This window comes from Mobula birostris, chromosome 31 (genome assembly GCF_030028105.1).
Source record: "Mobula birostris isolate sMobBir1 chromosome 31, sMobBir1.hap1, whole genome shotgun sequence".
Classification (NCBI taxonomy): domain Eukaryota; kingdom Metazoa; phylum Chordata; class Chondrichthyes; order Myliobatiformes; family Myliobatidae; genus Mobula; species Mobula birostris.
The window spans coordinates 3972500-4044359 of record NC_092400.1 but is presented as its reverse complement, the minus strand read 5'-3'; the positions used below and the strand labels follow the sequence as shown (position 1 = coordinate 4044359).

The 71860-nt window shown below is 47.8% G+C and overlaps 2 protein-coding genes across 6 annotated transcripts in view; both read left to right on the top strand.

Moving 5' to 3' along the window:
- The window catches only part of LOC140190683 (RNA-binding protein Musashi homolog 1-like), a 206015-nt gene extending 176477 nt beyond the window's left edge, over positions 1 to 29538 (top strand). For all 5 annotated transcript variants that reach the window (XM_072247471.1, XM_072247472.1, XM_072247470.1 and 2 more), the window contains 8 exons: positions 15503 to 15585; positions 15737 to 15854; positions 16610 to 16690; positions 16796 to 16915; positions 19988 to 20053; positions 21082 to 21236; positions 26095 to 26165; positions 27264 to 29538. In XM_072247471.1, coding sequence (XP_072103572.1) covers positions 15503 to 15585; positions 15737 to 15854; positions 16610 to 16690; positions 16796 to 16915; positions 19988 to 20053; positions 21082 to 21236; positions 26095 to 26136 — 665 coding nt within the window. In that variant the 3' untranslated portion in view covers positions 26137 to 26165; positions 27264 to 29538. The remainder of the gene's footprint in view (positions 1 to 15502; positions 15586 to 15736; positions 15855 to 16609; positions 16691 to 16795; positions 16916 to 19987; positions 20054 to 21081; positions 21237 to 26094; positions 26166 to 27263) is intronic.
- Positions 29539 to 34236: 4698 nt separating this feature from the next.
- On the top strand, positions 34237 to 51731 carry LOC140190709 (phospholipase A2-like). Its single transcript, XM_072247526.1, has 4 exons — positions 34237 to 34435; positions 44320 to 44509; positions 50302 to 50429; positions 51613 to 51731. Exons 1-4 carry the CDS (start codon positions 34237 to 34239, stop codon positions 51729 to 51731), a joined length of 636 nt encoding a protein of 211 aa, XP_072103627.1.
- Positions 51732 to 71860: the final 20129 nt, after the last annotated feature.

Sequence of the window (71860 nt, the reverse complement as noted above, 5' to 3'; positions counted from 1 at the left end):
GTTTCCCTCGTGGCTGTTTCGGAGTCGATGGTTGGAGGTGGAGGTTGCAGATGGCTGCCTGGCGGACGGGCCCTCGGTGTCTGGGAAGATTTCTGGATAGCTGGCTGCGTCAAAGGGCAGACTGTTACAATGAAGGCGTTGTATACCGAGAGTTGCTCGGAATAAAAGCAGAGCTGAATGCTGTCATGTGAGCTAGTAACCTTGCTCACTGATTGTATTCAGCACATGGTTTCATCAGCCGTGATCCCAGCATTAGTGTAATCCTCTGCTGCTACCGATACTCAGTACCCTGGGTTGTTCTGTATCGCAGATCAGTGCTTCAGAGTTGGCCTGTGTTACAGATCAGCACCTCAAAGAATCTGTGGTCTACTTGGGTTTCTGTGTAGCATAACCACCCTGTTCTCTCAGCACCTTCCTGCCCTAATTTATCCCCTTTCTTTCCCTCGCTGACCTGCTCTCTGTCACACACTGGCTGTCTCCAGTTTTCTATTTCTGTTGTCTGTCCCCTCTCCTGCCTCCTCGTGATCCGCAATCCTCTGTGATCCTCTTTCTCCAGGTCTGTTTCCTACTTAACCACTCTGGCCTGGCGCTTTAAAACGACCTTAGGGCATTTCTGCTGGGGCGTTTGCACATGCCAGGGCTCCCTGTGAAATGGAGGTCGAACATAACTCAGGAAAGCCATCTCTACAGGTAATCGTTTAGATCTGGAAATGGGGCAGTGGGCTGGAGTGAACTGGCGTTTGCTGGCTGTCCTGATCTGAACAGCCAATGTCCGGCTTTCCCTGACTCCCGTGCAAACTAGGACGCTACTAAATCCATCACTATCCCCACCAAATAAGCCCCCCCACCCACCCCGACAGTTCAGACACACATTCAGAAAATCCCTGCATTCTAGGCACAAGAGACTCCGCAGAGGCAGTTAAATCTTCAGCAGACTCAAACACAAAATGCTGGAGGAACTCAACAAGTCACCGAGCGTGGCAAACTATAGAACAGTACAGGCCCTTCAGCCCACAGTGTTGTGCCAACCTTTTAACTTACTCTAAGATCGGTCTAACCCGTCCCTCCGACATGGCCCTCCATTTTTGAAGGGTCTCGGCCCAAAGCATCGACTGTTTACTCCTCTCCATAGATGCTGCCTGACCTGCTGGGTTCCGCCAGCACTCTGTGTGCGTTACCTCTGCATCTTCCCACTCCCGGGTCCCTGCAGATGCCTGCCCTGTCGTGCGGTACCCCAGGGGGTGCAGCAGTGAGGTGACTGCCTGGGGTAGGTGCTCAGAGGCCGTGCCAATCTTGCCCTGCGATTGGGCAAGAATTCCCTTTGAAATGTGCTGACAGGATGTTCTCTGCAGGTGGGGAAAAAATTGGGTGTTATGTGTGTGTGTGTGTGTGTGTGGAACAAGAACGAGGGTTTTTACTGAGTCACGTTAGCCACGGTACACACTGTGCACCTCCCTGTGAGGGAGCGACCAACCGGGCCCGCCCCGCCCAGACAAGCCTGCACTCAGAGAGCGTCCCGCGTGTCGGAGGCCCAGTCAACTCAGCGTGCCATCGATCGTGTGTCCCTGCCACGTTCTTGCAACCCATCTGATCACAGTTCACTGAGCACTTGGAAAATATAGTGCAGGCAGTGTGAGGGGGGCGGGGAGCTAGAGAAAAAGCCCCCCACCCTCCAAAAAAAAGATGTTCTGAAGAGAAGGCTCAGCCCGTTGGAGACACAAGGAATGGCAAATGCTGGAATCTGGAGCCATGTGCCGAACGCTGGTGGATGCCAGTGGGTCGGGTGTTTCTGTGGAGGGAAATGGACACTCAGCCACGCTGACTTGATAAATCGCTTGTCTTTAAGATTCCAGAATTCTAGTTGTTTACTGCATGTACCGAGAAATTGATAACACCCAGCACGCTGCTGGGGACAGCCCGCAGGTGTCACCACACGTTTCGGTGCCGACACAGCATGCCCAAACGAAACAGAACACAAACGCCAACAGTGAAAGAAGCCCCATTCCCCCTCACCCACCCATACACATGCACGGTCCTCCCACCCAGGCCACCAGCACCCAGCAGACTTGCAGACACTGGGCCTTCACAGACTCTGGGCTCCAGCCATCGGGCCTTGAATTTCGGAGACCCAATTGACCTTCGAGCGTTGATCTTCAGTATCTACCCCAGGACCTGCTGATGACAGAACCCCGAACACTAGGCCCTGCACTCTGGCCTCACTGATTTTAACGTACCTAGGGGCTCAACGGCCCTCGTTCCTTCGACCCACGTGGACTCCGATTCCAATCCCTGCCAACAAGCTGCTGATCCTGGAAGGGTGGGCAGACCGGTCCTTGTCCACTGTGGTCTGATTGCCCGACATCTGACCACGGATGTCCGGCAAACGCAGAGCGGAGGCTTGGACTGTGGCCTGACCTCGGATTCCCCAACATTCCTGTCCCTAAACATAACCTGGCCCCTAACTCTCCTCTCTGTCCGCAAAACAATCTCTATAAACCTAAAAAAACCCAACTTGGTGAGCCACAACCTCGTCATAGACTGGACCGCCGCTTACTGCCATCTTGATGAGCAACTGTAAAAGCTTAGAACTTGTATTCCTGTATCGCAGGTTCCTGGACGCGGCCAGCCAAAGTAACTGCATCATTCAATGCCTTGAGAAGACTGGGAAATCAAAGCTCTCTGGGAAGAGTGGCTGGCAGGTTTCTACCTCTTGTTGCTGGAAGAAATATTCCTGGTTTTGCCCCTGAACAGACTTGGTGCTAATTCCTCAACCTTCTCGGACAATGGGGCTTGTTCATCGGTTCATCCTCATGTAGGAAAGGGCCATATAGTGATAGTCCTGCCCACTTCACCTCTGACACAAGCATCCCATGACGATGGCTGCCTGGGGTGTTTGTCAGGAGTTCTGTAGCAAGCTGTTCAGCTTTATTCAGCAGAGCCTCACCTAATTAAAAGGTAAGGCAATCGGCTCCAGCAGCTTAAGCCGTCCTGGCGGTGTGGAGGCTGATGAATTGCTCGTGATGGCCAGCGGCTGGTGTGAGTCCGGACCAGACTTGCAGACACCGATCACCTTGTGGCAGCTCGCAATGTGCACGCTGCGGCGCGGTTCCCCGCTGTCCGTCTAAAGGCGCTCAGTGTCCGCGTCAGCATTCCTTCCCACAGCACCCAACGTGGGCCTCATCTCAGGGCTTTCCATTCCCCAGGAGATTGAAGGGTGAGGTGGCTACCAGCAAGGGACTGCAACCTATTTTCCTGCACGGTGCCTGGGTAGGTTGGAAGGAAGATTCAGGTGAATCGCAGTCATTCTGACGTGGATCATGCTGGCCAAAGAGTCTGTTACTCTGCAGTCTGAGTTCGAGAAAAGACCAACCACTGGGCCTTGTCTCTGGCTGCCGAGCGGAGCGGACCTGGGAGGGGTTAGAGGCAGTTGTAGATTCCTGGGAATCCTGGACAGGGAAGTTCCCAGTTACTGAGAACCCCTGGAGCCACTGAGAGTGGTAGCACTGTCCTGGTGAATGAATCGGGGCTGTTGTCGAATAGCGAGACCGAAGAGTACAGAGCGTGGAAGGTGATAGGGTCATACAGTGTGTACACAGGCCGTTCGGCCCAGCTAATCCATACTGACCAAGATACCCACCTAAGAGTCCCAGTGTTTGGCCCGATCCCCTGGTTAATGGTAGGACTCCATGGCATAAAAAATGTTAGGACCCCCTGCTCTAAACCTTTCATATCTATGTACCTACCAAGTACCTTTAGAATGTTGTTTATCTACGTTCCTCTGGCAGATCGTTCCACCTCCTGATCACTCTCTGAGTGGAGCAAGCTGCCCTTTGCATCTCTCCCTTCACCGTAAACCTTTATTTCTTGATTCCCCAGTCCTGGGAAAAGGACTGTGTACATTCAGCCCATCTTTGCTCCTCATGATTCTATACACCTCCATAAGGTCACTGTTTCGTGTTCTACACTCCAGTGGCAAAAGTCCCATCTTGCTGAGTGTCTCCCCATATGTATGGCTCATTCGCCTGAGTCCCAGCAAGATCCTCTGCACCCTTTCCAGCTTAGCGGCCTCTGTTCTCTCGCAGGGTGACCAATACTGAGCACGACTGCAAATGCAGTCTCATCAGCATCTTGTACGACTACAGTATAACACCCCAACTTCTGCACCCAGTGCCCTGACTGATGATGGCTAGTTGCCAAAAGCCATGTCTACCTGTGATGACACGTTCAGGAAACCTTGTGCTCGTTCTCCTCGGTCCCTCCTTCTGCAACACGCCCCAAGGCTCAAGGTGGTAGGGCGCATTTACAAATTGTGGGGTTTATTTGTTCAAGGCAGTGCAGATGGAGACCACTCAGCCCGTCAACCCCATGCTAGCCTCCAACAGAGCAGTCCCATCTGTTTCCCACCACCCCCGCAGCCCTCCCTCCCCCTTGCTCTCTCACTCCTGTTGTGGTCAAGAGGATGATTGTTGGAATTCACCATTCATTGGCTGCTTGCCCTCTCCCACCCAGACACGGCAGTTTACATTTTTGATTTAAAAGGAAAAGTAAGTTGTTTGTCACTGATCTCGGCAGCCATACTTCCATGAAGGATGCTGGCGCTGGAATGCGTGGTGTAGTGTGACACTCTCCAGTGCATCGTCTGGTTGTTTTGATAATTCAAACTGCACGCTTCGCTGTGTGTGTACATGTGGCAAATATACCTTAAAATGAAGGATGCAGGGACTTCATCCTTTCGCCCGCCTGTTGGTGGGATAATAACTGTAAGGAAGAAGAGACACTGGTGCTGGAGAAGGAGAGACAAGAGGCCGAAGGTTCAGCTTTCCGGAGGAACACTGGATGCTGGGGAGCTCAGCAGGTTGGACAGCGTCTGTGGAGGGAGGTGGTCAGTCAATGCTTTGAGTCAGATGAGGGGTCTCGCCTTCCACTTCCCTCCACAGAGGCTGCCTGTCCTGCTGAGTTTCTCCAGCATCCTGTGAGATGGTGGCGGAGGGCCAGAAGGATCCCCGACCTGGACTGTTGACTGGCTGTGGTGCTACTCTTTCCAGCCGTAAAGAGCTGCTCCTGATTCTCACGTTCCACGTTTACTTTCCTCACGTTCCACGTTTAATTTTCTTCATGGTGTAACAAAAACAGTATATGTTACCCAGGAGGTCAGGCAGCATCTGTGGAAAGAGGAACAGTCAATGTTTCTGTTTCAGACCTCAGTACAGAGGTAGAGAGACCAGGAAATAGAGGAGGTAGGGAGAAATGCCTGTAGTGGATTGTTGTCGGAAGAGATGTGTTAGTCCCGGGAGTACCTCTGCAGCGTGCAGAGTAATTGGGGTAGATTTCGAGGCTGCCCATGTGTGTTGCTGGTTGGAGTGGAGCAGGGGCAACGCATTTCTCAATGTCCCTCGTTAGATCATTAACAGGAGGTTTTCCAGATGCTGGAAAGTCCTGAGCGACAACACAAGACTCGGTAGGTCAGGCAGCATCTGTGGAGGGAAGTAAACAGTCGACATTTTGGCCCCGAGAGTCCTCACTGGGTTGAGCTCTTCCAGCATTTCACTGGTGTTTGTTATTGAGGGGATCGAGGGAAGGTCTGGGGCTTACTGTTCACTCAGATTTCCTGCTGGTAAACGCTGTGAATCAAGGAACAAAGGGCTGGGGGAGCTCAGCGGGTCGGGGCAGCACCTGTGCAGGGAAATGGGCAGTCGAAGTTGCCGGTCAAGACCTTCCCTCTGGACTCGGAAGAAGAGTTGGGAGTTGGCCAGTGGATACTGGATGAGGATGGTGTCAGGTTTCGAGATGCACCCTATTTCCAAGGCTGCAGCCAAGAGGAAGGAAGGTGCTCAGTTTGATTGTTGCCTGTACTTCCCACTGTGATGCGAGGCCAGCTCCTCATTAAACTTCTGCCAGGGCTGTTCTAAGCACGCTGTCTCCGTTCCACACTGTAGGATCGCGTCAACCACACTGTCCTTAGCCAGAGACGGAGCATTTCCAAGGACAAGCCTTGCAAATGAACGGCCATTCTTTTGCAAATTAAATATGCGCTTGCGTTTTTTTAAAAAAAAGCGCAGATGCAAGCAGCTCAGCAAAGAAAGCCGCCGGGTGTGACTTCAAGCTGGTCAATTAACAATGTTTGAAGTCTGGCCCCATGACCCCTGTGACCCAGCCGTGGCCCCAGCCCCTGAATGCACAGATTATAGCTCCATCCTGAGTCGCCACATCTGTTGCTGTTACTTAAAAATGAGGCGTGCAGCCATGGCAACCTGATTGGAGCTGTCCGTCATCGCGATGTATTAACAGCAGGCAGGCCAGGCATCCTTCCTCAACGGTCAGGGTAAGCAGGAAGCGCAAGTGCTCTCCCCCTCACTCACACACGCACAGAAACGCCCAGCTCCACTGACCAGCTTTTTATGGCAAAGTAAGTTTATATTAAGTTCTATAATACCACAGCAAAAAACACTGTAAAGAACCACAGTAATGAACCTCAGTGTTCCTGTCCTTGACTAGCATCTCACTTATCCCCTTGGGTGCCCAGTAGTCTTGGATTACCTACACAGTGCCCGTGAGCACCATGTGCTTTTTCTCCAGGGATACCCGGGAACAAACGTATCCCTGTAAAATTCCCAGGCAGAGCCCTCAGCTACCTGTCTCCAGGAAGCACGGGTAGCTAACCTGGCCAACCCTGCGGGAGTACGTTTACCAGATTATCCTCCTCCGGTCCCAGCCTCTCCCTGCTGGATGAGCAGATACAAAGGGCCCCACTGAATCCTGGGAAATCATGACCCTTGACCCCTCATGGAGACGGGGAATTGGGGATGTTATTGGGAACTTTTCATCGCTACGCATCACTGAAGGGGTGTGCTGCCTCACAGATGACCCACCTGACTCCCCCATCTGTGGACGAGTCAGCAGTCAATGTTTCGTCCTGTACCGGACAAGAAGGCGCTGGGCTGAAGTCGCGGCTCAGACCTGTATTTTTAGATTTGTAAGGATGGTTGTGGGGACGGGCAGGAGTTAGGGGTCAGGTTGGGATAAGGGACCGGAATGTGGGGGCTTTAGAGATCAGATTTGGGTTTATGGCTAATGATGTGGAGGAGTTGGGGATCAGGCTGCAGTGTAGGCCTGTACTCTGTGCTCAGCGGTCAGTGATGTGGACATAGGCGCTCCCCGGTCTGTGGGTCCCAGGATTGGATATCTGTGCAAGAGGTACGACGGCCGGCGGGTCGCCAAGCCCGGAGTTCGGAGTCCTGTCATCAATAGTCTGGGGGTCAATACCTAATATTGGAGCACAAAGGTCAGTCAGAAGTCTGGAGGTTGAAGGCCAATGGCTAAAGACTGGAGACTGGAAAGTGGAGGACTGTCTGCATGTGTCAGTGGGTGGGAGGGGGCTTGTTTCACTGTTGTTGTTTACTGGCTTGTTTCACTGTTGTTGTTTACTGGCTTGTTTTTCGTGTTCTGTCTGGCAGTGTGGGCACGACATGTTGGCGCCGGAATGTGTGGTGACAACTGCGGGCTGCCCCCAGTGCATCTCTAGGTTGTGTTGGTTATTAACGTAAACGATGTGTTTCTATGTGCATGTGATGAATAAATGAATCTGAATAGACTTCATCAGTCACCTCAGAACGTGCAGAATCGCTGGTCATCCTCGGTCACGAGGGACTGCCTTGGGAGACAGCTCTGCTTAAGTGATCCTTGTAAGGGTAACGACCTTCAGAAGGATCATCTTGTGTCTGTCTGTTGAGAGAGTTGTCCAGTTGTCTACTTGTCCTTCGAATCCCCGACACTTTCTCCAGTTCTCTCTGAAAAGTAATTCTGGGATCACCGTTCAGCATGTTATGTGGAACCGCAGTGCTAAACACACCTCCAGAAGGAAAATATTGGTGCTGGAAATGTGGAGTTGCACTCCAGGCAATGCAGGAAACACTCAGCAGGTAAGGCAGTGGCTCTGGACAGAGCAATAGAGGCAGTGTTTCAGTTCTGGGACCTTTCATTGGAACCATCTCATCAAAAGGTCATTAACACAAAACATGAACCCTGCTTCTCTCTCCACTGATGCAGCCTGACCCGCTGAGTGTTGTGTTTAGATTTTATAACTGAACGTAACTGCTCCCACATTCCCATTGAGTTGTAGATCTCGCAGTTTCCTCGTGCTGCTTGATTTTGCACGGTGTTCTCGTCACCTTCTCCAGGGTGGGCCCTGGGAGCGAAGGGGACCGTGGGGCCTGCTGGTAGGTAAACGGGATGACTTGAACTGAGGGTGGCTGGTTGTTTCGGTAACTGTGACCAGAAAGCCTTTGTGAAGCCCAGCTTTGGCGCTTTGGACCAGCAGTTGCCCATTTTGGGTGGTTAAGTAGCCACACAGCAGAGTCATTGTTGGCTGGTCAACAGTTGCCCATTTCAGCTAATCCCACATTCATATTAACTCACCCCACATTCAGCTGCTCACCTACACAATTTGCTGTGGCCACCCCACGCGACTGGGATGTGGAAGGAATCACATTAGGTTTGTCAACACCAACATCATTCTGTTCTACGGCAGCAGGAGGCGTAATATGTAAAATGTATGATAAATTACTGTAACAAATATGTACATGTGTATAAAAAATAAGTACTGCAAGAAGGAACCAAAAATAGTTCATGGGTTCAGTGTCCATTCAGAAATGGTGGCGGGGAAGAAGCTGTTGCTGAAATAGTGAACGTGGGTCTTCATTCTCCTGGACCTCCCCGCTGACAGTAGTAACGACAAGACAGCACGTCATGGGTTCTTGGTGGTGGATGCAGCTTTTTTGAGGCGTCGTCTTTTAAAATGTTCCAGCACTTGCCCCATGTCCCTTAAACCCTTGGTTAACAAAATTCCCTCTTGCCCCCCGCTGCTCCCTGTTAGATGGTAGGATGGAGACTTCTACCTCTTCTTCACCTTGTGCTCATTCCGACCCTGCATGATTTTCTCCCCAGAAGTCTGATGCAAATGAAAACCAGAAAAGCACTAAATGTTTCTGAAGCAGCTTTATCTGGTTCTGGTCCAGAGCCAGGGAAATCCAGGATTTGACCTGGAAGTGTATGGAATGCCCTTTGCTGAGTCAGAGTCCTGCGACTCCCTCCCTAAGGGGGTTTGTTACGCTGCCTGGTATGTTCTGTAAGCATCATGGACGCGCTCTGTAGGCGGTGGAATGTGTGACGATGCCTCCCAGCTGTCCCCAGCACACTCCAGGGTTCTGTTGCTCGTTCGCACAAACATTTCACTGTACGTTCCGATGTATGTGTTGTGGTAAATAAATCTGAAGGTGAAGGACTGCGGCAGTTGAGGGAACCAAGGGAAGATCGGTTAAGTGCTGGTCAGCCTACAAACCTGGAATGAATTGAGAACGAGAGGCCCTTTGAAGCGAGTGGTTACAGCGTTGCTGTGAGCAGCGGCGTGAGCTGGAGTTGACCGTAGCTGCTGCTGCCGTGTTCACTGGGTCGGTAGAGAGACTCCGGGAGTCGCCGTGTTCACTGGGTCGGTGGAGAGACTCCGGGAGTCGCCGTGTTCACTGGGTCGGTGGAGAGACTCCGGGAGTCGCCGTGTTCACTGGGTCGGTGGAGAGACTCCGGGAGTCGCCGTGTTCACTGGGTCGGTGGAGAGCCGCAGAGCCGCGTGGCACCGATACACCAATAGTGTCCTGTTTCGGAGGGCAACGTGTTTATGGTGTTTGGACATAAATCAGCAAGGAATTGCAGAGCGGATTTGAGGTGCCAAATGGCCTCGCCTGGTTTTGGATGTAATAAAGAACTCCTGTCCTCGTGCTGAATTCCTTTCCGTCCAGTCGTTCGAGGAAGAGTTTCCTGAGATCATCCTGAAATTTGAATTTGGATACCCCAGTGAACTGTACACCACACATAGTCTCTGAAGTGTATTGACTACAGTTAAGGGCAGGAAAAGAAATCCCTATTAAAGTAACCCATCTGTAAATTTATTTTTGAAGCAATTGTTTGTAACGTCGTTCCAGAAGCAAAAAAAAAAGAGCTCTCAGTGATGGTTTTTTACAGCTGCTCTGTAAGTATAAACACGAGATTCAGCAGATGCTGGAAATCTTGAGCAAATCACCCAAAGCTCAGCAGGTCATGCAGCATCTGTGGATAGGAGTGACAGTCAGCTGAGGTCCTGACGAAAGGTCTTGGCACAAAAGGTCAGCTGGTTATTTCTCTTCAGTCTGACCTGCTGAATTCCACCTGCCTCTTGGGTGTGTTACTCTAAATCTCCATACGAGCTCATCCTTTAACCACGTCAGTTTAGTCACCTCTCTGAACGCGAGGTTAATTTCTGCAACAAACTAATGCTTAACCCTTCCTGAATCAATGTAGCATCTGCTCCCAACCCCTGCTTTATAATATTTACATGATGGTCAAGTTAAAACATTGTCCTCCTTGGCCAGAGTCCCCGCAGTGCCCCCGGTCTCAGTAGGCTGCACCCCCTCTACAGCGACGCCTGGGTTTGGCAGTAGTCTGGCAGGGGGGGCAGACAGTAGATGAACCTCTGATGGCCCGCTGCCCACGGCCAGGCCGAGGAGCAAGCTGACCGATACTCCTCCTCACCCTACCGTCTCTGCACCGACGATCAGTGACGTGGGGCTGAAGTTTACCCAGAGTCCGAGGAGAAGCCCCTTCAAGTGCTCAAACCTGGGGTGCAATCTCTCGCATTGTACATGAGCTTGGAGTGTGGACTCCTACAGATGACCGTGAACTGCCTATTTCTTTGGCGGGTCGGGGGTGGGGGGGCACGCGGTGTGGTGCGGTCATCACTGGCCACGCGAGACCTTGTACTTGCGCAGGAGAATCCTGCAAGACCCCCCAACCCCACCGACCCCCGCTCCCTCCCCCACTTCCCGGTCACCAGGTGTGCGTGGGGTGAAAAGCGGGTGTGTGGTAGGAAGGGGGACAGCCCCGCTCGTTGTTTAACGCAAGGAGGTGGCTTTGGACAAAGGGGTTGAGTGTACGATACTGCATTATTCATAGGAACAGAATGGTGACTGAATTATTGATGGGGAAGACTCAGCAGGTGTGTGAGAGCAGGGGTACAGTTACAGCCATCGTGGGCCGTGTGAGAATTCGAAAACCCAGCAGGCATGTCACTCACAGCCCCATAGCACACTGGGGGTTGGGAGAGAGATCAGCTACCCCCCTCGTACCCCGCTGAGTCAAACCCTCTCTCCTGTATCCCATCATCTCCACGTTGAGCAACCTTTAACGAAGTAATGTTCTGCATGAAAGTATGTCTAACTTTCCCCTCGTTCCCCTCTTGCTTCCACTCCTTCCACCCCAGTGCTTCCTCATCTGCCGCAGGGTCACTAACAACCTGTGGACCCTTTTTCTCAAGGACTCATTCAAGAACATTTATAATCAAAGCCTGTATACAGTCTACAACCCTAAGAATCATCTTCCCACAGACAGCCATGAAACTAAGAAACAGCATGCCACCCGTTCAGAGAAAACACCAGCCACCCACATGCAAACAAAAAATAAATTGTGCAAACAGCAAAAACACAGAATATGAAACGTCAAACCCCAGAGTCATTGAAACGGTCCAGGAATGTCGAGCTTAGTTCAGTTCAGTTCAGTTCAGTTCAGTTCAGCGCCGTGTCGTTGGTTGACTACAGGCCACAGAGCCAGTCAGTCCCGATGAAAATCACACAAAATAGCAATAGAGCGAGGAGTAAACAGAAACCGGAGACACATAACAAACTGCAGCGTCCTCTAAAAACAAGACCAGTCCACAAACTACACTGATCAAACCTTGCCCAAGACCAGACTCAGAAGATATAGGAGCAGAATTAGGCCATTCAGCCCATCAGCCCATGCAGAAGGAGTCCTGTACTTTCCTCTGGCAGCGGAGAGGGAGACCAGTCAAACACAGGCAGACGGTACTGAACACCTGCTTGCTTTCTGCTCTCATCCTCATTGATTTCGATCTTGTTCGGTGCTTCAATCAGCGAGCTGGTCGAGAATTGTAGCCGATCTTTGGTTTGCGCTCCGCCATCAGGCCGCACGTTTCATTCCAAACTCCCTCTCAACCACACCCAGTTCCCTCGGAGACAGCAAAAATGCCTGATCGATCAGTTGGCCCAAAAACACATGTTCAAGATGTAAATTACAGGCTCCAAATGTGCACAGATTAGCAGTAAAAGTATATTTAAAAGGAGAAATAGTTTTGTGAACTGTTAATTGCGTTGGTTGCTGACATGTTTTTAATATTTATTGCTTATTTATGTATTTTTTTGTATTTACACAGTTTGTTGTCTCTCGCATGTTGGTCATTCGTTTTGTGTGTGGTTTTTCATTGATTCCATTGTTTACCATTGTATCAGGTGTGAATTCCTGCAAGAAAATGGATCTGAGGGGTGTATATGGTGACATTTATGTCCTTTGATAATAAATTTACTCTGAACTTTGAACTGTGAGTCCATTGGTGTTCCTGAGTCTGGCTCCAACTGCACCACCATCCATTGGTCAATTTGGACAGACTGCTGGCAAGCTACTCTCAGCAGAGGCATCACGTCTCTGTCCCAGCATTCCCTCTGCCTGTGGGACCATAGAGGAGCAGGAGGGGGAATTCTGACTGGCTAATCCTGGGGATAAATACAATCCTTCAAAGTCTCAATCACTGCCCAGAGTGGGTAAGAGCATTGTAAATGGGGGAAATGCAGAATAAAATGTGGCTGTTGGGCGAAGGTGTGAATGTGTAATCTCTGTGTGAATTGCTCTTTCTATCCTCTTGTACATTGGGGTTTGAGGTCAGTAATGGTTCCAATCCTCCAGTGGGTGAGGGAGAGGATGTCAGCCCCTTGGTCCTGCCCACTGAATCGCAGGATGCTATTGGACCCTCTCTGACTGATGTCCAGCCCACTGAATCGCAGGATGCTATTGGACCCTCTCTGACTGATGTCCAGCCCACTGAATCGCAGGATGCTATTGGACCCTCTCTGACTGATGTCCAGCCCCACTGAATCGCAGGATGCTATTGGACCCTCTCTGACTGATGTCCAGCCCCACTGAATCGCAGGATGCTATTGGACCCTCTCTGACTGATGTCCAGCCCACTGAATCGCAGGATGCTATTGGACCCTCTCTGACTGATGTCCAGCCCCACTGAATCGCAGGATGCTATTGGACCCTCTCTGACTGATGTCCAGCCCCACTGAATCGCAGGATGCTATTGGACCCTCTCTGACTGATGTCCAGCCCCACTGAATCGCAGGATGCTATTGGACCCTCTGTGACTGATGTCCAGCCCCACTGAATCGCAGGATGCTATTGGACCCTCTGTGACTGATGGCCAGCCCCACTGAATCGCAGGATGCTATTGGACCCTCTGTGACTGATGGCCAGCCCCACTGAATCGCAGGATGCTATTGGACCCTCTGTGACTGATGTCCAGCCCCACTGAATCGCAGGATGCTATTGGACCCTCTGTGACTGATGGCCAGCCAACTGAATCGCAGGATGCTATTGGACCCTCTCTGACTGATGGCCAGCCCACTGAATTGTAGGATGCTATTGGACCCTCTCTGACTGATGGCCAGCCCACTGAATCGCAGGATGCTATTGGACCTTCTGACTGGCCAGCCCACTGAATCGCAGGATGCTATTGGACCCTCTCTGACTGATGGCCAGCCCACTGAATCGCAGGATGCTATTGGACCCTCTGTGACTGATGGCCAGCCAACTGAATCGCAGGATGCTATTGGACCCCCTGTGACTGATGGCCAGCCAACTGAATCGCAGGATGCTATTGGACCCTCTCTGACTGATGGCCAGCCCACTGAATCGCAGGATGCTATTGGACCTTCTGACTGGCCAGCCCACTGAATCGCAGGATGCTATTGGACCCTCTCTGACTGATGGCCAGCCCACTGAATCGCAGGATGCTATTGGACCCTCTGTGACTGATGGCCAGCCAACTGAATCGCAGGATGCTATTGGACCCTCTCTGACTGATGGCCAGCCCACTGAATTGTAGGATGCTATTGGACCCTCTCTGACTGATGGCCAGCCCACTGAATCGCAGGATGCTATTGGACCTTCTGACTGGCCAGCCCACTGAATCGCAGGATGCTATTGGACCCTCTCTGACTGATGGCCAGCCCACTGAATCGCAGGATGCTATTGGACCCTCTGTGACTGATGGCCAGCCAACTGAATCGCAGGATGCTATTGGACCCTCTGTGACTGATGGCCAGCCAACTGAATCGCAGGATGCTATTGGACCCTCTCTGACTGATGGCCAGCCCACTGAATCGCAGGATGCTATTGGACCTTCTGACTGGCCAGCCCACTGAATCGCAGGATGCTATTGGACCCTCTGTGACTGATGGCCAGCCCACTGAATCGCAGGATGCTATTGGACCCTCTCTGACTGATGGCCAGCCCACTGAATCGCAGGATGCTATTGGACCTTCTGACTGGCCAGCCCACTGAATCGCAGGATGCTATTGGACCCTCTGACTGATGGCCAGTGTTTGAGATCTCTGAAAGTGTCACTCCCATCTCCAGCCACGTTTTGTCCCGTGAGTCTCACACTGAGCTCTTGGTCTCTTGTATGAAACCCAGGCATCGTAGGGGAGAAGTTCCCATTTGTGTGAAGAGAATTCAGGAAGCGCTGGCCCTCACTGATGAACTCTGACCTTTATGGACTCACTGGCAGATGAAAGGATTCCTCTGTGTGTGTCCCATGGGCTCCCTCCCCAGCCGTGGCAATGGATCCTGTCCGGCCCGGGCCGGGTGCGGGGCTGCCTGCAGCATCCTCACAAAAGGAGCTGAAGACCAGCTGATAGCTTGTGTCAGCTGCTGACAAATTGTCCGAGGACCACAGGCCTAAACAGCCAACAGGACAAGATCTCTGCAGCGTGCCAGCCAATCTCAATAGATCATTGAATCATAATGATAACAATCATGACTCTTATTTCTATTAATACATTATTAACAAAGTATTTTATTAATATATTGCTAATAAAATATACCTCATTCTATAATTTTATATTGGTAATATGTTTGTTATAAATTGCAGTAATCATGTAGATGATGTAGAACCAAAGGTTATCTTTATTCACCATGTATGTTTACACGTGTTAGGAATTTGCTGTGGTGTGTTGGCGTGACAAACAACATTCAACACAATAAATAATTGTGTAAAAGTATAAAATTCCAGGTTAGAGTAAACGGATACATAGAGATTAGCGTAACCCTGTTATAGCACCAGGTTCATTTCCTGCCACTGTCTGTAAGGAGTTTGTACGTTCTGCCCGTGACCGTGTGGGTTTCCTCCGGATCAGGGAACTGAGATGAAAAGAACCTGAGACCTGGGTTAGCCATGATCCAATCTGATAATGGGGTAGTCTGGAGGGGCTGAGTGGCCTGCTCATCCTATTTTCCTGTGTTCTTTCTCATTCCCTTTCCCTTCCCCGGGACTGTTCCCTGTGGAGCGGGCACTGAGCGGTGGGGTAGAACGAGCTCTTTACAGTGTCTGCCGTCTGTCTTCCAGGCTTTGGTTTTGTGACCTTTGAGAGCGAGGATATCGTGGAGAAGGTGTGCGAGATCCACTTCCATGAAATCAACAACAAGATGGTGAGTGCGGATGGTTGGCCGTGGCGAGGGAGGGAGGGGGTAGCTGTCTGTGCGTGTACCCCGGTGGTGGTGGGCTGGACTGGTTGGGGCTCCAGGGGCAGTGGTGAGCTTGGCTCCTGGATCAGTAACCAGCCCTGTTTGCCTTGGACAGGTGGAATGTAAGAAAGCACAACCCAAGGAGGTGATGTCACCAACCGGGACTGCCAGGGGACGTTCCCGAGTGATGCCCTATGGGATGGATGCCTTCATGCTGGGAATAGGCATGTTGGGTAGGGGCTCGACGTCAATTACCCAGAGATTAAATCACAATCTCACAGTCCTGCTCTCTGTTCCGGGCTGTCTGATCTGCCTGTCTCTCCGACCTGCCTCCTGACCCTTCCCACCTCTCCTCTCTCCCCTCCCCTCCTGCCTCTCCCTCCCCTTCTGTCCCCTCCAGCCCTGTCTCTCTCCCCTCTCCGTTACCTCTCTCCACCTTGCCTCTCTCCCTCTCTCCCCTACCTCTCCTTTACCTCTCTCTCCTCCAATCATGTCATCTCCCTCTCCTATCCTATCTGCCTCCATCTCCAATCCTGTTCGTCTCTCCCTCTGATACTGTCCGTCTCCCCCTCCGATGCTGTCCGTCTCCGCCTCCGATCCTGTCTGTCTCCCTCCAATCCTGTCTGTCTCCCTCCAATCCTGTCTTTCTCCCTCCGATGCTGTCTGTCTCTCTTCAATCCTGTCTTCTCCCTTCGATCCTGTCCGTCTCCCCTCCAATCCTGTCTGTCTCCCTCCGATGCTGTCTGTCTCCCTCTCCAATGCTGGTCGTCTCGCCCTCTCCAATCTTGCCTCTCTCTTCCGATACTGTCTCTCTTCCCCTCCCGTCTTTCATTTCTCCTCCAATACTGTTTCTAAATGCCCCTCCCGCCTCACTTCTACACCTCCTATCTCCCTCATGCCACCCCCCCCACTAATTTTTGGCTGGAGTGCGTATTGTAGTCGATGCACAGTTGTGATTTGCACTGTCCTCTCTCTCTGTCACACACAGGGTATCCAGGTTTCCAGGCTGCTTCATACGCGAGCCGTGGTTACACAGGCCTCGCGCCCGGTTACACCTACCAGTTTCCCGGTACGTTGTAGTTAGCAGTTTAATCCTCCTTTCCTGACTGTCGCGGCGACGGACGGGAGGCACGTTGTGTTTTAACTCTCGGCCTGGTTTGTTCACCTCCCCCAGGTCCATTACTGCTGCCTCCTGCCACCACGCTTCCCTCTTCAGCCGGCAGAGCGGGACAGTCTGGGGTACAGACCTCCCAGTGGGCACCATCGATGTTGCTCCAGGACTGGCCCACAGGAGGTGAGCTATGGGGAGGGGGGAGATGGGGGGTGAGGGGCTCTTACGGTAGTGAATTAACTCCAGGACTGGCCCACAGGAGGTGAGCTATGCACCACTGGTTCTAAGTAGTGAATTAACTGCGCCCCATCCACTCTGCTGCCCCTGACTCCCTCGACTTCTACCATTTCCCATCCTCAGCAATGGGAAATAACGCCTGTCTTTACGAACTGGTTACTGACTGTGAATTGGATTCCCAGTTTGTGCCACTTTCCATTTGGAGGCCGTGTCTCCGGTGTGCTGGGAAGGATTTACTCCGAGAATAGGTGGCACTGAGAGTTAATGCGAGCTCTCACCCTTTTCACCCTTTTTACTGGACTTTACGTTGCAAACGAGCTTTTTATCCGAGGGTAGTGTGAGTATTTTTCCACCAGGTGGCACTGCAGGCACACTTGTAGCGTGGCTGCCTGTCTGTCTGCCTGTGCTGAGATTGGTCTCCAGAATACAGCTGGCACGAGCACCCCTCCTGTCTGGTTGGCCCTCCACACCGATAGGCAACGCAGAAATCATGTGAAGAGGGCTTTGGCCCAAGATTCACAGGCAATGCTGTTGTAGGCTGTGGAGTGAAAGGGGTTCGACATCACATCACTGTGATGAGGGAGGCTGCTCAGCCACATTGCTGGGTCGTTCCGCAGTCACTGTGGAGTGAATGACCCTCCACATCATTGTGTACAACACATTGTAGACAAGAGATTCTGCAGATGCTGGAAATCTTGAGCAACACACACAGAATTTTGGAGGAACTCAGCATCTATGGATAGGAATAAAAACAGTCAGTGAACAAGCCTCCGTCACATTGTTGGGAAGTTGTGCAGTCGCACTGCAGAGTGAATGAACCTTCACACCACCGGGTGGCAGCACAGTCACACTACAGAGTGAATGAACCTCCACACCACCGGGTGGCAGCACAGTCACACTACAGAGTGAATGAACCTTCACACCACCGGGTGGCAGCACAGTCACACTACAGAGTGAATGAGCCTCCACACCACCGGGTGGCAGCACAGTCACACTACAGAGTGAATGAGCCTCCACACCACCGGGTGGCAGCACAGTCACACTACAGAGTGAATGAGCCTCCACACCACCGGGTGGCAGCACAGTCACACTACAGAGTGAATGAACCTCCACACCACCGGGTGGCAGCACAGTCACACTACAGAGTGAATGAGCCTCCACACCACCGGGTGGCAGCACAGTCACACTACAGAGTGAATGAGCCTCCACACCACCGGGTGGCAGCACATTCACGCTGCAGAGTGAGGCTGTTAACATTTTCCTAATAGTCTACAACATCTAAATTTTTTTTGTCTTTGAATCCCAAACAGAGCTAGGCACAGAGCACTTCGATATTTGAGCTGGATGCACGTACCTTGCAGTTGCTTCCTCTATGTGTACCACCCAGTGTGGTCACTCGATTATTAAAAGGAGGAGGCAGTTTAATGGCATTTGTTCAGATAGTTTCTGTCTGCAAATGTCTTAAGAACTAATTGCCAAGCACTTCCTTAAAGTGTCCTACTCCATAGGTATGGTCACCTGGTGTACAGGTGCCACCTAGTGTGTGTTCATGCCCATTGTAGCCTCTGGCTGCTCACCTGTCTTGTCAGGGGTGTCACAACCCAGCAACTTGCCATCCAAGTTATTGGCTCTGATAAGGTGAGGGGATGCTGAAGGGAAGAGGAAATATTTCCATTGCTGCCCTCAATCGTAGACTGACACCTGAACTCCAGGCTCGTATCTTGCCTGCCCCCAAACATTCTCAAGACCAACTAGCCCAGATTGCAGCAATCCTTTTAGAAGACGAGCTTTATCTGTCACACGTGTGTTAAAATATACAGCGAAATGCACAAAACAAGTCAGTAAGGTTTGTGCTGGGCAGCCCATCATCTTGCAGTGGCTGGTTCACAAAGCTATAACCCTGTTTTCACCAGCTGTTTGCCGGATCGCGGCGTGCACACACCCAGACTTCCAGCACAACACCACCTCGCCCTGCACAGACTGGGTAGCAAGCAAGCTGGGTTGCATGTTCGTGTCTCTGATCCAGAAGGAAACACAGAAAAGAGGAGCAGCAGCAAGCCACTTGGGCCTCGGCTCCTCCTCCTGTGCCAATTCTCCAGAGCCCCCCGTCTCCTTAAATATTTATCTGCGTCCACTGTAAGTCCGCATCACGATCATCCACCACAAGTCGCCATTGTGGAGAGTCCCAGGGTTTCTCCAGCCTCCCTGAGAGGCTTCTCAGTGCCTCAGTTTTAAATGACCACTGCCTTATTTGATAAAATTCCTCTCATTTGAGACACTCCCATTTTGTGAGAACAACTGGATGTCAAAGTCCTTCGGGTTCTTTTGTGTGTGACTGAGGATGCCACACTCTCCTGAATGCTGAAGAACACAGATTCAGCTGCCTTAGCCTTCCCGAACAGGACAACTGTCTCATCCCGGGAATTTGCCTGGGCAATCTCTGTTGGATTGTCTCTGGTGCCACAGCGTCCCTTCTCGGATAAGGGAACCAAATCTCCAGCAACGTACACAAGGTCCTGGAGGAACTCAGCAAATCAGACAACATCTACAGAGTGGAAGAAATGTCTCGGCCTGAAATATCGACTGTTTATTCTCCTCCATAGACGCTGCCTTACTGGCTGAGTTCTTCCAGAAGTTTGTGTGTGTTGTTGAAATTTCCAGTATCTACAGGGTCCCCGCTGGACCTCTAGACTTCTTGCTAGACCTCCAGGGTCCCTGCTGGACCTCCAGACTTCTTGGTAGACCTCCAGGGTCCCTGCAGAAGGTTGTACTGCCTGACTGTTGACAGTGACCGGCAGCTTCAGGGAGGCAGCCCTGGAGTGGAGACTCCAGCATCCAGATTAGGGATGGGGTGGGAGATATACCAGTATGGCACTAATATCTCTCTCTCCTTCTCTCTCCCCCCCACTCTCCACAACTCCCCCCCCCCCCTTCCACCTCTCTCCATCCATCCTCCCTGTCCCCACTTCTCCCTCTGCCCCCTGCACCTCTTTCACTCTCTTCTCCCACCCCCCCCAGCGATCCCGCTCACCGCGTACGGACCAATGGCAGCAGCCGCTGCAGCGGCTGTGGTTCGCGGGACAGGTAAGTGAGCGGGGCTGCTGGATCTGCCCCCTGGCACCCTCCCCCCTCCTTTGCGTTGTGGAAGGGAGATCGGTCAGAAAGCAGCAGGGTCAGTGGTGATCACTGGGCTTGGCGGCTATGTACTAGGTAATCGGGTAGTGTTTGGGTGAAGGGGGAGTATCAGTAATTAATGGGGTCTGGGCTGAACAGAGTCAGTCGCTAACGAATATAGTTGGAGGTCCGAAAGGATCCAGTGAGGCTGGGCGGGTCAGTAGATGTTTTATATTGGGGCGACTGGTAGAAAATGGTTTTGAGGATTGCCAGGTTAGTAAGTGACCAGGGAGGTTGGGGGTTACTAGGTTAGTTGGAGCAGTTGAAGGTCAGAAAGTGGTCAGTGGGATGTGAGACCATCAGTGTCTGGAGGGGTTAGTGAGTTTTGGTCATGGGCCACAGTGAGCAGTTGGTGGGGTCAGAGTTTCAGTTCAAGTCGACTTTATTGTCATATGCATGAGTGCCTGTATGCACAGGTGCAAGTAAAAACTTAGTTGCAGCAGCGTCGCAGGAACAGAACCGCATTTGCAAGAAAACAATAAATTAGTTTTACAAGAACACAATTAGAGCAAAAAAAGTCCATTTTAGTAGAGAGTGATCAGAGTTGTCACAGTGCTGATGACCCGTAGGGGTCAGCAGCAGTGATGGGAAGAGATGTGCCCGCCATCGGATGTAAGCGGTTGGTGGCGTTGGGGACACTTCTCCCGGGGTCGTTGGATGTTGGGCACTGTGGTTGGGGGTCAGTGTGGTTGGAGGTCATTGGGGTTAGGGGTCAGTGTGGTTGGAGGTCATTGGGATTGGGAGGTTATCGGGGTTGGGAGGTCATTGGGGTTGGTCAGTGCGGTTGGAGGTTGGGGTTAGGGGTCAGTGTGGTTGGAGGTTAGTGAGGTTGGGGATCAGCGGACAGTGGTCTGTGTGGTTGGAGGTCATTGGGGTCGGGGGTCAGTGGGCGGGTGTTCTGGGGGGGGGTTCCTGTAACAGCTGTGGTACCTTGGTAGGTTCCACCCCGACCCGCACCGGTGGTTTCCTGGGCACCACCAGCCCCGGCCCCATGGCTGACCTGTACGGGGCCGCCAACCAGGACTCTGGCGTCAGCAGTTACATCAGTGCGGCCAGCCCTGCACCAAGCACTGGATTTGGCCACAGTCTCGGGGTAAGTATCGGATGGGAACGGCAGCTGGCCATTTGGCCCCTCTTTCAGTGTAACCCCTGCCCCACCTTCCCTCCTGCCCACTTCATTGTTCTCCCGTGTCCGCCGATGATCTGTTGATCTCAGTGGTAAAGACTCTGCTCAGCTACCTGTTGAGGAATCAACTTCCCAGACTCTAACCTCCGAGAGAAAATGAACTGCTTTGGCTCTGCAGTAGGTGGGCATCCCCTTGTTAAACAGAGATTCCTAGTCCCATGGATCTCCCACTGTAGGAAGCAACGTCTCCACACCCATCCTCAGGTCCTCGCTTGCTCCAGTTGTCCCCAAACGCCATGGATACAGAAGAAACTAGTTGAACCTATCGCACTGGACGAGCCACCAGTAAACAGGAACGTTGTCCAGAGCGCTAGCATGCTTTGTTAAATGAAGGCGCCAGCTGTGCACACAGTGGTCTTGTCAGTGCTCTGTGTTCTTGCAGCCCAGGGTGCCCCTTCCATTCACTTTCTTCATGACCTGCTGTCCCTGCACGCTAGCCTGATGTACACCTCAAAGCTCTGCAGGCTCATAATTCTGTTGTCCAAGAAAGGCTTTATGAATTATAGGCTGCTGAGTGGTGGGAAAGTTATTGGAAGGTATTCTAACGGACGGGATATATGAGTATTTGGATGGACAGGGCCCGATTAGGGATGGTCATCATGGCTTTGTGCATGGTAGGTCATGTTTAAGCTCTCTTACAGAGTTTTTTAAGAAGGTTACCACAGCAGCTGAAGCAAGGCAGTGGATGATGTCTACATGGACTTTAGCAACCCTGTGTGGGAAGGTTAACATTCCGGATAAGGTAGTAAATTGCATTAGACATTGGCTTAGAGGGAGAAGCCAGAGAGTGATAGCAGATTGCTGACTCTCTGACTGCGACGAGGCGTGTGCTGCAGGGATTGGTGCTAGGTTCAATGTTGCTTATCGATGATTTAGATGATAACATGTAACCTAGATCAGCAAGTCTGCAGATGACGCCAATACCAGGGCCACTGGACAGCGAGGGTAACTATCAAAACCGGAAGCATGGTCTCGACCAGGTGCGACAATGGGCTGAGGTGGAATTTAATGCTGACCACTGTGAGATAATTGCATTTGGGAACACAAGCCGGGGTAGGACATACACTACGAACAAACGGTAGGGCCCTGAGATGTGGATTGAGCAGAAGGATCTGGGAAAACAGATCCATAATTCCTTGAAGTGGTGCCACAGGTAGATAGGGATGTAAAGAAAGCTTTCGGGATACTGGCCTTCATAGGTCAAAGTATTGAGAGGAATCAGGATGTTATGTTGAAGCGGAAGATGTTGGTCAGGTCTGGTTTGGAGTATTGTGTGCTGTTTCGATCGCCTAATCTACAGGACAGGTATTGTCAAGATTGAAAGAGCACAGGGAAAATTTGTAAGGATGTTGCCAGGACTTAAGGACCTGAGTTATAAGGAAAGGTTGACCAGGTTAGGACTTCATTTCCTGGAGTGTAGGAGAACGAGGGGGGATTTGATCAAGGTATACAGAATAATGAGGGGTTCAGAGAGGGCGAATGCTGCAGGCTTTTTCCACTGAGGTTGGGTGAGATCAGAAACAGACATTATAGGTTTGGGGTGAAAGGTGAAACATTCGAGGAGGAGATAACTTCTCTCAGAGGGTGGTGTGAGTGTGGAATGAGCTGTCAGCGGAAGTGGGAGATGTTTGAATAGGTACGTGGATGAACAAGGTGTGGAAGGCTAAGGTACAAGTGTAGAGATACTCTATGACCTTATTGCTAATGCATTTTTATTTTCACTTCCAACTGGACGATGTGCTTCATTTGCTTGAACTTTGCCGTCTCATAGAACAGCAGTTCAGCTCAGAAACAGGCCCTTCAGCCCATCAAGTCTGTACAGAACATGATGCCAAATTAAACTACCACACCACCCACCCCCGGCACACACCACCCACCCCTGGCACATACCACCCACCCCCGGCACACACCACCCACCCCCGGCACACACCACCCACCCCTGGCACACACGACTACCCCGGCACATACCACCCACCCCCGGCACACACCACCCACCCCGGGCACACACCACCCACCCCCGGCACACACCACCCACCCCCGGCACACACCACCCACCCCGGGCACACACCACCCACCCCCGGCACACACCACCCACCCCTGGCACATACCACCCACCCCCGGCACATACCACCCACCCCCGGCACACACCACCCACCCCGGGCACACACCACCCACCCCCGGCACACACCACCCACCCCGGGCACACACCACACACCCCTGGCACACACCACCCACCCCTGGCACACACCACCTACCTCATCTCTCTAAGCCCCAGTTTGCTGTCTGCCTGTGCCATTGGCAAATCAAAGTTAAAGTCAAGGTCAGAAATTAATTTATTATCAAAGTACGTGTGTATCACCACCTACTACCTGAGATTGAAAAACTATTGATAAATACAGACTGTCAAGTATACAAAAGAAGATAAATTATGCAAATAATAATTTAAAAAAGTAAATAAATAATACTGTGAGCTTGAGTTTGTAGAGTCCTTGAGAGTGAGTCTAGGTTGTGAAATTGGTTCAGAGTTGAGGTGAGTGAAGTCCATGCTGAACCAGCATGGATAACTGATCCTGATCCTGGTGGTGTGGGACTTGAGGCTCCTGTACCTCCTGCCAATGTGAGAAGAGAGCGTGCCCGGGATCCTGAACAATGGATGCTGCTTCGCTCCTCATGGAAGTGCTCAGACAGTACACAGATTGTGCTCATGCTCTGACCCCGGGGCTGGTTAGATCACATTACACTGCTCGGCTGAGATACGGCAGCACCGGAGGTGAATCTTCACCAGCTCCCAGAACTCGTGACCAGCACCACTGTGCAAATAATAAACCGGCTCGTGTGGCACTGGGGGGTGGGGGCAGCAGTTGCTGGTGCTGCCTCGCGTCCCCTGTGACCCAGGATCAGTCCTGACCCGGGCTGCTGCCTGTAACGGCTCTTTCCTCATCCCGTCCGGGAGACCGTGCGGGGAACATCCCGTCCCGTCCTGTCCCGGAGATCATGCGGAGAACGTCCCGGAGACCGTGTGGGGAGGGGAACTAGCTGTTGCTGATAATGCCTCTGGTGTTGATGAGCTGCAAGAACAGCCGATGGCAATTGTGTGAATGAGTAAGGAATTTGTAATTGTGTGAGAGAGGAGGGAATTTGCAGAGCCACTGGGAAAGGAGGTGAGGGGATTTGCAACTGATAGGATCATTTTGTTTGGAGTCTGTACGGGCTGAATGGTTAAAAGTTTTACCAGATGCAATGGCACCTCTTGGACTGATCCCCAGTTTTCAGGCTGTTTTCAGATCACGTGCTTTATGGAAGGGAGTCTAGTTTTTAGTCACATATAACCCAGTCTGTCCCAGCAGCTGGTTTGTTAACTAGCACAAAGCTACGAGCTGTGTTGGACTGAAGGCAGAAGCCCTTCACTCCTGAGTGGAACATGCATCCACTGCGCCCTCATCAGTGCCACCGCTGCCTGGCCAGGAACCCGGGGGTCTCTTATCCACACAGAACGTTCTGCCTGGCCAGGAACCCGGGGGTCTCTTATCCACACGGAACGTTCTGCCTGGCCAGGAACCCGGGGGTCTCTTATCCACACGGAACGTTCTGCCTGGCCAGGAACCCGGGGGTCTCTTATCCACACGGAACGTTCTGCCTGGCCAGGAACCCGGGGGTCTCTTATCCACACGGAACGTTCTGCCTGGCCAGGAACCCGGGGGTCTCTTATCCACACAGAACGTTCTGCCTGGCCAGGAACCCGGGGGTCTCTTATCCACACGGAACGTTCTGCCTGGCCAGGAACCCGGGGGTCTCTTATCCACACGGAACGTTCTGCCTGGCCAGGAACCCGGGGGTCTCTTATCCACACAGAACGTTCTGCCTGGCCAGGAACCCGGGGGTCTCTTATCCACACAGAACGTTCTGCCTGGCCAGGAACCCGGGGGTCTCTTATCCACACGGAACGTTCTGCCTGGCCAGGAACCCGGGGGTCTCTTATCCACACGGAACGTTCTGCCTGGCCAGGAACCCGGGGGTGTCTTATCCACACAGAACGTTCTGCCTGGCCAGGAACCCGGGGGTGTCTTATCCACACGGAACGTTCTGCCTGGCCAGGAACCCGGGGGTGTCTTATCCACACAGAACGTTCTGCCTGGCCAGGAACCCGGGGGTGTCTTATCCACACAGAACGTTCTGCCTGGCCAGGAACCCGGGGGTCTCTTATCCACACGGAACGTTCTGCCTGGCCAGGAACCCGGGGGTGTCTTATCCACACAGAACGTTCTGCCTGGCCAGGAACCCGGGGGTCTCTTATCCACACGGAACGTTCTGCCTGGCCAGGAACCCGGGGGTCTCTTATCCACACGGAACGTTCTGCCTGGCCAGGAACCCGGGGGTCTCTTATCCACACGGAACGTTCTGCCTGGCCAGGAACCCGGGGGTCTCTTATCCACACGGAACGTTCTGCCTGGCCAGGAACCCGGGGGTCTCTTATCCACACACAATGTTCCTTGGAGGCCCCTCAGGCGGCCGAGCTGGGATGTTTCCACTCACCTGCTGATCCTGTACTCCTGGGGTGAGGTCGGGCTTACCCTGTGAAGCGGGGCCTCGGCAGAGCGGGTGCAGGTGGAGGTGATGGCCATCACTCCCTCCCCGTTTGTACCATGCGTGTAGAGTAGGAGTAGGAGGAGGGGGAGGAGGAGGGAGTAATGGAGGCAGCGTCTGCAATGTAACCAGTGATTTAGGGTTCTGCTGGAGTCTGTCGCTCACCTTTTCTCTGTTCCAGGGTCCCTTGATCGCCACGGCTTTCACAAACGGTTACCACTAAAGCAGGGGCCTGTGAATCTGAAAAAGGAGGTAAGGTTCAGTCCTGCACGCGGGGAGCGAATCGCGGCTTCCCGAGGCGGTGGCGTTGGCTCGAACAGCCACCCACCGCCACCCTTGTATGAGGCCCTCGCGGTCCTTCTGACCTCTGACCTCTGCCGGGTCAGTTGACCCCAGTCAGCAGAGTGATGGGAGGGAGGGAGGGAGGGAGGGAATTGAACAGAGTGGAGGTCACTCTGGAGCGTGTGGTTCCTCTGCTAGGCGTCTACTGTCATGGTCGGTGAGTGGGGTTGGTGCAGTCAGGGAGCAGAGCCCCACGTTCAGAAGCTGGATTTGGTTGGGGGTGGACTGCTTTGTCGGAGATGGAAGGCCGTCAAGTGTCAAGCTCTGGTGGCTTCACATTGCTCAAATGGAGCTGGAGAGACGCCCTGCCCCGCCTCCCCTCCTCTCGCACCTGCTGAAGTTGGAGGGAGAGGAAGATGGTGCCTCGGTTCCCATCTTGCCCGCAGTCACAGCTCTGTTCCTGCAGGTACTTTGTTCTTGCCCGTGTTAATTTTCCACCAGGCCCTTCAACCAGGGGGTGGAAACAGATGTTCCCCCGTTCTCAGGGAAGCAGTTGTCAAACTTTCTGTTTGCAGTTCCCTCCCCGGAGCAGCCTTCTCTGACCTTGGGACCTCTGATCCTGTGCCAGCCCATTCCTGTAGCTGTCAAAGCGTGTGGGACAGTGATATTCTGACACTGAGGGGCAAGAAAAGGCCAAGGAACACTGCAGTCGGAGGGCAGGATGTCTCCCCTCCACTCCAGCAGCATGGGGCACTGGGTTCACCAGAGCCCTGGGGCTCAGATCTCAGTGAGGAAAGCCACACCGGAGACTCGGGTTCGATCTGGCCCCCGGGTCCGGTCAGGGTGCGCAGTTTGCACGTTCTCCCTGCTTCCTCCCATTGAGCGGATTGGTTAACTGGCAGCTGCACATCCGGTGGGCAGAAGGAGAATTGTTCGGGGTGGTGCTGGCACACGAGAGCAACCGAGAGGGAAATGTGACTGGCGGATGGGATCGCTGTCCTATGGGAAAGGTGAGAAATCCAGCTGTTGTGTCTGTTGTGACTCCCTGTGTTTCTGTTCCCCCCTCAGGGCCTGGCCGGTGAGCACGCGGAGAGGATGTGGGTTGTGAAGCTCAGGCAGCTGTGATCATGTTACTGCACACATAGACTTACTGTCATTAACCCATCTCCGACCACCCCACCCCACCCCACCCCAACCCACCAACTGAAGAAAACATCTCACTCCTTCACTAACACTTAAAGTTTACGCTTCCTTGTTTCTCCTGATTTTTTTTTTGTAATTTATTTTATTTTATTTTTTTTTAGCTTAACGATTGATCAGTTTTAAGCCGTGTCTTTTTGTTGTTGTTGCTTATTTGAAAGTGTTTAGATGCATTCTTTTGAAAATGAGAGTTGTGTGATTTATTAGAACATTTTGCTGAGGACATTTTACTCCATATTTTTGACCATTTTTTTTTGCCAGATCTTGTTTTTAAACGAGTAAGAGCTAAAGAGGGTAATGTAAAACACTCCAAAAGAAAATGAAATCTTGTCTAAATACAATTTATTTTGATATTCTTTGTAAATGTCATCTATTAACACTGAATTCCAGTTATCATGGAACAAAAAAACATCTGCAGGACAAAAATGTATATTTTGGTAAAAAAAAACACTATGAATCATAAAAGTATTTTTTTCTGAAATTGGATAAAACGTTTCTGTAAAATATGTAAATAGAACAAGCTGGATTTGTATTTGCCTTCTGCACAAAAGGTTTTTTTTTTGAGTACGGTAGTATTTTTGGGAAAAGGTTAGCTTCCAGGTCCTTACACAGCCCTGTAACTTAGCAATATTGTAGTTAACACCCAGCAGATTTTGTAGTCGTTGTCGTTAAGGGGCTAATTTACTGTAGAGATGCTTTTTTATTCTCTAACTTCTCATATAAATGAAGGACATTTGGTTAAAGATAATGAAAATGACTGGTACCTCACTGGGTCATGAAGCTGCTAAAGATTTAAAAAATCCACATGTAAACTACATATCTATAAAGGTTGTGTAGGCCAGCCTGGACTCTACTTTCGACCCCGGTTTTGAGAAGGAATGGTTGTTGCTATAGCTACTGCTGTTTTACCTCAACTGGTCGATTCCACAAAGCTTTCAACTCTCCCGGTTTATTTTTTGAAACGGTATCCTGTAGTGTTTGGACATGGCTAGTTCTCGTTTTTTCATTTCTTTGGAAACCGCCTGCACTTCCAGCTCAGTCGCAATGGGCCTCGGTAACTGATCGTGCACCGGACGTGGAGGGAAAGCCGACGTGGTCTTGTCTCCGGCTGAGAGAGGAAAGGAGATTGTTCTGCAAGGACTGGGAGCCAAGCCAAGCTGTGCTCCGCTCGCTGTGAGGCGAAGGGGCAAGCACACTCGTGGGATTGAAGCACTGCCCTCTTTTGTCATCCCGGGCCCTCCCCTGTGCCGCATTTCCCAGCACCAAGCCCCTGGGGGTGATGGAAGGCGTGGCAAGAAGGTAAAGCCCGAGTGATTACCACAGCCCCGCTGGCAGCCAGTTTGAAAGGACATGGGCTGAAAGTTTCCAGGAGCCTGGATCCTTTAGGTGTTGCTGGAAGAGGGATGGTCCTGTGAGCAGGAGCATGTGGAGAGCAATGGCTAGAACCTTTTGTTTTAGAGGAGGAGAAATGACGTTGATCCAACAGGAGGCTTCTCCTTATCTGCAAGGGTTAACATGTTTAATATATGACATATTCACAGATGGAACTTGTTACCTTGAACTATTGTAAAATACTTTTTTAATTAACGTGTTTTAGAGAGAGAATGAAAGGTCCAGGGGCAGATTTTTTTTAAAAAGGTTACGGCCAGTTTAGTGCTTACAGTGAAAAGAAAATAAAACAGAAATCTGTTTTTTTTTAAAAAAGGAAAATGAGAGCGCATTAAATGCTGCAATTCTCTGTTGGTTTATTCCAGGATCATTTCTTGTCCTGAGTCAGTGGAGAGGCTGACCGATCTGTGGAGACTTGCTAGCTTTGCTCTTGATTTTTAATCAATAAACACTACTGGAAATGCAAACACCTTGTTTGTAACAGCAATAAATGCTATTTGTGAAAATGCATCCGGGGAGAACATTTTTTTCTGATTTCTATTTTTCTCTTCTAGATGAAGTGGTGTTTGGTAAATAATGTCTTGCTCCCCGATGCATTCTACTGCCAGGCAGAAGTTTTCGCTTTTTAATCCTTTTTACGTTTGTCTATTTTTTTTTGCCAGTAAGTTATTGCAATTTGAGAAATGTCATCTCTGGCTCTGTAACCCTTTTTCAGATTTCATTTAAAATTCCTAATAAATTATTTGAAACTTTCCGTGTGCCTCCCAGTCTCTCTGCTGTAGCCCTCCCTCCCCTAACTTTGGGTCTGATCAGTCGACAGGTCAGAATTTCAGAGGAGAGAGTTTTGAACTTGAAACATTAAACGTTCCTGTTTCCACAGGCGCTGCTTGGCCTGCTGAGTGTTTAGACCATCCGTTTATATTTCAGATTTCCAGTATCTGTGGTTTTTATTTTGGATTATGAGAACTCCCTCGTGCATGGTTCCTTCCCTTGTTGACACTGACCTTCAATGGTGCAATGATGAGGCTTATGGCTTTGAGAAGCACCAGTGTTTTCACTCCCACAGCTGTCAGACTGCTAACAGCCTGTTCCCATGCTGATCAGACCAGAGCCCTGATAAAAGCTTAATTCTGACCAGGCACAAGGCTTGGTGGCTTCTGGGCCACAACTGCCTCATTCCGTCCATGTAACCTTCCCAATGGAACTGGGGTCTGGCCATGCCAAGTGACCACAAGTGGTCCAAACGGGGGAAAGTGGTGGGAGGCGGTGGAGGAGTTAATGAGGAGCAAGGTACCCCGGGATCAGATACAGCCCAGGGTGCTGGCTGTCATGCTCCCTCCAATACCTGTAATGGGTTTAGTTGTCAGGCAACCCAACAGCTGGCACTATGCTGCCCCTAATATTCTCTGGTCTGACCTACAGCTGACCAACCCAGCAGCTTCCAGGCCGACTGACTTGGATCTTTGCATATTCATTCTGAGGGGCACTGCTGGAGCAAACTTGAAGACCAAAGCCTCTCATCTGAGATGGAAGTAAAACAGCCACAGAGGCTTCAGAATGGACAGGACAGAGTTACAGACCACATCATCTCCCATCACTCCCCATCGCCTTTTGGTCATTGCTCATCTGACACTTGCTCCACATTCGAGAGCTCTGAAATCCCAGTGTATGTGTGCAATTGTGTACACACACTCTCACAAGTGTACATACACGTAACACATGCGTGTGAATGCACACATACATCACTCACAGATTCTCACTCACAGACACACATTCTCACACAGACACACATTCTCACACAGACACATTCTTACACAGACACATTCTCACACTGAGACACATTCTCACACAGACACACACACACACATTCTCACACTGAGACACACATGCACATTCTCAGATACACATTCTCACACGAATATGCAGGGGAAGACATTGAAGGGTGCACAGTCAGCAGAGTGACAAGGCAATGCTTGTGCGTGTCTGTGTGTGAATACGCGTGTGTAAGGAGTGCGTCCTATCACATTACCAATCCTCCTCTTCCGTGGCGACGATGCTCGGCAGCCGAGACAGGTAGTCCGCAGTACCGTTTCCTTTCCCTGCTTTGTGGTGGACGCAGATTTTGAAGGGTTGGAGCTCCAGATACCACCGTGTCACTCTTGACATTACAGTCCCTCACTGAATCCGTATCAGCGCCCTGTGGTCTGTGTGAAGGGGACAGTCCCTGCCAAGGAGGTGGTACCGGAGGGGTGAAGGAGCCACTTAATGGCCAGACAATCCTTTGCAATGGTGCAACACCTGGTTTCCTTTGGGAGAGATTTTTGGCGGGGGTGAAGGACAGGTCGCGCTTCTCCGGGTTCTTGGACCAGCTCTGCTCCAATGCCCACTTCTGACACATGCGCCTGCACAATGATCCGTTTGTCAAAGTCTTTGCTCGGAAGCACTGAGGAAGAATGCAGGAGAGCTTCAATGGCCTGAGAAGTGTTTTCACACTCACTTGTCCGCGTCACTCGGTTCCTTGCAAGCTTTCCACTAAGATGAATCGGAAGTGCGGCCGGAGTGGGAAATTGGGGAATAAACCCGCGATAGCACCCTACCTGACCCAGGGAGGACCACGCTTCCTTCTCAGTGCCAGGTCGAGGATTGTTGGCCAATTGCTTCCACTTTGTCCACCTGTTCTTGAACCTCTCCTCGTCCCGGCTGGTAGCCAAGGTCTCCGATTTCCCATTTCGCCCACTCACATTTTTGTAGATCGGGGTATGAATATTCCCCGGGACCCTGTGCAGGTGACCCAGGTGCTCTGACCACGTCTGGCGGTAGATAAAGTGGGTCACACTGCAGTCCTCACAACCTTGGCGCATCCAATCCATCAGCCGCTGAAAGTTTGCTGGACCCAGGGGCACGCAGAACCCAGGGAGAGGTTGTGATTGGCCATCCAGGGCAATTTGGCAGTGGTCTGTCGTAGGGGTGATTGATAAGTTCGTGGCCTAAGGTAGGAGATGAGTTACTAACTTCAAACTTTATGCATTTTCACACAAAGAGTTGAACTGCACGTGCATGTAACGAGAGCTGTATAACTCATCTCCTTCTACCTTAGACCACAAACATATCAATCACCCCTGCTGTGGACCACTTTCTGGAGGTCCAAGATCCATATGCCCCACGACCGCTGGACTGTGTGTGTAAATGTAGGAGGGGACTATGTTGAAAAATAAATGTGCTAGGTTTTCTAAAATTGACTCCTTCTACCTTAGGCCACGAACTTATCAATCACCCGTGGTATAAACCGCAAAACGCAATGAATGGTTCCATACAATTTTTGTCCAGTGTGAAGTTCAGGCAGTTCGATATCTCTCTCCTACTGAGCGAGAGCCCCATTTATAAGGCACCAGAGCATGCCATCTTTAAATACCCATAAAGTTCATTTCAGATTGCTCATGAATTAGAATATGGTCCAGCCCACAATGTAGTTATAATCATATTACAAAAATAAACAGGTTTCTACCTTATACATCCCCATGACTAAAGTTCTGCTGTGTATGATGGAAAGGACAGCATAAAGCCAACCCCAGCGCACCAGCACGGTTTAAGGCCCATTATGACAATATACCGGGGCGACATTGAAGCGCACTCTCGGCGCAAGCAGAAAGACAGGGTTTGTGGGTGTGTGTAAATGCGAGCGGAAGGAGTGCGGTCTCTCTCACAGGCGGTAACTGTTCCTGAACCCGGTGGACGGTGCGAGTCCCGAGGCTCTTGGACCTTCTTCCTGACGGCAGCAGCGAGAGGAGGGCGAGTGCAGGACGGCGGGCGTCCCCGACGATGGATGCTGCTTTCCTGCCGCAGCATTTCATGGAGATGCGCTCACTGGTGGAGAGCGATTTACCCGGAATCGACTTGGCCATATCCGCTACTTTTTGTAGGATTTTTCGGGCAGGTGGGGGTCGTCAGCCTTGGACGGCAGCCCGCCTAGGATAAGGAAAACTCTGATTTCAAACCCCTGCTGCCTTGTGGCCATCGCCACCCATGGGAAAGGTTTCGGGAGTAATCCCCGAGGAAGAAATCCGGAGCCGGGGTCCCTAAGGCAGTTTGATGTTGTTTACAACTTCACTCTGGCAGCCTCTGCGATGACACTGGTGCCAAACTGTATCGGCGCTTGCCCTTCCCTTGGACTACATCAGAGACGTGGAGAGGGAGAGCCCGCTGCACGGGCAACAGCCGGTTCCTCAAATCTTCCTGCCCAGGCTTGAGCCCTGGAGAGGACACAGTCCACCAGAGGCACAAACCCACGATCCCCTGGGATCGACGGCTGCCTAGTGGTTGTAGGATTTTCAGTCAAGGGCATTTGTGTTTCCATACCAGGCTGTGACCCGGCCAGTCAACATACTCTCCACTGCACATCTATAGAAGTTTGTCAAGGTTTTAGATATCATGCCTAATCTTCACAAACTCCTAAGGAAGTAGAAGTGCTGTGTGTTTTCTTTGTAATTGCCCGGGACAGGTCATCCAGAATGAAAACACTAACGAATTTAAAGCTACAGTACTGACCCTCGCCACCTCTGATCTCCTGAAGAGGACTGGCTCATAGACCGCTAGTTTCCTTCTTCTGAAGTCAATAATCAGCTCCTTGGTTTTGCTGACATCGAGTAAGAGGTTGTTGTGGCCAGATTTTCAATCTCCTTGATATATACTGTGTCATCACCACCTTTACTTACCCTATGACCGTGGTGTCATCAGCAAACTTGAATATGGCATTGGAGCTATACTTAGCCTCACAGTCGTTAGTGTAAAGTGAGTAGAGCAGGGGCTAAGCACACAGTCTTGTGGTGCACCAGTGCTGATGGAGATAGTAGAGGAGCTGTTGCCAATCTGAACTGACTGAGTTCTGCAAGAGGGAAAATCACGGATCTAATTGCACAAGGACGTATTGTGGCCAAGGTCTTGAAGCTTATTGATTAGTTTTGAGGGGATGATGGTATTAAAGACCTGGCTGTAGTCGAAAAAGAGCATCCTGGTGTATGCACCTTTGCTGTCTCGATGCTCCAGGGTTGAGTGAAGAGCCAATAAGATGCTGTGGACCTGCTGCTCCAGTAGGCAAATTGGAATGGATCCAAGTCACTTCTCAGGCAGGAGTTGATATATTCCATCAGCAACCTCTCAAAACACTTCATCACTGTGGATGTAAGTGGTTAATGGTCACTGAAGCAGATCACCACGCTCTTCTTGGGCACTGGTATAATCGAACCCTGCTTGATGCAGGTGGATACCTCGCACTGCCCAAGTCAGTGGTTAAAGACCTCGGTGAACGCAGCACAGGTCTTCAGTACTTGGCCAGGTACCCCATCTGGGTCAAATGCTTTTTGTGGGTTCACCCTTCTGAGGGCTGCTCGCACATAGGCTTCAGGGACAGAGATCACAGGATCATCAGTGGCTGTGATGGTTCCTCCATGTTTTGATGGTTAAAGTGAGCATCGAAGGCATCGAGCTCATCTGGAAGCGAAGCCTTGCTGTGTCCTATGATGCTTGTTGCAGCTTTGTTGGAGGTGCTGTGGCATTCAAGCGCTGCCGCAGCTGCCGAGCATCCGTCACTGACTGGAGCTTGGTTCGGAACTGCCACTTCGCCCGTGAGATGGCTCTCCGGAAGTCGTCCCCGGGTTTGATGGTGGGATCCCCTTGGAGTTGCAGAGAATGATGCGTTGGATGCGGAGGCTCGTGGGCTGGTAAGTAGGGATGATGTACGTAATGGATACCTCCATGCCTTGCTGAGAGAGCGCTGCACGGTCAGGGGTGGAAACAATTACGAATCGGCGTGACCTGGGGGGTAGCAGCAACACTGTGTCCGTTACTGGGAGCTACGGTGCTGGGTGGGGAATTTAATTCCTGGCTTTATACCAAAGTGTCAGAACAGTTAGTGCAGACATTGTTGGGAACCAACAAGTTGAGTGTGGTGTGATTAACATCCTGAGCTGCGGATATTTCAATGCAAGAAGTATCCTAAGAAAGGCAGATAAGCTCAGGGCATGGATTTATAACGTTGTAGCTATTAGTGAGACTTGGTTACAGAAGGGGCAGGGCTGGTGGGTTAGTATACCAGGGTTCCGTTGTTTTAGATGTGATAGAGCAGGAAGGATAAAAAAAGGGAGAGTAGTGGTGTTACTAGTCAGGAAAAATATCGCTGCAGTTGTTAGAAATCAGAAAAAAATGTTCTCCCCGGATGCATTTTCACAAATAGCACTTATTGCTGTTACAAACAAGTGTTTGAATTTCCAGTATTTTTATTGATTAAAAATCAAGAGCAAAGCTAGCAAGTCTCCATGGATACATGATGAACTAGGCTGAAGTTAGCATGGTTCTTTAAGGGAAAAATTTCCTTGACAAATCTGTTGGAATTCTTTGAAGAAATAACAAGCAGGAGAATCGGTTGATGTTGTGTACTTGGATTTTCAGAAGGCATTTGACAAGATGCCACAGACGGGGATCCTTAACAGTTAAGAGCCCATGGTATGACAGGAAAGATATTAGCATGGATAGAGCATTGGCTGATGGCAGGAGGCAAAGAGCAGGAATAGAGGAAGCCTTTTTTGGTTGGCTGCCGGTGACTAGAGGTGTTCCACTGGAGTCTGTGTTGAGACTGCTTTTTATGCTACATGTCAATGAATTGGATGATGGAATTGATAGCTAAGCTTGTGGATGATACAAAGCTAGGTGCAGGGGCAGGTAGTTTTGAGGAAGTAGAGAGGCTACAGAAGGACTTAGACAGATTAGGTGAATGGGCAAAAAGGTGGCAGATGGAATACAGTGTCGGGAAGTGCATGATCATGCAATTGGGTAGAAGAAATAAAAGCATAAACTATTTTCAAAATGGAGAGAAAATTCAAAAATCTGAGACGCAAAGAGACTTGGGAGTCTTAGCAGGAGTCATTTGCAGGTTGAGTCATTGGTGAGACAGGTAAATGCAATGTTTGCATTCCTCCTTAGAACACCTGGAGAATAAAGACACATACGTAAAGCTCCTTTTCATTTTTCAGCTCTGCCTTTTATACCATCATTCCAAATAAACTGTTTCCTAAGCTCTGGAACCTGGATCTGCAGCTGGATCTTCAACTTCCTCACAGACAGGACCCAGGCTGTAAAAATAGGGGACAAGCTCTCCTCTACAATCACTCTGAACACCGGTGCCCCACAAGGCTGTGTACTCAGCCCCCTGCTGTACTCACTGTACACCCATGATTGTGTAACCAAGTTTTCATCAAACTCAATATATAAGTTTGCTGATGACACAACAATTGTAGGCCGTATCTCGGGTAATGATGAGTTTGAGTACAGAGAGGAAAATAAGAACCTGGTGGCATGGTGTGAAGACAATAACCTACCCCTCAACGTCAGCAAGACGAAGGAATTGGTTGTTGACTTCAGAAGGAATAGCGGACCGCATGACCCAACTTACATCGGTGGTGCGCAAGTGGAACAGGTCAAAAGCTTTAAGTTCTTCGGGGTCAATATCACAAATGACCTGACTTGGTCCAGCCAAGCAGAGTTCACTGCCAAGAAGGTCCACCAGCACCTTTACTTCCTGAGGAAACTGAAGAAATTTGGCCTGCCCCCTAAAACCCTCACTAATTTTTATAAATGCACCGTAGAAAGCATTCTTCTAGGGTGCATCACAACCTGGTATGGAAGTTGTCCTGTCCAAGACAGGAAGAAGCTGCAGAAGATCGTGAACATGGCGCAGCACATCACACAAACCAATCTTCCGTCCTTGAACTCACTTTACACCGCACGCTGTCGGAGCAGTGCTGCCAGGATAATCAAGGACACGACCTACCCAGCCAACACACTTTTCGTCCCTCTTCCCTCTGGGAGAAGGCCCAGGAGCTTGAAGACTCATACGGCCAGATTTGGGAACAGCTTCTTTCCAACTGTGATAAGACTGCTGAACGGATCCTGACCCAGATCTGGGCTGTACTCTCCAAATATCCGGACCTGCATCTCGGTTTTTTTGCACTACCTTACTTTCCATTTTCTATTTTCTATTTATGATTTATAATTTAAATTTTTAATATTTACTATCGATTTGTACTTCAGGGAGCGGGAAGCTCAGAATCAAATATCGCTGTGATGATTGTATGTTCTAGTATCAATTGTTTGGCGACAATAAAGTATAAAGTATAAAGTATTTCAAGAGGACTAGAATATAAATGCAAGGATGTGACGTTGAAGCTTTATAAAGCACTAGTGAGGTCTCACTTGGAATATTCTGAGCAGTTTGGGACCCCTTATCTAAGAAAATATGCACTGACATTGGAGAGGGTTCAAAGGGGTTTCACAAAAATGATTCTGGGATTGAATGACTTATCCTATGAAAATGGTTGATGGTTCTGGACTGTACTCACTAGAACTCAGAAGAATGATGGAGGATCTCAATGAAACGTATCGAATGTTGAAAGGCTGCGATGTGGATGTGGAGAGGATGTTTCTGATGGTGGGGGAGTCTAAGGCCAGAGTACACAGCCTCAGAATAGAGGGACGTCCATTTCGAATGGAGATGAGGAGGAATTTCTTTAGCCAGAGAGAAGTGAATCTGAGGAATTCATTGGCAAAAACGGCTGTGGAGGCCAAGTCACTGCGTATATTGAACACAGAGTTCGATAGTTTCTGGACTAGTCAGGGGTTGAGGGTTTACTGGGAGAAGGCAGGTGAATGGTGTTGAGAGGAACATGGATCAGTCATGATGAGATGGTGAAGTAGACTTGATGAGATGAATTGCCTAATCCTACTTCTATGTCTTATGGTCTTATGGTCTAAGAAAGTGTATGACAGAACAAATAAATTCTGCCATGATTTCTAGACAAGTATTAAAATAACCTCAAATAACAATAGAGCATTAAAAGCACCCAGCAGGTTTGGCAGCATCTGTGGAGAGAGAAACAAAGTGGGTGTCAGAAAGGAAATTAAAACCATCACAACTTGCTATATGGGTCTTGGGAACGTACCAATGGGGAATACCTATGCACTTAGCGAAGCAGCTTTGACGTGCTTGTTGACGTGCTTGTGCAGGCATTTCTGATCAATGTAGTGGACTGTTGCAACCATTTCAGTGGCAGATTGGATCCATCTTCTGCCCTTCTTACTTTATCCACATTGGCCATGAAGTGCCCAGTGAAAGCTCATGTCACAGTGAAAATGCACGGCCTTCCAAATTTACTTCCACAACCTTTTTTCTCTTCTGCTGATTTCAGGGAAACAAACTTCCCAAAGTGCTCCCTACCCCCTCTTGCATGTATTGTGATCCTGTGACCACACTATCTCAAGTAAATATTTATCTCGGTCCGATTGAGGCTGTTCTTAGTCCTCTGGAGCAACTTGTACTTATTTACCTATTATTCCATCCTGGCTCACAAATTTTCCATCAGATTGTGTTGGCTAACACCTTGAGCTCTCACATGCTGAGCTGGCTGGTTTTCATCTGCCTTAGCTTGGCATGATGGGTTCTTTGCATTTGGCTAAGTATCCCATGATACTTCATAGCTACGCATGATCCCAGAGAGGCGAGCACTGATATTTCTATTTAAGATCATGATTTAAGTACAGCTTTCAGTGATTCTTGTCCTGGACTGGAGACTGGTATTTTGTAGTTGATGATTCTGAATGTGTCCCTTACCAAATCATGTCTGCTATCTACATCTCTCCCTCTGTCCCAACACCTCCACTCAAGGACATTGTTGAACTGGAAGGGTGTCTATAATTATCCAATGTGCTTATCAATGCTCTTATTAAAGAAAATTCATATCTTAAACAAATGTTAAATTCCATAGCTGCCATGGTGGTATTTGAACTCTGGTTTCTAGATCGTTCAATTAGGCTTCCGAAAGAATTGAAAATACACGTGGACTAACATGTTAACTGTGCTGTGCTATCACCAGTGGGATCATCAGTTGATCTGCCACCTGTCTTCAGGAGTTTCGGCCCGCTTATGATCAAGAATCCCTCGAGGTGGTGGGCCAGCAGTGCTAAAGCACCATCTCCCACTGGTGAGCTTAAAAACTTGGCATTGGCCTCTATCAGAGATGTTGGTCGCTTCCATCCAACAGATAGTCTGCTCTTCAGGTGTCTATGCACCTACTGAAGGGTTTGCAAAAGATGTATACACTGTCCCTCTGGACATACTTGCTCCACACCCATGCTGATCCTTTCTTTGCTGCCTCAGCTACAGCCCTGCTGGTTGACTTGATCTCTCTTCTAGTGAAGCCAAGGTCACGCAGCCACTTCTGGAAAGTGAATGCAATTAACCCCTTTGCAGCCTACTTCGAATGGAAAGCATGAGACCTTCCACCCTCTGATCTTAATTCTGCATACTTGGTTAACTTGTGCTCATGGGCTTCATCGATGTTGTCTTCCCAGGGGACTGACTGTGAGTTCACCAATAACCACTTCTGCTGGTGTCAGACTATATGATTATATCTGGATGCAATGTGGTGAAAGCTATTTGCTCTGGGAAACTGCCTTTCCCATCCAGGTCAGCCTTGACACACCAATCATTGGCTGAAGAAAGTATGCTTGATCGTGAGCCTGCGCTGTACACCCTTGACTTGGAGCCTTCTTTCACAAATGATATGCGATGTTCTGTGCAGCATGGGGCATGAGATAAGTTGTGCAGTAGTACTCTCTACTCAACCGCTTCTGTTACAACTTTGAGAACGTTGTTATGTCTCCAAGTGTACATGCCGCTGGAAAGATTGACTCTGCATGCACTCAAAATATGTTGAAGTGTTCCCTTCTTGCCACAAGCAGCACACCTGTCTCTCTTATCTTCATCCCAGGTGCTGAGGTTGACAGGTGTTGGGAGCAGATCATACGCTGCTCTGCATAGAAAAGAAATGCGGAGCAGTTCCATCTGCCACAGAACATTCCAAGATAGATGTCGTTGTTCAACTTTCCCACCGGGTCCAAGCCCCTTGTTTGGCCAGGCCAGCTGTTTTAGCTAACCTCTTCTCTTCTTCTACCTCTCATATTTCTTGTATTACAAGCTCACGGTTCTCCTTACCTGTAGAAGATGACCACCACTTGTGGGTTGTCCATCCAAGTCCCTGGCGGCCTAGCTGGATAGCCCCAACCGTCTCCTTGAGCTTCAATCTAGACTCTGCCTCATCAACTGCTACACGGGCTGACCACTTCCTGCCTGATCTCACATCCGGCTGGGTGTTCTTGGTGACAGGGTCTTTTGAGTCTCGAAGCATCAAGAATGATCTTACCTTGGCTACCTTGACCTCTTCAACAACTGGGATGGTAAGCTTTGTCTGGCTACTGTGGATTGCAACATTGGTGAGGCTGCTCGGTACTCCAAGCCACTTCTTCACATATTTGCTGATCTTCTGTTCCATTGCCTCAACATGGGACATTGCCACTTCATAGACAGTTAGTGGCCACATTATCCGTGGCATCAGTCTGTACTGCAAGCACCACAACTTCAACTTGCCAGGCAAGCCACACTTGTCAACAGACATCAGACCTCTGCTGATCTGTTCTCCTGTCTCTTGAACCCTCTTGGTGTCTCTCAGCTCCTCTGTGTACCATCGTCCGAGGCTCTTAACTGGTTGGTCCTGAATGGATGGAATCTCCTCTCCACAAAGGGTGAAATGAAAGTCAACCAGCTTTCCTCTCCTAAGAACAAGGCTCCTTGACTTCTTGGTCTTGAACTTCATTCTTCCTTAATCCATTAGCTCCTCGAGTCTAGATAGTACATTTTCCACTGCCTCCGTGCTAGGACCCAAAAGGGTGAGATTGTCCATGAACGCTCGTATTGGTGGTAACTCCCCTCCGCCATCAAGTGCGACACCTGGTCCCACTGATTTGGCAGCCCTCACAATGACCTCCATGGCTAACACAAAAAGGATGGGTGAAATTGCACATCCCACTGGGATTCCAACATCCAAGCTCTGCCACCTAGTTGTAAACTGCTGAGTGGAAAACCTCATCCGGAAATCGTTGTAGTACTGCATAACAAAGTTCCTCACCTTAGCAGGAATCCATAGGAATTCCATCGCAAACTCAATCAGGACACGAGGAACAGAACCATACGCATTTGCCAGATCAAGCCAAACTACAGCCAGATTTCTTCTCAACCTTTTCGACTCCTGTTTGGTATGCCATATCATACTAGAATGTTCAAGGCATCCCGGGAAGCCTGGTACTCCTGCCTTCTACACAGATGTATTTATCAATTCATTCGCTATCACAAATGAAGATATTCTTTCTGCTAGAATGCCAAACATAATCTTCCCCTCTACATTCAGGAGTGAAATTGGTCGGAACTGATTCAATGTAGTAGAATTATTTTCCTTCGGGATGTATACTCCTTCAGCCTCACACCATGACAAAGGAACAGCACCTTGTCTCCACACCACCTTTAACAATCTCCACAAGTATTTCCTCAGTTCTTCACACTTCTTGAACACCTTATATGGCACTCCATTAGGTCCTGGCACTGAGCCTGACCTTGCCTTTCCGATGAACCGTTCAACTTCTGCCGATTTGGGTTCTGACAGATCGAACTTCACTCCTGACTTGGTAGGCTTCACAAGCCCTGAAATGTCAAGCAAAGGAGCCTCCCGCTGTTTGTTAGAGTAAGTGCTTGACAGGTGATCCTCAAGTTCTTGTTGAGAGATGTAAGCTGCCCGCTCTTACTTTGTTCAAACATTTTCTTTGTGATCTCATGTGGGTTCTCAAAGAACGATTTCTTGCCTTCACTCTCTTCTTTCTCTTTTCACATTGTGACTCTGCACGACAGAGTGACGTTAACTTTATTTGAACATGCTCTCGGAGATCAGCAAGCCCTGACTTGTCACCCTCACTTGCTACCTTCCACCTCTGTCTCAACGATCTAAGCTTTCACCTCAACCTACTAACCTCCTTCTGGCGCCTCCTTGGTTGCTGTGTAGGCTTTGCTTTCTTCAACTCAACCAAACCAAACCTGTACTTTCCAACATTGTAAATCATATCACCCATCACTTCCAACTTTCTCTTTGATGTTCCCCTGAGAGTGTTCTCCAACATCATACTGACATCCTCATCAAACATGCATCAAGCCTTCTCATCTGCCATTGCTGGCCACTTGACCTTCCTCATCTTCTCTACCTCCTCACCACCACCATCATGCAAATGATCTACCTGGGTACTGTGGTCTGAAACCTGACCTGGGTTATCTCTTGTCTGACCTGGAGTATGATGACTCTCTCCAGAGCGAACAGCTGTGGCTCGTGAATCAGTGGTTGAAAAGACCACATCATCTGTGCTTGGTGAAGTAATTTCACCTTCATCCACTGAGATGGAATAGCACTTCAACTTTGCTTGGTGGACTCGTAAACCTTTAATGCTGGAAAACGCTCTCCCACACCAACACACTGGACACTCAGAGCCTCTTATCCTCTGTAATTAACTGTATCCATCCGATTGGGTCCATCATTCTCCCTCCCTTTCGGAGGACCCCGAGGGTATGTTTCTCCGTGTAAAGTAGGAGCTTCAAGAGGTGGGTGCTCTTCTGAGCTGGTGCCCAGACTGCCAATCCCGACACCCCCAGTACCAGTCTTTCCTGGCTGTCCGCTGTCTCTCCACACTGTCACCGGACTATTCCCGGTTGCCAACCAGACTATTCCTGGTAGTCATTGGTGTCCAGAACAAAAGAATTGAAAATACTCGTGGACTAAGATGTTGACTGTCCTGTGCTATCACCAGTGGGATCATCAGTTGATCTGAATAATAATTTAATTTAATCACCACACCAGCGCATGGGCAGTCCTTTGTTATTAAGAGTATTCTGCGGGGTCATTGAGAACTGAAATGGAAAGGAATTATTTAATCCCTCCTCATTGTTGTGTGAACATAAACCCATGTTTTTATGCTTGTTGAGTCCAAAAAAAGCCCAGATTGAATTAATATGTAACACAGCAGGACACCTTTCTGTGGACTGTAAGACACTGAAAGGCAAAGTAAGGTTGAGTTAGGTAAGGGAAGGAGGGAAAAAGCAAAACAGTTTCACTTTAAAGAGGGTGCAGGGGAGATTTGCCTGGGTTAGAGTGCATATCTTATGAGGAAAGGTTGTGCGAGCTAAAACTTTCCTCCTTGCACAAAGGAGGATGAGAGGAGTCTTTATAGAAGTGTGTAAGATGATAAGAGGCATTGATAGAATGGCAACGAGTGCCTTTTTCCATGTGAGGCAGTGGCTAACATGAGTGGGTGATTTGAGGAAAGTATAGGGGGAATGTTAGGTTAAGTTTTATTTTGCACAGTGGTGGGTGAGTGGAACGCACTGCCAGGGGTTGTGGTAGAGACAGATACCTTAGGGACACTTAAGAAATTATTAGATAGGCACATGGATGAAAGAAAACTTGTGTGGAAAGGAAGCGTTAGATTGATCTTGGAGCAGGCTAAAAGATTAGCACAACATTGTGGGCCGAAGGGCCTGTACTGTGTTGTGCTGTTCTATGTTCAATGTTTTTTTTAAACAATGAAATATATGTTGGACCAACAAGTGGTTCAAAAAGCGGTCTTGCAAAATCAAATATTTGACTTCAAAACAAGTGAAAAATTTTTATATTTTCTCGTGGGAGTATGGTGTTGCTTTCTGAGATGTGTAGTACAGAATTTCAAGCACTGAAAGATAAAAGTAGTATTGTAGTTCCTTGATGAAAGCTCCTTGTTAAAGCTTACTTTGCCATTCAGAATGTAAATGCTAAGTAAGACTTTAATCCCTCACTGCATGTGAACAATTATAGTTCCCGTGTGAACGTAAACATATATTTTCATGGATGCTGAGCCCAAATAAGCCTAAATTGAATTCCTGTGTAACAAATTGTATTGGTGTTACACCTATCGTACTGCTGCCGAAGGTGTAGCACAGGGGTTCCCATGGACCCCTGCCATGGACATGGCATGGCATGGGCCCCAGGTTGCGAACCCCTGATCTAGCAGATAACTTCAGACACTCGTGTCTAAAATTAGTGTTGCTCCTTGGTAAAAGATGCTTGTTGAGATTTACTTTGCCATATCTAACCGTAAGCTCTCATGCAGTGTTCTCCTCTGTCCGAGGGCTGTGCTACATCTACTCCCTCCAATCCACCCCGAGTTGTAGCTGTTTGAGAGTGGCTGGTGTCAAGGCCAAGGTGATGTTGTCCTCTCCTGTGCTGTTCCTGGAAGAGCTGGAAGCAGTCAGGATTGGCTCCATTTCTCCAGCCCAGTCAAATAGAGACCAGTTGTATCAACTGGACTGTTTGTCTTATCTTATCGACGCTATCAGTTCCCCTGAAACATTCCAGGAACTGAACCTCACCCTTTACCATGACTGATTATAAAAAGGGATGGAGTGAGCTTTGTGACAAGTGTGATTTCCAGGACAGGGAAGAGCAAACGACAATGTTGAGGTTGTTTGTCCTGCTTCTGCTCTCAGGTAAGGAGACTCTCCTCGAGCGAGCCTTGTTTTGATGTTGGTCGCTTCATGTTCTAACCTGTTTGTGTCTGTCTGTTCCTCTCTCTCCTGATGTAGCTATTGCTGATGTAGCTATTGCTGATGTAGCCATTGCTGAGAGCTCACACCCAATAAACTTGAATATTGTGCAGTTACGTTGGATGATCAAGTGCGTTCTTCCAAAAAGCAGCCCATTACATCAATTCATTGACTATGGATGCTACTGTGGGTTAGGTGGGTCTGGGACACCAGTGGATGATCTAGACAGGTAGGTTACAGAAAAGACTCTACAGAGCCATACATCCTGTACCTAATAAAGTGACCACCGAGTCTATGTTTGTCGTCTTCTACAACTGCAGCACTCCCACTGCGAGGTTTGACATGTTGTGCGTTCATAGATGCTGCTCTGCTCACCACTGTTGTCATATGTCCCTATTTGAGTTACTGTCGCCTCCTGTCAGCTTGAACCAGTCTGACCATTCTCTGACCTCTCTCATTAACAGAACTGCCTCTCACTCCATTTTCTTTTGTGGTTTTTCACATCATTGACCGTTGTGTGTGTAAGTCCCAGGAGATCAGCAGTGTCTGAGATACTTAAACCACCCCGTCTGGCACCAACAAACGGTATATGGTCAAAATCACTTAGATCATATTTCTGATACGTGGTCTGAACAACAAGTGAACCTCTTGACCAGGTCTGCGTGCTTTTATGCCACTGAGTTGCTACCAGTTGACTGGCTGATTAGATATTGTGTTAATGTGCAGGTATACAGGCACACCTCATAAAGTGGCCACTAAGTGTGTACCTCATTGAAGGCCATGGCCAGAACACTATTCCCGTTCACCTACAGAAGGTATGGCTGATGTAGTGCTGCAGCTATTAAAACTGCTGCCACTCGGCTTCAGTGACCCAGTTCAGTCCTGGCCTCCAGCATTAATTGTATGGTGGTTGCACATTTTCTCTGTGACCTCCAGGTGGCCGCTATTGGTAGGTTCATTGTCCACCATAAACTTCCCACTGAGTGGTAGAAACCGAGAGAAGCTGATGCCGTTGTGGAGAGAATAGAATGGGATTAGTGTGAATGGGTTCTCAATGGCTGGCACAGATTTGATGGACTGAAGAGCCTTTTACCCTCCCCTCCCAACCCCACCCCTCACGTGAGAAGCTGTAGGACTGGACCTTCACTGAGCATTTTTCACATTTAATATCCCAATATGTATCCCAAGCACTGAGAATATTTTGGGAGTCTTTTTAAGCTACCGACCTACCCATATCTTGGCATTCTTGAGTTTGGGAGTCAGGTTGCACTGCTTGCTGTGCTCACATGAATACCTGCCGTCCCTGCTGGTAAAAGTTAGTTGGGACATTCGTTCGAGAAGTTTTCACTGAGTTTGCTTTTTGTTGTGGTTACCGTACCTCAACTTGGACTTGAGAGTAAAGTTTCCATTAATGTAGAATGTGGTCACATCTTCCTTTTCAGGTTGCTATCTGGTTCAGCATTATCCTCAGTAACTGTACTGCTCTGTAACCTCTTTAAATATTTTTTATACTGCTGTTTATGTTGTAAATACATGCTTGTATTTATGTATTTATGCATATTTTATTCCATATCGGTCCTTTAACCTCTAACTTTATTTTTATACAATTCTTTATTCTTTATGAATGTTGAATGCTGTTGTTTTTTGCTGCAAACCCACCACAGCAAATTCCTAGTAAGTGTAAGTGTATATTGTATGCCCAATATAGTTGATCCTTGATATCACCTAGAGGTCCATTCATAGTCATAGTCATACTTTATTGATCCAGGGGAAATTGGTTTTCGTTACAGTTGCACCATAAATAATAAATAGTAATAGAACCATAAATAGTTAAATAGTAATATGTAAATTATGCCAGTAAATTATGAAATAAGTCCAGGACCAGCCTATTGGCTCAGGGTGTCTGACCCTCCAAGGGAGGAGTTGTAAAGTTTGATGGCCACAGGCAGGAATGACTTCCTATGATGCTCTGTGTTGCATCTCGGTGGAATGAGTCTCTGGCTGAATGTACTCCTGTGCCCAACCAGTACATTATGTAGTGGATTGGAGACATTGACCAAGATGGCATGCAACTTAGACAGCATCCTCTTTTCAGACACCACCGTCAGAGAGTCCAGTTCCATCCCCACAACATCACTGGCCTTACTAATGAGTTTGTTGATTCTGTTGGTGTCTGCTACCCTCAGCCTGCTGCCCCAGCACACAACAGCAATCATGATAGCACTGGCCACCACAGACTCGTAGAACATCCTCAGCATCGTCCGGCAGATGTTAAAGGACCTCAGTCTCCTCAGGAAATAGAGACGGCTCTGTCCCTTCTTGTAGACAGCCTCAGTGTTCTTTGACCACTCCCTGGGTACTGGTTCCATAGAGTTGGTGATGAAAGTGGGGCTTAGTGTAAGTCAGGCAGATCATGGGTAGGTAAGTACCTTTTGTGTATTTTCTGATGAATAAAGTGGAGGCATCTTTCAGAAGAATGCTAGAAGTTGGGGAAGAACTTTTCCTTTTAGGCATGGCATAAGAAAGAAGTCATGCAACTAATGGTGTAACAGAGTAATCTTGGGTCACTTCAGTCCACACTGACTCGACAAGTTAAATTTGCCAGAATAAGATGGAAGGCAAATTTGTGGCATGTGTACTAGATAGTTTTCTAAATCAGTTGAGTAAAAGGCTATTTTCGATACGTTTGCTGTGCAATAAGAAAGGAGTTTCTTGCCAGAGAAACCAGAACGTGATTAATTGAGTCTGAAGGTGAGAGAGTTAAATGTCACCAAAGATACCCATAAAGTCATGAGGGGCGAGTTGATGGTGGGTGGGTGGGACACTACGTTCGAAGGTGGACAGGCAATGGATAGTATTTCATAAATCATTTGCAGTCCCTTAAAGCACAGGGGGTAACAAATCCATCGATTGCTGGCAAGGAGAAATGAGATATACTCATATTAAATCAAAGAAAGGAACTTAGAGAGTTCCCCAAAGCTGTAGTAAGCCTGTATATTGGAAGTATTTTGGAACTAGTATAGGACCAAAAGCATAATAAGGAAAAACAAGATAGCACAGGGGACGGCACAGTAGCCTACTAGTTAACATAACACTAGTACAGTGCCAGTGACCCAGGTTCAATTCCCGTCTCTGCCTGTGAGGAATTTGTACGTTCTCCCCATGACTGCCTGGGTGCCCTGGTTTCCTCCCATAATCCAAAGACGTACAGGTGGGTTTGTAGGTGAATTGGTCACATGGGTGTAATTGGGCAGAGTGGGCTTGTTGGGTTACTAAGCTGCATCTCTAAATAAATAAAAATAAACATGCAAGCAGGTTGGTGAGAAATGTATAATGGACAGTAAAAACTAATCGGTGGGTGATAAAGGAGAGGGTTTGCAAGGCCAACATGGTTCCCTTAAAGGAGGGGAGTTTTTGTGGGAACGAAGGAACAAACAAACTGAACAAATACTTGGTGTATGTCTTCAGAGGAGACTCGAAAAGCAAGCCAGAAATACCAGAGAGCCAGTGTTTAAGGGGAATATGGAAAAGGAGGATATTAATAAAAATATAATACAGTAGAAACCTGACAATTCATGTCCCAGAGCAGCAACAGAGATAAACAGAGGCTTTGGTTGCTGCGTTTTAAAATTCTATAAAATCTCGAATACTTCTTGCACTTTGTAGGACAGGAGGGAGCGAGAAGCTAGGGAAGCCATGACCAGTTAGCTCCTGGGTAACAAAAAGCTTCTTGTTTTGCAGACATCCTTTAGTTGACTTTGAATGCTGTCCCTTGCTTCTCTTTATTACTTTCTTGGTTCCATGATAAATTGGAAAATACACAAAATCACTCGATGTGGTAAACATGCTTCCAGAGTATTGTAACACATAAGACTAATAAGAAAAACTCACCTCCTTCCCTTCATTACTCCCACCTTATACTCCTCATCATCACCCCACCTTCTTATTCTGACTTCTGCCCCTTCCTTTCCAGTCTTGATGAAGGAGCTCGGCCCAAAACATCAACTGTCCATTTCCCTCCACAGATGCTGCCTGGTCAATTGAGTTGCTCCGCTATTTAGTGTGTGTTGCTCTAGATCTCCAGCATCTGCAGAACCTCTTGTGTCAGCATTTACTAAAAGTTGGGTGAGGGGGAAAAACTAGTTCTACTATTTGTGGGAAGAAATATGTGTAAGTTCGTTGGAATTCTGAATTTAATAATACGAATGTGGCTCTCTGACCAGATGGAGCAAGCACAGCAGCTACTGACAAAAGTGGTAATTGAATGCAATAAAGTTGGACTTCACCTAAACGCTAAAAAGACAGAGTACATGGCGTTTAACTGCGACGAAGGTACTCTCAAGACCGTAGAGAATGATACCATTGAGAAAGTCTTTGATTACAAGTACCTCGGGTCAAGAATGATGAGTTCGGAGAAGGACATAGAGATACAGAAGGCGCTGATGTGGAGGGCTATGAACGACATGAAGGAAATCTGGAAGTCGAACCTGACCAGAGGGCTTAAGAAGAGGATTTTCATAGCAGTCATAGAGTCCATTCTCACATACGGATTCGAGACATGGACACTCACCAAGACTATGTGAAAGTCTCTAGATGGTTGCTATACACAAATGCTCCGGATGGCTCTTGACGTGAGTTGGCAACAACACATGGCGAACATTGAGCTCTATAACAACCTACCGATGCTGTCCACTAAAATCGAGGCGAGAAGACTGCAACTAGCGGGGCACTGTCTACGCCACCCTGAGCTACCTGCCAGCCTAGTCATCATATGGGAGCCCAAGCACAGGAGGATGAACCCTGGGCACCCTCCCAAGACTATGGTCAACACGCTCCTAGAAGATAGCAGCACGGCTAATGTAGATGAACTGAACACACTCATGAGGGAGAGGGAGAAGTGGAGAGTCCGTCATCGTGCCCAACGCCGGCCCCCTAGGCCTGAGTCGACGTAGTGGTAGTAGTAATGTGGGAACTTGCTTATACTGTATATAGGGGTGCCAGTAAGTCAAATGATTGTTCAGCATTACAATCTGCCTTGGTGTCTCGAATGTGCTTTGCAGTCTTGGAACTATGAATACGCCAGTTAGGTCCGACACCATAAATCAAAAGACAGGAGAGGATTTCAGCCCATCAAGTCTGCTCTGTCATTCAGTCATGTCGGATTTGTTTTACCTCTCAACACCATTCTCCTGCCTTCTCCCATATCCTTTGACACCCTTACCAATTAAGTATCTGTCAATCTCTGATTTAAATATACCCGATGACTTCCTGCACAGCCAACTGTGGCACACCATCTTCAGGCTAAAGAAATCCCTCATCTCTGTCCTTTTATCCTTTTGCCCTCTAGTCCGAGACTCCTGCTCTATTGGAAATATCTCCTCCATGCCCACTCTGTCTAGGTCTGAAGTGAGGGAATGTTTCTTTGTTCAGGAGGATGAGGAATCTTCGAAATCCCCTACCCCTGAGGCTGTGGAGCCTCAGTCATGGAGTTCTTTGGAAGCAGTGATTGATAGATTTCGGGATAACACAGAAATCAGGGATGCAGGCAAAAGTAGCTGATGTAGAAGATCAGGTACGTTCTTGATGAGTGGTGGCACAGACTCAAAGGAGAGGAAGGTCAACTTTGACCCCTGTCTTAAGTTGTTATTTTCTGCTCTGGAGGAGACCACGATGAAGCAGCTGGTTGTCTGAGCTGTTGCATATTGGTCTATGGTGATCCAACACACTGCACAATCCACAGAAACAGATAAATAAAAAGCTGACTACATTAAAATGGGTCAACCTAAAGTGTTGGACTCGTAGGAATTCCTCTCCTCATTCCTGCCCGAGTCCCAGCAGTTCCTGGATCCAAGTGGCTACATCCGACAGTGAGTCTTCTAACCATCTCCCCTGGTCCAACACACACTGGCTGACCTCAGATCCCCCCTTGACCTTACACTGCAGGGGATGTTTGTGGAGTTGTATAGTATAACTTGACATGTTCTGCCACACATTTTCCTGACATGACCTATCATTTTGCAGGTGCTGTCAGACCCATGACAATTGCTATGGTGCAGCTGAAAAGATTAAGGACTGCACGCCTATCTTAGACAATCCTTATACTGAGATCTACAAATACACCTGTTACAAGAACACTATCACATGCAGCAGTGAGTATGGTCTAGAGGGGTCTCTTTCTGTTATTTTTATTCAGAATCAGAATCAGAATCAGATTTACTACCATTGACTTAGTGTATATGATGTGAAATTTGTTTTGGAGAAACAGTGCAGTGTGATGGTATAAAATGATTATAAATAAATAGTGTGATAAAAGGAGTATCTGGGTACTGTTCATGGGTTCATGGACCATTCAGAAATCAAATGGCAGAGCAGAAGAAGCTTCTTCCCTCTCAAGGTAAATGGAGAAGGATCTAGTGCTTTCCCGATGCATACGATGAATAAATTTTTCTCAGGCATCCAGCCAGGTGCAGGTATCAATTTTAACCAAAACTTTGATAACAAACTCTGCCATCTTCATCAGGGATGATGTCTAGTCCGGTAGTATTTATACTCCCAATATCCATCCCTCCTGATTGGTTAGTCCCCATCTAACCAGGTTTCTGCTCTCCTACTTTGTTTATAATTGAATTCCAGTTCTTACTTAGAGCGAGACCTTCGCCTTTGTTAAAATTCTTTTCCTGTAGCTTTATTTCAATGGCTTCCTTCACCAGGCATTCCCAAAAGCCATTGGCACGGCACAGTAGTTTTGTGCCATCGGAGTCAATGCTATGGCCATTGCGAATGCAGTGTTCTGCGGCCGCCAGCTGTTATTTGAGAAGAAGCTGTTCCTAAGTCATTGAAGAGAGGGTCTTCAGGCTCCCCTAGCTCCTCCTTGATGGTAGTAATGGGAGGGAGCATTCCCAGATGGTGAAGGTTCTTAGTGATGGATGCTGCCTTCCTGAGACGCTGCCTCTTGAAGAGGGCTTTGATGGTGTGTTGGGTGTGTATTGTCCATCCCTTGGGTCCCTGAGAAGATGGTGGAGAACCATCTTCTGGAACAGAGGCAGTTGCTTCTGGCGATGGTTCTGCCAAGATTGGGTTGGAGTCCAGGATTTAGACCTGGAGATGTTTGAGCGAGGGGTCATATATTCAAGCTGGGAAGGTCTATGATTTGGAGGGAACCTGCCAGTGCTTATGTTCCCATGTTCCAGTAGCCTTTATCTTTCTGGCCAGTGCTAGAGCTCTTAAAAGCAAGAGGTGCCTGGGAGTCACACATTTAAAAATTGTCTTTAAAAGAGCTTAGTAAACTTTGGTTTAGTGCATCTTTGACATTTTCCATATCTTCTTTTTCAGGTACAAATAACGCCTGCAAAATGTTTGTCTGTGAATGTGATCGCAATTTGGCCAACTGCATGTCCAAAGTAAAATTCAATCCTGATAATGTGAAAATAGACCAGTCCCGCTGTAAATAATGGCTCAGTGTAGACATGTCTATACAATATACAACTGGAATTTTCCATCCAGATTGTATTGTGCTTTTTACTTCTCTGGATTCTCAACTTCATTGATCTGCGATATTAACTATCTTAATGTAATCAATAATCTCATTTACATCCATCAATCCTTATCCTGTTTTCACACCCTAATGTTACTTGTACCAATCAGGAAGCTAAGGGCCATCAATCTTCCTCCCAAATGAAAACAAGTTCTGGTTTGTGTGCCTCTCCACATAACTTTAGCATCTCGAGGAATTTCCTCAGGAGCTTCTCCAGAGCATCAAATCCTCTCTAGACTGAAGTAACCAAAACTGCATTCATGTAGCAGCCAATGTTTTATAGAACAGTTTCCTGCTCTTATACGTTATGCCCTGGTTACTAGCTTTATGGTTGCCTTGTTTACCACTTGTAACACCTGGGCTGCCATCTTAAGGGATCCTTGGAGTTGTACACCAAGGTCCTTCCATTCCTCAGAATGCCACAAGGTCCTACCATTAAGTAGGTCCTGCTCTCATTCGACATCCTGAAGTGCATCATCTTGCGGTTGATGTGTGGAACTTAAGTAAAAATCCATTGATTTCCAAGTGATTCCAGTCTGACCTAGCCCATGTCATATGTTTAAATTTCTTTTCCCAGAACTTCATTGTGCAATGTTTTATGATAAATCTTCTCAGTAGCGATTCACAGCGACGCAAGGGTACAAAGTACTGGATGTGTATCTTCTACATCTATTAAAAACAGTCCTGGAGCATTTAAACATGCCTGGTGTCGTACTTCTTTTGCCTCACTACAAACATACACTGGAGCCCTCGAGGAGCTTTCCAATCCACAGACAAAATTTGGGCAGGATGGCCGACGGAACCTGCTTTTCCCCACCCACAGCTTCATCCCTCATGGATTGTTCCATGCATTTCAAACTATCGCCTCACTCAGGACATACCTTGGGGGAAATTCTCTTATAAGTAGTTCAACATATATTTGCAATTTTTCTTTAAAGCTAAGCCTGTTTCAGTTTTTGCATGAGGAGGAACTTGGAGCAAGCCCGCAGGAAATCGAGCCTGTTTTGGCTGCTGACAGCTGTGAGACAGGAGGTACGAAAGAAGAGGGAATTGGGGTAGTGGTGAGAGTGAGAGATGGAGGTTGAGGATAGAGAGAGTGAGGGAGTATGGGAGAGAGAGAGAGGGAGAGAGGGAGGGAGAAAGTGAGAGGGAGAGAAGAAGGGAGAGGGAGGGTAGGAGGGGAGGGGAAGGAAAGGAGGGGGAGGAGGGGAGGGGAAGGAGAGAAGAGACAAAGGGGGGGGGAGAGAGAGGATTCATACATCTGAATCAAGTTTATAGCCATCTGACTGTACATATATACAACCAAAGGAAACAATTTTCTTCCAGACTATGTGCACCCACAAAACATACATCACACACGGCACATAAAACAAAATATTACTATAAAAAAGTCAATAAAATGTAATTCAAAATGCACGTAGTCCACAGAACAGGTAAACAGTAGCAGTTTACTGGCTTCAGTGGTGGCAGGCTATTCATTAGTCACACAGCTTGAGGGAAGAGTCTTGTTAAGTTTTTGTAACTTCAAAAACAAAAGAAAAACTAATTGCATAAAAAAGATGTGAGCCTAGGAGAGCGGGTCCTAGTTTTGTTTTTACTTTCAGCGGGGCACGCACATCTGATGTGGTGACATGATGACGTACTGTATGCTATTTACGCACTTTTACATATAACCCAAAATGAATACTTAAACAAACAAAACATGTTTAATCAAACAATTTATTTACAATATTACTCAGGTAATACTGAAATATTAAGTATGCAATACTGTTCCCTACTTAGCTGTAAAGTCTATTAGAGAATGTATCTCAACTATATACACAGTATACCATATAATACAACTATTATATAAAGACATCCACAACATTATCAATTTTAAATTGTCCCATTCAGATCTAAAGATTTATTGCTGTGGAGGATTTCTCACTCTGTTGATGTTCGTCAATGGAATGAGGCTAGGAAATTCACTATGCAATTTGTAATTAATCGAAGCTCACACTTTACTGTCTTTGCACAAGCAGCGACGTAACTATGTTGATGTAGACCCCAGCCAACAACCTAGAACATGAATTCTACTGTTCACTCTGTACCAGTGCTTACTCGGACAACTTGTCCAATTTAAAAAACTGGAATAGGGGATCTCCAATGGCCAGACGATCGACCCTCTCTTCTCCCAGTCCCTGATGTGGGGGCTCTTCTTGGTGATGGTGGATCTCTTGAGAGAGTTATTGCTGACAGCACACTCGAAGTGTCCACTTTTATACTCACTCATTACCAATTCAAACATTGCATTCCAGTATCATTGGCTGTAGGTCATCTGACTGACCTTTACCACCTTTTTATTGGCTCTGCTCCAAGCCAGTATCCATTTATTGCCCTCTTCCCAGCAAGCGACAGTCAGTAATTTATGGCCAGTTAAAATGATCTCCAGCCCAGCACAATACCTGAAGCAACTTTATGTCTACTTTAAAACATGGAAAGCAAAGCAACTTCATCTCACAAAATGAAGGATGTAAAACGGCTCCACAAAATGGCAGCCTCCCTCTCCAAACACCTGGCAGGAACAAAGACAATTGGTATGACTGCTTCCACTGTCCTTGACCCACTCAAGTATGACATTTTCTTCCATATTTTAAATCCCCAGTGGCCATCAACTCTTGTGGGGTAACGTCTTTCCTCACAAAGGGGTTGTGGTCTCTCCGCTTGGCAGGTGAGACTTGTGGCTGTGAAACAACTCAGGTTCTGGGGCCTCCTCCATGATGGTTGTAGGAGGTGACCCTGGACTGCAAGAAGTGATTCTCACAGCACTGGATACCTTCTTTCTGGACCTGTTGGCATTCCAAACAGTTCACGGCAAGCTTCACTGGACGATATGGATCATGATGTCACCATTTCTTTTACCTTTTGGAAAGACACCTCACACTGCTTTGTCCTTGCCATTTCTTCCCGATCTGTAGTAACAAGTTCAAGAGGAGAAGCATGGTAGCCAGGTTTAGCAGGAATATATTATAATAATTGACAAAACCTTAAAAGGACCACAATTGTGACATGTTCTTTGGCCTTGAGTCATCCACCAGTGCTTGAATTTTCTCAGCTTACTTGTGTAAATCTTGTGCGTCAATGGTGTGACCACAGTACGTGATGCTTGGTTTAAAGAATTCACATGTGTTGCATCGAGCTCTGAGCTCATAGTCTTCTAATCTTTTTAACTGTATTGAGATTTTGGAGATGTTCCTCGTCGTCCTGACTGGTGACAATGATCCATCCAGGTAACACTGAGGGCCTGGCCAGCTTTGTAGCACCTGGTCCATAGCTTCCTGTCAGAGTGTGGTACAGGTGCAGATGCTACTCCAAAAATAAGCCTACTATAGTGATAAAGCCCTTTGTGATGAGACACTTTGGATCCTTCTATCAACTCTCTCTTTAGGTAGGCCTCAGCAAAGTCCACTTTGCTGAATTGTTTTCATTCAGAAAGGGTTACAAAGATATCCTCTATTCTGGGCAGAGGGTATTGATCTACTTTCAGCACTGGGTTGATAGTGACCTTAAAATCACCACAGATCCTGACAGATCCATTCTTCCTGGCTACTAGGATCACTGGCATTGTCCATGGGCTGTACTCAGCCTTGGAAAGAAATCCTTCAGCTTCCATTCAATCTAGCTCATACTTTATCACAGATAGTATAAGGAGTTTCCTCGTGTTTGTATAAGGAGCTCGACAGGCTTGGTAAAACTTGGGTGTAGTATTTTCATTTAGCACTATTTTAACCTTGATATGTTTGAGTTTTCCAATGCCATTCTTAAACACTGCCATGTCATCATCATCATTGTGTGCCCTGTGGTATGACTTAGGCGATCATGGTCCACGACCATGATTGTTCTTGGCAATATTCTCTACTGAAGTGGTTTGCCATTGTCTTCTTCTGGGCAGTGACTTTTCAAGTCAGTTCATTATCAGATTTTTCATCAACAGCAAGCAGATTAGTGCTCTTTTTGAAACTGCAACTTGACTTTTTATCTTTTTCTCTTCCCTGTGCAGTCCATTTATTTTCATCTGCCCAGCATGCTCTTTTACTGTGTTGCATTCTCTGCAAGTTTCACCTTTATACCTGCATTAGTCTAGTGAATGTGAGCCCCTGCCACAATGGTAACAATTTGTTTGACCTGGTTTCTGGTTAGATAATACAATTTGGTTCACACTCACTTTCATTCCTGACTACAGCTTAATTGTGTCTCTGTCTGCTCTTTCCTTTGATACAGCTATTCCAACTGTTCTTTTAAATGTAAGCTCTTCTTTAATTAGGAGTTGTTTCTGAATGCTTTCTTGTAAGATTCCACAAACTAAATGACCTCTCAGTGTATCATTAAGCCCATTACCGAACTGATAATGCTCAAACAATCTCTTCAATAGAGCTACGTACATTGAAATGGACTCTCCTTCCTTTTGATTCCATTTATGAAACCTAAAGCGTTTTGCAATCAACAGTTACTTAGGTTCTAGATGTTCCTGCATTACTTTCATGCTATCAACAAAGCTCATTTTGGTTGGTTTGGTTGGAGCAGTCAAACCTCTAGGCAAAATCTTTGCCTTTCCACCCAATGCACTCGGCAAGAGTGCATTGCACTTGGCAAGAGTGCATTGCACTTGGCACTCACTTCTCATCGGCTATTCCAGTTGCTTTAAGATACTGTTTAAACTACTCAGTATACATTATCTATTTATCTCTGGTGCAATTGAATGTGTCAATATTCCTGATGTAACCAGCTGGTTCTGCTCTTTTTATTTAGTTACGATTATTATCTCCCAGTACTCAATGTTTCTTCTTCTTCGGTTGTCCATTGAAATCCGATGATGACGTCCACTCCTTTAACGGTGTGAGACCTTTGATGACTATACAGTCCTATCCTGGACCCACAAGCTCTATTGCAGGTGGGACATGTATATGTGGTAGTGGGGCAACCATGGCTGCATTTCTCCTGGCTCTCTTCTGCTGTCTTCTGGTTGTTCTTTCCATCTCCAGAATACAAACCCCGTCCCTACACAGCTGTTGCCAAGTGGTACGGACAGCAGCAACATCCTCCAGGACCTCAGGTCTGATCTTGCACTTCCTTAAAGCATTCTTCATCTGATCCTTATAGCGCTTCTTCGGTCCTCCAGCTGAGCGTCGACCGTGATGTAGCTGGCTGTATAACCCTCTGCGGGGTAGCCGACATGGGGGCATCATTATCACGTGCCCCAGCCACTGCAGCTGACGCTGGGTGATCCTGGCCTCAATTCTTCTGCAGATGGTCTTTACAAGTATTTCAGTGTGAGGCACCCGCTCACGTCAGGTAATTCCCAGGATGTGCTGGAGTCGATGTTTATGAATCTGTGAATTCACCAGTTTTCTGCCTTTTTTTAAAATCAGCCGTGTGTTCCCTTCCAAAGGACATGTGCTGCCCTTCTTTTTTCAAAAACTTGAATGCATTGCTGCACTTTTCTTAAAACTTGAGCCTCTCGCTGTGCTTCAGCAGGTAGGAGGTTATCTCCTCATAAAACTTCCTCACTGCCACTGTTGTGCTTTGTAACTCAAAAACATAAAAATTTGCTGCAAGAGAAAGATGGGAACCTTACAGTAAAACTGAAATGGTCTGCCAAGCTCCTCCAGCAATCTTTATGTTTTACCTAGGCATTAGTTTTGTTTTTACTTTAAGCAAGGCGCACATGTAAAATGTGGTTGTAGGATGACATACCATTTCAATTCCAATTAAAGTTTAATTGTCATTCAACCATACATTAATATCCATGATACAGACAAATGAGACAGGTGCAAAGGTGCAAAACACAGTACCAACAGTCACACACAGCACAAAGCAAACATAGCACATGCAAGATAGCCAGCACATGTAAGATGTCAGTAAAATACAGCGAAGCAAAAAAAAAGTCTGAGTTCATGAGTGCCACAGAAATCTGCAGTAGACCACAATACAGCTTGACTTCCACCAAGTGGGAGGCAATACCGCTTCCAGCCTGGACAATGTGCCACACTGTCCCCAGTGGAGCGTACTGCCTCCGATGCTTCCCTCCTGGTGGCTGTAAGCAGGCGACACCGCGGCTTGAGGCCCTGAGTCCATCGATGCTGCAGAAATCTGCAGCCGACCACAATACAGCCTGTGTTCTGCTGAGTGAGCACTAGGGGGCAGCACCAATTCCAGCCTGGACGCCGCGTCTCACTGGCCCTGGTGGCGCACACTGGCTTCGGCGTCCTTCTGTTGGCGGTTGTAAACAGGAGGCTGCGTGGCATGAAGCCTTGTTCTCACGATGGCCCAGGCCTCGTATCTCCCCTGCCGTCTGCCCCCAGTGTCCACCAATAATTCAGCGAATAGGACTTGTAGCACCCCATATTAACAATGTCCAAAAGGGTCCTGCAATCACAAGAAAAGTGACTAAGACGGTCACTGGCTATTAGACTGCACGTCTCCTTCACACACCGACTCCCCTGAAGCCTCTCTGATGCAGCACGAGCTGCACAAAGTCCAGCTCCTTCAGTTTCTCTGCCAACAAGAAACTTGCTGATGAGGTAGACCTGCTGTACTTTAAGTTCTTGATGCCTAGTAGGATCTTGCATCCTAAAAATATGCTTGGAAAGGACAGTGGCACTCTTCCTTGACCCTGTAGAAGCCATTGTGATCAACCACACCACCATCGTCCTAGAAATTAATTTGACGTAGTTTTACATATAACCCGGCATGAATTATTTTAATAAACAAAGAATGCTTAATCAAACAATATATTTACAATATTACTCAAATATTGCTGACATATTAAACATACAACAAAACTGTTGCCCAGTCTGGCAGTCCTGGTCCTGATGCTCCTGTACCTCCTTCCTGATGGCCGTGGGTGAAAGAAAATGCTTCAGTCCTTTATCTACAAAACGTCACAGAAGATGGAGGGAATTCCTGGTGATCTCCTTGGCAGTTTTTACTCTCCTCTGTAGGGTCTTGCAGATTCCATGCCACACAAGGATGCAGCCAGGCTGGACCCTCGATGGTGGTCCTGTAGAAACTTGTTGGAATAGGGGTGGGGAGCCATGTCTCATTCTCCTCAGAAAGTGTAGATGCTAACGAGGAGGTGCTGGGGGTTCAGGTTAGATTATCTGTTACTAAGGAACTTAATACACTCTGTGGCAGAGCCGTTGAAGTGCAATGGAGAGTGGCCGACCTGTGCCTTCCTGAAGCCCGCAATCATCTCTTTTGAATTATCCACACTGAGACTCAGTTTGCTGTTCTCACACCATCTGACAGGTTTCTCTGCTGTCTCTCTGTGTGCTGGCTCATCGTTGTTGCTGTTGAGCCCATCCCCTGTTGTATCAGCAGCGAACTTGATGATGTAGCTTGAGATGGACCTGGAGGTGCAGTCGTGAGTAGCAGAGGTCTGAGCACACAGCCCAGGGAGGTGGGGGGGGGGGGGTCACCAGTGCTCAGTGTGATGGAGCGTGAGGTGTTTCTGCCAACTCGGACTGACTGTGGTCTTTCTATCAAGAAGACCAAGAATGTGTAAAGTTATAAAATTCTCATCAACACCCAAGATATTAATAAGGTCACTCACTGTAAACACTGACATTGTATTTAATCATCTGGACTGTAGTTGAGAAATTCAGGATCTAATCTGAACCGCCAACACCTCCTCATTAGTCAAGATGAAGAAGATGTTTTGAACACGGTTGGCGGAGAGGGGAGGGGAAGTGAGTGGGACTGCAGTTTGTTCAGGACAGGAGGGGAGATATTTACAAATACTATTATATCAAAGGGAAGAGCTGCATGTTGGATAGTTTATACAGTGAAGTTTTACCCTTAATCTGAGATCTCAGAGCCACAGAGTTACTGCAATGCTCTGTGACTGGAGGTCCTGGGTTATTTGCTTTGCAATATTGTATGCTGGTCTCAGGATTGTGCACACGACACTGGGATGTTGCAGTGAGTTCCTATCAAGTAGCCTAACCATAATGAACATTCCCACATAGGATTTTTCATTTCATTTCAAACATTGTAATTGTAACCACCTCAGGCACTCATTCCACATGCCCACAACCCACTTTGTGGAAATATTGCCTGTTAGGTCTCTTTTAACACTTTCTCTTCTCAGCTTGATGCTATGCTCCCCAGTCTGAGGGAAAACACTAATCTTATCTATGCCACTCATGATTTTATTGACCTCAAAATGGCTACCCCCTTAGAAGTACCAGCCTTTTCAGACTCTCCTCACAACCCAATCCCTTTAACTCTGGTAACATCCTTGCGAATCTTTCCTGCACCTTTCGCAGCTGAAAGTCACCTTTTTACCGTAGCCGGGAGACCACGACTGGACAGATGCTCCAAATGTAGCTTCATCAATGGCTTCTACAGATAGCATGACATCCCACACCTATACTCAATTACTCGATCAACGAATGGAAGCTTTCCAAAGACCCATTTCACTACCCTGTGTACCCGTGTCACCACTTGCAGGGAAAGCCCTACTTGTACTCTGAGGTTTCTCTTTTCTGTAACACTCTCCAGGTCCCGTACATTTACTGTGTAGGGGCTGCCCTGGTTAAAGCTCAGGCTGAATTGCCAATCGACAATACACATATACAGTATACCACTGAATGAAACAGCATTCCTCTGGGTCCAAAGTGAAAAACACAGTCACACACAGCACGTAGCACGTATAGTTACAATACCACATTCTGTTCCTAGATCATGTTCGTACCAGTCCCTGACCGGCACAGGCTGAAGATCGATGATGCGCCATGACTAAGCACGCCACCGTTTTACCAGTAACCAGAAGATGCACCATGACTAAGCACACCAGAAACCAGAAGATGAGATATTTAGACTATAAGACTGTTAGCTATAGGCACAGAACTAGGATCTTCATCCCATTGAGTCTGCTCCACTATTCGATCTTTGCTGATTTAATTTCACCCTTAACCCCATTCTTCTGCTTTCTCCCTGTAACCTTTGACATTCTTGGTAATCAAGAACGTATCAACCTCTGCTTTAAATATACCTGATAACTTAGCCTCCACAGCTGCCTGAATTTCTCAGATTCACCACCCATGAGAAATTCCTCATCTCTGTTCAAAAGGTATGTTATTCCACTCTGAGGCCTTGCCCTCTGGTCCTGGACTCCTCCACTGTAGGAAACATCCTCTCCACTTCGACTCTAACTCGCCTTTTCAATATTCAATAGGTTTCAGTGAGATCCCCCCTCCTAAATCCAAGCAAGCACAGGCCCAGAACCATCAAATGCTCCTCATTCATTAACCCTTTTATTCCTGGGATCTTTCTCAGAAACCTCCCATAGACCCTCTCCAATGCCAGTACACCCTTTCTTTGATATGAGACCTAAAACTGCTGACAATACTTCAAATGTGGTCTAGCCAATGCCTTATAAAGCCTCAGCAACACATTCTTGGCTCTGATGTTCTCAAAAGGGATGCGAACATTGCATTTGCCTTCCTTACCACTGAGACAACCTGCAAGCTAACCTCTAGGGAATTCTGCACTAGGATTCCCAAGTCCCATTGCTCCTCCAATTTCTGAATTCTCTTCCCTTTTAGAAAATGGTTTCTGCCTTTATTCCTTCTACCAAACTGAGTGACCAGGCACAATATCCTATCTTCCACTTCTTTGTACCCAGCCCTTCGATAGACTCCTTGCTCAATATTCCGGTAAGATGGCAGTGTGTTTGATCACAGGGGCTTCTATGGGGTCAACAAAGGGTGCTACTGTCCTTTTTAAACATACTTTTATGATTGCAAGACCCTGCTAGACATTAAGAACTTAGAGTACTTCAGGTCCACCTCATCAGCGAGTTGCTCGTTGGCGGAGATACTGACGGAGCTGGACTTCTGCAGATCAAACGCAGCTTGCATCAAAGAGGCTTCGGATGACTTGGTGTGCGAAGGAGCCTTGCAGTCTAATAGAGAGTGACTGCCTTAGTTCATCTGCCTTGGATGAATGTTTACTTTTCCTGTACAGTAAACCAAACATTACCCTCTGTACCATCACTGGGTTACACTGAAGTCAACTGCGTCCCAGTACTGGCAAATATCATTACCCCACCATCCCCACCACCCCCACCCTCAAGCAGGAAAACCTTCAGCCCCAGCTTCACCAGTCTGTGATCTGTCTCTCGTGATCACTGCAGGACAGAAGGCATATCCCGATCCTGGCTCACATCTCAGAAACCATCACTGGAGAGGCTCCAGCGATGTAACTTGTTCAGAACATGATGCAACTAATTCCCCAACAAAGACCACATCACAGACCCAGAGGAACAAACTTCTGTACTGAAAGGACACCAAGCAGGAAAGGAATACATTGCAATGTTCTTCAACAACTCAAAACAAGATCTCTGAGGATCTAATCTGGTCCCAACATATCGATGCAGTTATAAAGAAGGCAAGACAGTGACTATACTTCATTAGGAGTTTGAAGAGATTTGGTTGTCACCCAAAACACTGGAAAACTTCTATAGATGTACCGTGGGGAGCATTCTGACAGGCTGCATCACTGTCTGGTGTGGGTTGTGGAGGAGGGAGGGGGGGTGGCTACTGCACAGGATCAAAAGAAGCTACAGAAAGTTGTAACATTAGTCAGCTCCATCCTGGGTACTAACCTCTGTAGTATCCAAGACCTCGTCAAGGAGCCATGCCTCAGAAAGGCTGCGTCCAATTTTAAGGACCCCATCACCCAGGACATGCCCCCTTCTCATTGTTACCATCAGGAAGGAGATGCAGAAGCCTGAAGGCAGACACTCAGTGACCGAGGAACAGCTTCTCCTCTGTCACCCGACTCCTAAATGGACATTGAACCCATGAAAACCACCTCATCTTTTTATATATTATCTCAGTTTTGCACTATTTTTAATCTAACTATTTAATAAACATATATATACTTACCGTAATTGATTTAGTTACTTGTTTTTTTTCCTATATTATCATGTAGGGCATTGAAATGCTGCTGCTAAGTTCACAAATTTCACAACACACGCTGGTGGTAATAAAGCTGATTCTGATTCTGATTCTGGAATCAGTGTTCTGACAGCTACAAGAAAATGCAGACTGTGAAATACATCCCTAGAAATTGTCCTGTCCGATTATTTCCAAGACACACGGCCAGTATTCGTGTGGCCACGGCAGGCAACATAACCCGGCTGCAAACCCCATTACCACCATCAGAAACGTATTTCACATTGGGAGATTTAATGGGGTATTTTAAAGCTTCAGTGAAGATTTAGTCCTACTGCCTCTGACAATGAATGAGAACATTTCCCTGTCCTTGGACTCCAATGGATGGTAACTGGCTCTGTAGAGATCGTCTGTCCACCTACCGGTCAAGCTTATCCACTGGTGTCCCAGATCCACCAGGTCCACAGTAACAGCCGTAGTTAAGAAATCTCTGAAGTGCACTGCAGCCTGGCATGACGCATGAAATCATGTTACTGAGTTGAATGAAGTTGCTGGACTCAATTAAATCACTCTCGGCACCAGCTACAGGAGGAGAGAGAGGGACAGACAGGCACAAACAGGTTAGAACATGAAGCAACCAACATGAAAACAAGGCTCACCCGAGGAGAGACTCCTTACCTGAGAGCAGAAGCAGGACAAACAACCCCAACATTGTCGTTTGCTCTTCCCTGTCCTGGAAGTCACACTTGTCCCAAAGCTCACTCCATCCCTTTTTATAATCAGTCTTGGTAAAGGGTGAGGTTCAGTCCCTAGTTCACATCATGGCTAACGTGATAACTGATAACGTGGATAAGATAACATGGATAAGATAAAGACAGACAATCTTGTTGATACAACTGGTCTCTTTTTGACTAGGCTGGAGAGACAGAACCAATCCTGACAACTTCTGGGTCTTCCTGCTGAACAGCACAGGTCAGGACAAACACCATCTTGCTCCTGTTACGTACCAACAGCAATAGACAAACAATGAAATTTATTAACCTCTACTCAAAAACATAGAAGAGTATACAAACAACTAACTTAAACAGAAGTTAACAGTGTTATGCATCTATAGCTATCAAACAGTCGAACTTAGAGACAATTCTTAACAGATCTTACTCAAGCACAGTCTTAAAGTGGTAGTCTAAGAAGTCCAAGTGATTCTTGAAATAAGAGAGAGGAGAGACTTCAGGAAACAGCGAAGAGGCGATTCTTGAAGAAACAAAGAAACCGTTGACGCCGATCCCAGCCAAGAAGTACCTTTTCCAAAGAGACTATGAACAGTGAGTTTTCTCAAAGTAACTGACCTTTCGCCAGAGTGGTCACCACACAACACCCAAACCATGTAAGGGTTAACAAAAGTGCGTGACATATATAAATTAAACCCAGTGTCAGTCACACCCGAAATGCATCGAATGCCGCTGATTAACCCCAATCCTTTGGGGTTCGTTCGAAGCCTGCAACCTTCTCTCTCTCTCTCTCTCCTTCTACGATTACGTAACCGCTGACTGCAACTCCCCAACAAAGCAACTGCCAACAATCAGCAGCCCCCCCTTTTATACCAATGGAATATGCCATCATGTGACACTCACAGGTAACAAAGTCATGGGACACTCACGGGAATTGATACTGTGGACAGGTAACACCTCCCCCCAAGAAAAGAAAAATTTGATCTATCAAGAGCAAAATTTTAACTACAATTTACAAAATATACAAATGTATAAAATCTACAAAATGCCTAATACACATACAGTTATCATATAGCACCCTACAAACTAATATAACATATGACAGGAGTGTATACAAATATCAAAATTCCACTCCATTAATAAAAAAAATTACATTGCAAGTTCGACATCCGGACAGACAGTCGGCAATTACATTATCTTTGCCTTTAATGTGAGTTATTAACAGATCATATTCTTGTAAAATCAAACTCCAATTTAACAACCTTCTATTTTTGTTTTCCAGTGTACTGAAAGATACCAGTGGGTAATGATCGGTGTAAACCACGAGTGGTTTCTGAGTTGCACTAACATACACGTCAAAATGTTGCAGAGCCAAAACAAGGGATAATAATTCCTTGCCTATGGTTGAATAATTTCATTGATGCCCATTAAATTTCTTGGAAAAATAAGCCACAGGATGGTCAACATCATCAAAATTATCCCTTTGTAGTAACACTGCTCCTGCAGCCTTGTCACTGGCATTCACAACTAGGGAAAAGGGCTTTGCAAAGTCAGGTGACCTGAGTACAGGTTGGTGACATAGGATAGCTTTCAATTTATCAAATGCCTCCTGACAAGCCTCTTTCCAAACAAACTTCTCACCTTTCTTCAGGAGGTTAGTTAATGGAAAGGCAATCTCGGCGAAGTTCTTACAGATCTTGTGGTAATATCCTACCAGTCCCAAGAATCTTCTGAGAGCCTTTTTACCGGTTGGAGTGGGAACCTCCAAAATTACCTGAACAGGAGCCACACTGCCTTGACCTACAACATAACCAAGATAGGTCACAGTGGCATGGCCATATTCACTTTCAGCTAAGTTAACGGTAAGGTTGGCTTTTGAGTGCCTTTCAAACAGCTTTTCCACTGCAGAGATATGTGCTTCCTAATTGTCATTCCCCGTGACTAAATCATCAATATAGGCATCTGTGTGCTCTAACCCTTGAATTACAGGATTAATCATTCTCTGGAAGGTTCCTGGAGCATTCTTCATTCCAAATGGCAGAACATTGTATTCATATAACCCAGGTGGCGTTACAGATGCAGAAATTTCTCTACCTCTATCCATCAATGGAACACACCAGTACCCTTTTAACAGATCAATCTTTGTAAGAAACTTCGCTTTTCCAACCTTGTCCACACAATCATCTACCCTAGGAGATGGATACGTATCAGTTTTTGTTACAGCATTCACCTCTCTGTAATCAGTACAAAACCCAATACTACCATCTGGTTTAGGCACCATGACACAAGGTGAACTCTACTCCGAAGTAGAAGGTCTAATAATACCATTGTCTAACATATACTTAATTTCTTGTTCAGCAAGTGTACAATTTTCCACATTCATTCCATATGGATGTTGCTTTATGGGTTTGGTGTTTCTAACATCTACATCATGTGAGGCTACTGTGGTTCTTTTGGGAATGTCTGGAAATAAATCCCCAAATTTCATAAGTAACTGCTTCATTTGCTGCCACTGCTGTGGATGTAGATAAGCCAATTTCTCATCAATATTTGCCAAAATTGTCGAATTTGTTAGTCTGGTGGAAATAATGTTTGGTTTAAAATAAGCCTCAGATGGATCAGCTACCAAGTTCCCACAGAGGCCAGACTCATTGTCACTGACAACAACAGTCCCAGCTGCGGACCGTTCTCCATAATATGGTTTAATCGTGTTTACATGACAAAGCTGCATTGGCCTTCATCGATCTGGTGTTTTTACCACATAGTCCACATTATTAACCTTAGATCATTCAAGGGAGAATGAAGTGGGCTTGGTGAACCTGCAATGGTTAAGTTATTGACAATAAAATCTGCAGATGCTGGAAATCCAAGCAACACACACAAAAAGTTGTCGTTCAACTTCACTGAAAAAAATTAAACTTTTTTATGTCCTTCTGTCGTCTGGAAGACCAATCATCCTGGTGTAAAGCCCAGGCATGTCTTTTGATTTTTGACCCATTCTGTTTCTTTTAATTTGTCAGTTATCTATATGAACACACTAAAAATGAATGGACCTGAATTTCAAAAGATCTTGTGCACTTTCTGATAATTAGTCTACTGTTTAATGATCTGTCTCATGAAATGCAAATTCCTAGTTCTGCTTAAGTACAGTGGAATTAAAGTCTTACTTTGTATTTAGATTTGCAACACGTCGTACAGCACTCACGGAGGTCAGTCAAACCCAAAATACAGCACTTCATCACAACAAGACTAAACGTAAATGGGAAGTCCCAATTCCAGCACCCCTTGGATGTCAGGGGTCATGCAGGGGTGAATGAGGGGGACCTCGTGATGATGTAATGGTTAAGTTACTAGGTTCGTAACTCTGAAGCTGAGATTAGATGTCTAAGACTATCTTTCACCATAGTAGCAGTTTGTAAATAAGTTTGTGATCTTGACTTTTAGGGAAGACAAAACAGCTTATCATTAGTAATCATAATCACATGAAATCCTGCAGATGCTGGAAATCTAAAGAAAGCAGCATCCATTATTAAGGGCCACCACTTTTCTGGCCATGCTCTCTTCTCACTACAACCATCAGGCAGGAGGAACAGGAGCCTCAGGACCCACACCACCAGGTTCAGGAACAGTTATTACTCTTCAATCATCAGGTTCCTGAACAAGGAGAGTGGACCATGGGAGAAAGAGAAGGAGGAGGGGACCCCGGGGGAGGTGATAGGCAGCTGAGAAGAAGTAAGAGGCCAGTGTGGGGAAAAGAAGAATGGAAGGGGAGGGAAATTTTATTTTACCGGAAGGAGAAATTGATATTCATGCCACTGGGTCAGAGGGCACCCATACAGAATATAAGTCATTGTTCCTCCGCCCAGAGAGTAACCTCACAATAGCACAAGAGGAGGCCATGGACCGACATGTCGGAACAGGAATGGGAATTGGAATTGAAATGCTTGGCCGCTGGGAAGTTCTGCTTTTGGCAGATGGAGCAGAGGTGCTTGATGAAGCTGTCTCCCAGTTTACGTTGGATCTCAGCACTGTAGAGGAGTCCGCATTAGGAGCACCAGACACAATAGCCGACTCCAGCAGATTCATAGATGAAGTGTTGTCTCACATGAAAGGACTGTTTGGGGCCCTGAATGGAGGCGAGGGAGGAGGTGAATGGGCAGGTGTAGCACTTTGCTGCTTGCAGGGTTAAGTGCTGAGAGGGAGATTAGTAGGGAAGGATGAATGGACAACAGAATCATGGAGGATCCCTTTGGAGATGGTGGAAGTTGAACAGAATGATGTTTTGGATGAGGAGGTTCATGGGTGATAGGTAAGGACAAGAGGAACTCTATCAGTGCTAAAGTGGCGGGAAGATGGGGTGGGTGCGGATGTCTGGGAAACAAAGGAAATATGGGTGTGGGCAGCACTAATGGAGGAGAAAGGGAAACCAAGATCTTTGAAGAAGGAGGACATCTCTGATGTCCTGGGAAGGAAAGCCACATACAGGGAATTTTGACCAAGATGAGGGTCTCGTTCTAAGTAAGAACTGGAATTTGATTGTAAACAAGGTGGGACAGCGAAAACCTGATTGGATGAGGATTAGCCAATCAGGAGGGACGGATAACAGGGGTATATACACCACCAGACTAGATGTGTCAAGGCATCATCCCTGATGAAGATGGCAGCAAACACACCAGCTAGCTTGCTTGCACAGGCCCGGAGAACCCGTCCCGGGACACCATCTGGGCCTGTCACCTTCCCTGGATTTATCTTCAGGAAGGTCCTTCTAATGTCCTCCTCATCCGGAGGGAGTGGGACGCTCCTCTTGCATTCGAATCTTGTGTAGAATACGTTAAGTTCGTCAGGAAGAGAAGCGCCACAGTTATTGATATTCCCAGCCTTTTCTTTGCGCCCAGTGATCTCATTTAGACCCTGCCATGGTCTACTGGCATCCCTCTGGTTAGCCTGGGCTTCCAACTTGGCTCGATATTGCCTCTTGGTGCCCTTAATGGCTTTCCGGAGTTCACCCCTGGATTCCATGTAGCGACTGGTATCCCCGGACCTAAAAGCCATTATTCACCCCGCATGACCCCTGACATCCAAGGGGTGCTGGAATTGGGACTTCCCATTTACGTTTAGTCTTGTTGTGATGAAGTGCTGTATTTTGGGTTTGACTGACCTCCGTGAGTGCTGTACAGCGCATATGTTGCAAATCTAAATGCAAAGTAAGACTTTAATTCCACTGTACTTAAGCAGAACTAGGAATATAGTATAGGAAATGCAAATTCCTAGTATAGGAATAGTGAATGAGGGGGACCTCGTGATGATGTGATGGTTAAGTTACTGGGTTCGTATACCTGGATCATCTTGCAAGACACTCAGTCCTCTGTGCATTTCCAACTAAAGTCCGTGACAGCTGAGGCATACTCATCAAGGTTAGCTGCTGAGTCCTTGAATACCAACCAGTCCACCGATTCAAAGTGGTCATGGAGGACCTCATCCAACACGACACCACTTTTCACACCGTGACCGCTTCAGTTTCTGTTTGTAAGCCGGGAGGAGGAATACGGCCTGATGGTCCAATTTTCCAAAGTGAGGTCATGGGACGGAACGGTAGGCATCCTTGACTGCTGTGTAGCAGTGGTCAAGTATATTCGGACCTCTAGTGGGGCAGGAGACATGTTGGTATAACTTTGGCAGCGCCTTTCTGTGGTTGGCCTAGTTAAAGTCCCCGGCTGTAATGAGCAAAGCCTCTGGATACCTGGTCTCAAGTTCACTGATGTTGGCATACAGTATGTTCAGACCACACTCCATGTCTGCCTGGGGGGGAGTGTAGACCGCTGTCAGTATGTCCGAGGTGAATTCCCGTGGCAGATAGTAGGGACGACACTTCACCGACAGGTGTTCCAGGTCCGGGCTGCAGGAGCTTGTCAGTGTCGCTGTGCCCGAGCACCACGCAGTGTTGATCAGTAGGCAGACACCACCTCCCCTCGTCTTGCCTGAAGATGCCGTACGGTCGATCCGATGGATCGAAAATCCCTCTGGTCAGATGGCAAAGTTGGGGGTGGCAGGGGAGAGCCAGGTCTCGGTGAAACAGAATACACAGCAGTTCTGCATCTCCCTGCAGTTGGTGAGTCTCCCTTTGAGATCATCCTCCTTGTTCTCTATGGCTCGCACACTAGCTAGAAGGATGGGGGCATAGGGACCCTGAAGTCCCTCAGCTTCAATCTGACCAGCAGCCCAGCTCTTTTCCCATGCTTCCTTGGTAAATAGTGCACCTTTCCAGGTTTCCATCAATACAGTATGTTGTTGTCAGCTCTTTGAGGTTGGTGGACGCGTCCCGCGGGGATTGATTGGCGGGTCGCGTCGAGTGACAGGGGAGGCTCTGCTGCTACTTCCAGCTGCCGGGTGCCCGGGCTGTTGATTGGGTCGGGCCCCAAAGCCGACACTTAATCCCGGAGGGCCGAGCTCCTGGCTGAAACAAGTCTGTGAGCTGAGTCTCAGTTGCCAAGGCCTCCGCCCTAGCCGAGCCTCGGGCTCGATTTCCGAGGTTGGCGGCGGAGGCCTCACTTCTGACAGCTGTGGATGGCCACCAACGGGGCTTTACGGTGGTTGCTCTGGGGAAGTGTCTGGGGCACCTTGAGGTCTCCGCCGTCACCTCTGTGTGGTCGTTGGCTCTGGAGAGGCGCTGGTCGGAATGGGCCATGTCTCCAATACTCTGGCGTGGTAGCAGGCCGCGGGTCTCCGGGAACATGGTGGGCCTCGCTGGTCGGGTCCAGGTGCGGTCCGGAGTTTATTCTGGCGCGGTGGTCTCCAGCTGGGTCAGTAGTTTCGCCAGGGCGTTGTTGACCTTACTAGATGTATCAGACTGAAGGTTTAGAAGGGTTTCTCGGGAATAGGATAGTGGAGAGGGTAGTTTGCTCACCAGTTACTGGCGCCATCTTAATAGAGATAAAGGAGATGACATAGTTAAAGGAGAGGTAAAACACCTCCCAACTTAGCTCATCACGAGCAAAGTAACTTTGTGTAAGATTAAAAAAAACTGCGATTTTCCTTAGGTCACAGTCTATTTCATCAAACATGGAGTGAATTCAAAATCCTTATCTTGCTCTTCATCTTTGTTGTTATCTGGTCTCTATCCGACCTTCATTCTCACTCTCTCTAAATCAGGGGTCCCCAACCTTGTTGGCACTGCGGACCGGCCGACCCGGGGGGGGGGGGTGGGATAGGGTTGCCAACGGACAAGAGTAGCGTCAAATATGTTGTGTTTACCGAGAAGGGCTACCATGACCATGAAACCTTGCGCGGGCACCAGTGCGCATGCGTACCTGCGGGTTTTTTTTTCTCCACAAATTGTTTTTGCCAATTCTGTTCGGGGGCTGGGAGTGTTATTCATGACTGGAATATAGGTGATAAGTGGCTAATACACTCAATTTTGTTTCTAAAAGGGTTTACCTAACGAATTTAATATTAAACACACAGCGCATATTTTCCTCGCATGAATATAGTGTTAAGTCAATTATCAGGGGAGGACAGGGGAGCTTGAAGTAAGTGTTGAACGAACCTCCAGTAGAAGTGGTAGAGGCAGGTTTGATATTATCATTTAAAGAAAAATTGGATAGGTATATGGACAGGAAAGGAATGGAGGGTTATGGGCTGAGTGCAGGTCGGTGGGACTAGGTGAGAGTAGCGTTTGGCACTGACTGGAAGGGCCAAGATCGCCTGTTTCCGTGCTGCAATTGTTATATGGTTATATAAGTCACTTATAAGTCAATAGCATCATAACATTTTAAGTGACGTTTGGATATTAAACACACAGCACGTATTTTCCCCGTGTGAACATATAAAATAATTGCAACACACCAATATCGCTGAATCAGTGGGAGCTCTGGGCTTGTTTTCCTGCAACAAGACGGTCCTATCGAGGGCTGATGGGAGACAGCGATACTCGAAGGGGCTTCAGTCCAGTCTATTCCGCAATTTAGTTTTCGTTGCATTCATTGCAGAAAACTCTGCTTCGCAGAGATATGTTGGGAATGGAAGCAACGTTTTCAGTGCTTTCGTGGCTATCTCAGGATATTCAGCCTTGACTTTGATCCAGAATGCAAGCAGAGATGTTATGTCAAACATACTTTTCAGCCCGCCGTCATTTGCAAGCTCGAGGAGTTGATCTCCCTCCCGCGCTGACATGGATGACCCGTGTAATGACCTCGCGTGCGTTCAAGCTCAACAGTGGGTGTGACAGAATGAGGAAAGGTGCAGCTGACTCATATCGCCAAATCATGTCATTTCCTCGCGGCCCGGTGGTTGGGGACCGCTGCTCTAAATCACAGGATCTGAAAAGCTGCCAAGCTTCAAGGAACATTTTTGAAACTCAGCCTCATCTGCACTCTTTTCCC

Excerpts from the sequence above, each read along its gene's own strand:
- LOC140190709 (XM_072247526.1), top strand. The coding sequence starts at position 34,237 with ATGGTTAAAGTGAGCATCGAAGGCATCGAGCTCATCTGGAAGCGAAGC. Across the intron at positions 44,510-50,301 it reads CCAGTGGATGATCTAGACAG|GTGCTGTCAGACCCATGACA; the intron begins GTAGGTTACAGA and ends ATCATTTTGCAG. Across the intron at positions 50,430-51,612 it reads GAACACTATCACATGCAGCA|GTACAAATAACGCCTGCAAA; the intron begins GTGAGTATGGTC and ends CTTCTTTTTCAG.